The following is a 50,858-nucleotide window of genomic DNA, read 5'->3' as shown; positions in this document are numbered from 1 at the left end:
AAAAGAAAATGACAACTCTGGATGTTAGGTAACAAGAAGCACAGCCTGGGTATATCAAAACATTGTTGATGAGGTCTTTGCCTCTGAAAATTACCGGGTGTGCAGCTCGCGGGAGCAGGGTTTGGTGACCCGATTCCAACAGCACCGCCTGCGAGGCAAGTAAAAGGAGGAGTGGTTTCTGCATTTCCTTGCATCCCTTTCCCAGCATTTTTGCCTCAAGGACCTGCAGCTTTTCTAGCCCTCAGGAGGGAGTTATCTCCATTGCCAACTGTGCCTGAGGCAAGGGGGGCTGTGAGGTGGCCTGCCCTGCCTTTCACCCAAAGGGACTCAAAAAACCTAAGCGGCTTTTATACCACTGAAACAATCAGGCTTTATTACAATATTCATTGAAAATAACTACATTTCTTAAAGAAGGAAGATCAAACCAGCCAGCTGAATGCTTTCCCTGTTCACTGTGTGTTTTAGGCTTGGATAGTGCAGAAAACAGCTGCACCAGAGCCAGGGAAGATGGGTCCTGGTCCCACAGGCCTGGCTGCCAGCTGCCCGCCCTGGGCACGCACAGGCTGCTGACAGCTCCTGCCGGCCTCACCCCAGGGCACATCTGCCTCTCCCACGGGCGCTGCGCCTGCAACTCTGCTCAAGTGGACATGGCGTGTAACTGAAAAAACATAATTACCATGGCCAGAAATAAAAATGAGGTAGCTGGAGAAGCAGAACAACATGGATCAGGTGGAGAAACAGTCTTTCCCTTGTGTTGTTTTCTAACAGCTGCTCCTAGGTGAAACTTACCCTTCACAGCTCTCCCTGCCTGAAGACTTTAGAGATAAGAGTCTGCTTCCAGGAATCAAAAAATCACCTGCAGTCTGCAGTCACCAAACAGCCTGCACTTTGCTGAGGTCCTAGCATCCCACGCAGCGCGCAGCCAGGGAGAAGGAAAGGCTCCCCTTGCCAGGGACCCTGGCAGGGACCTTACCCCCCTTTGCCAGGGACCAGGGGACTCAGTTGGGCTGCAGAAGCCCCTTCTGGCTGTATTAGTTCTGCTGGAAAAGCCCGAGAAGGAGAGGGGCTACAACAAGGGGGGTTAGAGCAGAGCTGTTAACTGCCCTTACTGAACTACACCTGCGGTAGGGTGTAGCAGTTACCATACTGTTTTGGGGAGGAGTGGCTGGAGAGCTGCCAGTCAGAGAGGGACCTGGGGGTGTTGATTGACAGCCGGCTGAACATGAGCCAGCAGTGTGCCCAGGTGGCCAAGAAGGCCAATGGCATCCTGGCCTGTATCAGCAATAGCGTGGCCAGCAGGGACAGGGAAGGGATTTTACCCCTGTACTTTGCACTGGTGAGGCCGCCCCTCGATGAGTGGGTTCAGTTTTGGGCCCCTCACTACAAAAAGGACATTGAATGACTCGAGAGTGTCCAGAGAAGGGCAACGAAGCTGGTGAAGGGTCTGGAGCACATGTCATACGAGGAGCGGCTGAGGGAACTGGGGGTGTTTAGTCTGGAGAAGAGGAGGCTGAGGGGAGACCTCATCGCCCTCTACAACTCCCTGAAAGGAGGTTGCAGAGAGCTGGGGATGAGTCTCTTTAACCACGTAATGAGTGATAGGACAAGAGGGAATGGCCTCAAGTTGCACCAGGGAAGGTTTAGACTAGATATTAGGAAGCATTTCTTTCCAGAACGGGTTGTTAGGTGTTGGAATGGGCTGCCCAGGGAGGTGGTGGAGTCCCTATCCCTGGAGGTGTTTAAGAGTCGGGTTGACATAGCACTGAGGGATATGGTGTAGTTGGGAACTGTCAATGTTAGGTTCATGGTTGGACTAGGTGATCTTCAAGGTCTTTTCCAACCTAGATGATTCTGTGATACACACTGTCACCCGGGGGAAAAATCTGTGACTGACCCTGTCACCACTCGTTCCCTGAAATGCTCCCAGCACCACAGGGACCTGTGGTAAGGTAGGTGCGGGGCAGGGGGTGCCTGCCCTGCCCTGCTGCTCCCTTGTTGCCAGCAGGCTGGGACAGACCTGCCAGCCTGTGCCCGTACCCGCATTGGCCAGCACTGTGACCACTCCGTCTGGAGCCAGCACTTACAGCTTGATTCACCTCTGCTCCTGCTGAGGACCAGAACAGCATGCATGTGCTGCCACAGACGCCCAGCTCTGCATAGTGGGTAGGCATAAGAGGGAATGAAGAATATGTGCATTTTGATAGTTCACCAAAAATGATAGGTCATCACTGATTTTTGTTAAAAATCTGAAATAAAATGGTTGTGTTAGTTTTCTGTCCTTTCCAATGGGGATGCAGGCTTCTTGCCTTTCAGATCCTCTAATCTGCAGGAGTGAACACAGACTAGTTTGAGGTCTAGACTAAGCCCTAAATTAGATCTCACCACTCAATTTCCCAGTGTCTATAGGGCCATTTTACTTGGCATCATGGAATAACTAAGATTTTTCTCTATTTCTTGGAAACAAATGTCGTGGCTTGCTATATTTTCTCATTTCAAGGAGTATTTAAATATAACAAGACTTAAATTCCTGTTAAACTAAGAACATTACCATGTTATCACCAAATTGAAAACTCCCAAGGGATGACACACCTGTGTTTCTTGCCAGAAAAAGTGAAGAGAGATTTTATTATTTGGTTGCATTAAGGCATCTTACAGCGCATTATTCTTACATGTTTGGAAAAATGGATCTTCTGCTGGCAGGCTTTATAGCTTGATAAGCCTACGATGTGGACTGCTGAGCAAGTGACTTGTAGAGTAGTTAGAGTATAAAACAGGTACTCGTGTGAGCCGTGGTGGTGCGGAGCCCCTCCAGTGCTCAGCCGAGGGGAGCAGGATGCCAGTGGGGGTCTGCAGCTGTGCTGGCTGCAGCTCTTGCGGAGCCACGCTGGCCAGAGCCCCCCACGCTCGCATAGAGAAGACATTTCAGCGATCCAAGGAAATGGCGTAAGTATAGACGGAGCAGGCTGCAAAGTCAGTTCAGGTCTCAGTTGGGAATGTTTTCTCATTAACTGGGCATGATTCATTCCTTCAAAAGCTACCTGCCTTTCTAACGCGAACGCTATGCTTATTAAACATGGTAAATAAGGTATTTGCACTTCTGTCTTTTAAAAGTTTATTTCACATTTGTAAAGCTTTTCCTGTGTAATTTGGATTGATCACTGATACGGAAAGAAAGTATTGAAAGATATTCTTGGCTTCTTTTGCAACGGTTGGCTGCTTTTCTATTGTATTTATGGCAACAAGCTCAAAAGCTGAACTAACCTAGAGCAAGTGCCTTTGCCAAAGATCATGGTGTGCTTTTTTAATGTAAACATGCATGGGTTCATGGGAACATTGAGTGACCTCCACAGCCGGTACAGAAAGAAGTCTTAATTCACTTGAAAGTACTTTGGTAATTGGAATACATCTTTCTGCCAGTATAATTGAGGAGCTGATTAGTTAGACTTAGCCTGGGTGTATTTTATTTAAAATTACTCTTAATGGCTCTCGGGTGCCCTTAGAAGGGATTAGAGTCCCATCTGAAAGAAAAACATCAGCGATTTGTTATTGTTGATGGTCATTACTTTTGTCTTCCTACAAAAAGACACATTAAAAGGGAAACATGCAGCTTATCTGGATTTTGAGTATTTTCAAAACGAGATTTGAAATAGCTTCGTGCTATGGCGGCCATGAGCTCCGTCCCCACCAGCAGCTGTCAGGGGCTGAGAGAGGTGGGAGGCTCAGCCCGTGGTGGACTCAGGGGCATGGATGGAGGGTGTGCAGCATGTCCCAGCACAACACAGCTTGGAGCAGGAGCCACAGGCTCCAACCAAGCTCATTTGGGGGCCCTGTAGTCCAGACATGACTGTATGCTCACGGCATTGCTGGGGAAACGTCAGCACGCTCTGTGAGCAGGTGAGATAGCTGCGTGGTCGAAGCCTTTCAGAGACAATTCACGAACCCGGGCGGAAGAAAGATAAGAAACCCGAGCTTGATCAATCTGTAGAGCGTTCCTCCAAATAAATTAACTGGTGTACAGGGTACAACTGGTTCCTAGAATGAAACAAATGGTGTTTGCAAGGACCTCACAAGAAGATAACAAAGATTAGGCTTTCTGTGTGCCTGAGCTGGGAAGCTGAGCACAAAGCACTGGAAATGGAGGCTGTGAAAGCAGTGACAACCCTGAGTCCTGAATTGCCATAAAGCAAGCAGGATGCCTATCAGCAGAGAAAATCCACCAAAAAATGCATCTGGGGGCTCTGGCAGCACCCTCCAGGGACATCTGAAGGAAGCAGATAGATAGAAGACCTCAGAGAGATTTAGGTGCAAACAAATTGCATTGGGCAGTGGTGATGCAAATACATCCTTACATAAAACCACAACTTAAATAGTATTTTGTTATCTCCTGCTGTTTGTTGAGGGATGCTTATGTTTGGTCCTGAAAAGTCCCATTTCTTTGCTGTAATTATGGCAAATAGTGCCTGCCTTGGATGGGAAAAATGGTCATTCTGCACAATGTCCTGCCTCCTCTGTTACAGGCTCAGCATAAGGCATCTCCCCAGGCCCTTCCTTGAGAAATTTCCAGTGAATGCCATACGAGCGTTTCACGCAGCTTCCAGCTGCAATTTGTAACACCATTTTGTTTTGGAATGGGTTCTTTGCCCTCACTATCCCCCTGTAGTTCAGATGATGCAAAACAAACAAGCACAATTTTTACCTTTGGAGCAACACAGAACCAAGTTATACGGAGAGGTTCAGGTTCTGCCACAGCTGAAGCCTTTCCTTAATAATATTTTCTAATCTTTGTTTAAATGATCCTTTGAAACACTTCCTGACTAAATAAAGTGGGAAGCCAAATGTCCAGATATCTCTAAGTGCATCAGCAGAGGAAACTCAGGTGAATATTGTTGTGACTTTTTAGCTAACACAATTAAATTTGCTGGAGAGTTTTTATCCAGAGGGAAAATCAAGATGGGATGCTTTATCACGATGTTATTTGGTAGCATCTAACATAAATGGCTCCTCTCCTGAACGCAGCAGGAACAAACATAGGTCTTTGCTTTTCACAATTTGCAAGGCATTCGCTGGGGTCAGCCTTCCCCTGTAGGATGCGTCACATTTGAGTAAAACAGTGGTAACACAAAACCCATCGCAGCACAGTGGGTGATTTAGGACGGTGGACCTCCTCGTTGTGTCACCTCAGCCTTGGCTCAGTTTGGTGCCTTGTCCAGCGCTGCAGCATTTTCATTATTGACACATACGAAAGCAAATGATGGGTTCATCTGAATTACTACGTGGCAGGAGCTCTGACACCGCTTATTTCTTTCATTTAGATAATCACAAAATAGCAGGGCCGTCTTTCCTGTGAGCAGCAGATTATTGCATGAACTCATTAGTATGTTTAAGTGGAAGTTCACCTGCGCTGTGCAGAGATGAGTCAGTCTCCGTAGCATCTGTATCATTACAGAGTCTGAGATGTTGCAATGAAAAAACATCTCATATAGGTAGGCTGTTATTAGCTAAAGGTTAAAGCAAAAACTTTTAACTCAAAGGGCTTAAACACCTCATTTTTATACCCTTCCATTACCACGTCTGTTAAAAAAAACAACACTCCAAACCATTTTTGAGTAGAAGAGGTATGAATTGAGACTGAATTTGGACACACGGAGTCCTTCCACTCAATCCAGAGGTACACCACTGCATTTAAGTAGGAGCACAGTCTTAAACTTTGACCTCTTGTGGTTCTTCAGTGTCTCAAAAGCTCTTAAATATTATTTTCTTCCGTGTGCTAACTTCTAATAGAACTTCCACTTTAAAGAAATCCATGTATTTTTGTATTGACCAAATGCCTTCCACTATTGTTTAATACTTCATGGAATGTTTTAAAACTAAATTAACTTGGAAAAAATAATCTGTGTGGTAAATCCCAACTCTGTCAAACTGTTCATGATGTGCACATGAAGTACCGAAAATGTCTAAGAGATCAATTCACAAGAACGAGGACGTTCAGAAATGAAACTGAAATTCAAGATGTACTGTATTATGTGGAAATGATGTGGAACCGTATCATCATTGTTGGCACAGTTAATGCTTCTCTGAGAGTACATGAACATTGTAGTGCATCCTTAGCAAGGGGTGACATCCAAACCACTGGTCCAGACCTGAATTACCGGTGCTTCCTTAAAACAAGCTGGGAGAGAGGTCTCTCCTGCTGAAGGAGAACACACCACGCTGCCCAGCCGTTCTGCTCGGCACCCGAGCCCCTCACTGGGGTGCGAGTCCCGCTCCTTGCCCATTGCACACCACATCAGAAGGCAGCAGGCTGGGAAATAGGATGTGTTGAATGAGGAAAGGATGGCCTGAGGGCTGGGGTCAGCTCCTCAAAAGCCAGAGATGATGTGCCTTGTTGGCAAAGCCAAAAAAAGGTTGTGCCAGGCCAAGTTAATCCCTCCTCTGTGCACCAGCAACAGGGAAAGAGCCTTCTCCCCGTGACTGGAGATTGCAGGGTGGATGGCATCCTGCAGTGCACTGCACCTTACATCTCGGGAGGCAGGTCTGGCAGCGTCCACTTTTGGCAGGGGAGGACTCCAGTTCTTGGTATGGACACGGCAGTGAGCTCACAGACAGCCTCTGTGAAGTATAGGGACAATTTACTCTCTAAACCTGGCTATAAAATATATATAAATAAATCATTACCCAGTGTGTAGTTTTGTCTCTACTCAGCTATCTTTCTTCTGATACAGAGAGGCAGCACAGTGCCACAGCCTCTGCTCCCACATCAGCACCTGTAGCTTGTGCTGCTGTGCACACACCTACCGCAGTGCAGGTCATGCTTTGTAATAATTTTCCTTGGTATATATTTAAGCTGGAAGATCAGGAATGCAGTGTAACTTATTTTTCTGTTTTTATGCACTAGCAGTTTGAGTTGTAGGTTTTATTAAAATCACTACTTTCCACATAAGTAAAAAAAGAAAATATTGGCTCCCATTCTTTGAGCCTTGTAGAGGGTTTGAATTGAAAACAAAATGGAAAATAATTCCTCCCTCTCCACCATATAGGTTTAAATTCAATAAATAAGCAGTGTGTGTTGTCTCTAACCTGGAGCTGCTGAAGTAATCAAACTGAAATTAGCCTCCCAGCTGCTGCTCCGTAGCACTGTAAGCACAAGTGACTCCACCAGCCTGGTACTGGCGACTGCAGATCCATGTCCAGTTACAGCACGGTGCTGTTTTGCAGCTTTACCTTCCATCTAGTGGTAACTGAAGACTTAAACACTGAAGACTTAAACACTTCTGATACTATTATAAAGTAAGCACATCAATTTATTGGACATGACACAATGTAGCTAGACAACACCTTTACAAAAATACTTGAAAGCTATTATTTCGATGTACAGATGTACAAATATATAGATGCAAGTTCCTCTTCACAAGAGGAAAATACAGAAATCTTATACAAGTCTCTTTTTTAAAAAAATAAAAACAATAGCAACAAACCATAAATTATGTCCATCATGATCTTGAATGTTAAATACAGAGAAATACTAACATCAGTCCAAATATGTCTGTCTCAAAGATAAAGATTCTTTGGCTTTCTACAGAATTTTCCATCGAGGATTACAAAGCCTCTACAAAGTGCTAATGCATTACACATCCAAATACTCCTTGGGAAAGAAAGTTCCTCCAGGGGAGGGAGGGGAGGATAAGTATTTTACAAATATGGGAACTGGGATGTAGAGGTTGTGTGAAATTCAGAAACTGCAAGAGATCATGTATTCAGGAGACCCCAGCATGGTTTTTAACCCTTAGGTTGTGCTTTTCTCTATCATGTAGTTTTTCTTCGAATTAATGGCTGCCTTCAGAGAAGGCTTTAAGGATACTTTAAATTAAAATCTTGCTAAAGTAGTATTTTCAGAATTTCAGAGGTTTGGAATTTTTTTTTTTTTTTTTTTAACGTCAGATGTTTATAACCTTGCTTTATGAGCCAACAAATAGACACATGACCTGCGTTATGAAGCTTGAGAAAGGGTAGTTGTTTCTGTCTCCCAGTAAAATATACACTGGCTGTAGCCATCGCTATAAACTGCATATAATAGCAAACCCAGTGCCAATGTTTTTGTGTAAAATCATTGTAAGAAGTGAATTGGCCAGTGCACAGTATGACTATACTGTAAGCTGAGCTTTGGGATACAAAACTTCCAATTAAATTTTAAGTGAAAAGCCTTATCATCCTCAGCTGGCCAACCCACGATGTGCGGTGACGACAGTCCCCAAAGATGATATTCTCATCCGCTGTGCGTAATGCCATCATGATAGACCCCAACCTGGCCGTGGGGCCACGGCCGTCACCCCGACTCCTTGGGCATTTCAAGTAATGTGAAACTTTAACAGATTCTGCTGTCACATTTCTTCTATTTAATAGCATATCATTTTTGTCAAGTGTATTGTGCTTTGTCTGTGAAAGAATATGCTTACGCAGACCAGAAAAATCCACATTTTACTGTAACAAATGTTGCTGGGATCTGGGAAAATGTTTGGGAATTGCTTGGACATCTTTGTCACTGTTCTGAAAGGGAAATAGCACATTTCAGATACAACATCTCCAAATATTTCTAACAAAAGGAAGGTTCCTACTTATAACAGACTGCCACCCAGTCGTCTGACATTTCAGTTCCTTCACTGCATGTTTAAGTTGTGACCCTAACTCTCTCTGAGCTACAGGTGAAAACTCATTCCACTTAAACTGCTTTTGATTCATGATGATGCATAAAGTCAATTATGATGATATTTTTATAAACGCAGCTATATACAAGACATATAATAAGCTGTCCACACACACACGTACAAAATCTCTTAGACAATGGCTCAAGTCGGACACAGGGGTGCTTGTGTAACTGCGTGTGCTTCCATGTGTGTGTGTGATCTTAAACGATTTTGGCTATGCCTGCACGGTGTTCCTTAGCTGTCAGAAAAAGGACTGTGTGAAACACTGCTATTCATACTGATGGCTTTAACTTTACATTTAGACACATTTGGTAATAGCTGCAACCAACTGCCTTTTAAACAGAGGTGTCCATTTTGGGGAATTTATAAAGTATATGGATTTATGGTTTTCAAAGATTATATAAGACTCATTGGAGCTTCCTTTTTTTTTTTTTTTTGGAAATGAATGAGAGTTCCTATTAAATTTTAGCATACAACCGGCCTTATTCAGTCACTATATAATATAATCGTATTCTTGGTGCTTTCCTTATTCACGCTCCAGAGAGCCACAACAGACCTGCTGGAAAAAGATCAGGTTTTCTGAACATCACTATGATGAGAACATTGTTGTCAACCGGAGGTACTGCAGATTAGAGTCTCAGACTGGACATAAGTCAACAATACAGGGTATGAAGTGTAAAAGCATTACTCTATTTTTATTTATTATATGAAAAACAGGCATATGTGAAAACTGTACAGCCAAGATAGAACAAGCAACTTACGGTGATGTTCGTATAAGTCTCACCTGTATAACAAAAAGGTCTCTGTAGTGGTCTGACCAGTTACTTCTGACATGATGGCAAAGATATTTATTAAGCCCACTAGATGCTTTTCATCCAATCTAACCCCTTGCTTGCAAGTACACAGTCGTGGCATTCACTAATGCAGAGCTCTGGATTCCCGTCAAATATATATTTCTTTTTCTTCAACATAGCAAAAATAGATTTTAGTACTAAACTGGCTGGGTGGATATTTAAATTGAGCTGTGGGAAAATGCAATAGAGTGAGACTATTTAAATGACACTGTGAGAACTTCCTCACTGATATGCCTGAATGCTAAATTGGTGGAACTATTGTACCTGTAGAGGTGAAAGAGTAATTTGGTTTTCATGGTCAGAAAAACATGATCTATGACTTGTGATGGTATTTCTACAATGAGCACACCTCACACTGGCAAGAAATGTTGCCAGTTTCAAATGATAAATTAGAATTAAGTAAAAGCTCACCACACCTTGATATCCTTTATATTCTTTAAATACCTTGTAGAGAGCACTCTGGGCCCAACCCAGGAAAAAAATGCTTAAATGTGAGCGAAAAAATACATCAAGGTAGCAGCACTGCTCATGTACTTGAAGTTATGCAACTGCTTCATTAGTTCCAACAGTACCGAAGGATTATTTTCTGAAGATTGTTTTCTCTTTAAGGTAAACAGCCAGCTAAATTTTAACTTGGTTATTATTATCCATGCAGTCACCTTTTACTGCATGTTTCTGTCCAAGCATGTGAAAAGCTACAGTACCATTCTGCATGCAAATAACGTCAATCTAATAAATTAATAGCATTCATTGAAAAAAAAAAAAGGCTCATAAATTTTGAACCAAAACCCCCCTAAAATATGACTTTTTTTTCATCTTCCAGGGGGGAAAAGAGAACTAAATTAAAAACAGACTCTCTGTTCAAGTCAGGTCATCATGACACAAAGCAGTACAAACCAATAAATCCAGCAGTGCTGACAGTCCAGCCTGGCAGCATGCACACAGGCTTATGAGCCGTGGAAAGTTGGGAGGGCTTGGGATATTGGCTCTGCAGCTGCAAGCTGACTTATCGGAAGAAAAGAAAGGTCAGCGTGCCACAAACGGCACGTCAGGCAAGAAATGTGCACTGGGAGTTGCGCTGCTGCACGGGCAGAGAGCAGCCCCATCCTCTCCTGCTCTGGGGATAAACTAACCTTAAGTTTGTGCAGGTAGGTGAGTATGGGGAGGAAGGATCCCTACAGATATTACTGTTCATGCTACTGATAAGTCATTGATAACTGAGATAAATATTTGGGTTTAGATAGGAACACGGGAAAGCAGCTGACCTTCCCAATAAAGATAATTGAGAGAGACATATTATGGTACTTTAAAAGAACAAAAAAAGAATTAAGGTACTAATGAAGTATTAACTGGTCAGAAAATATAAACTGAACTCTCAACTTTTCTATTGTACAAATAACACAAGAAAACATAACTGCACTGCAGCTGAAGGAAAAGCTGGAGTTCAAAAATACCTAAGCTTCAGTTTATTATGCACACATATAACTAGACCATTCCAAAGTGCCATGAGATCAGTTGAAAGTTCTCAGACTACGTTTACCTCCATCATGGACTAGGTGTTAACAAACCTATATTCCCCCTTCCCTAAAGGCTGGTCAAAACTGTTGATCCAGCTAAGATCTTTGACAACATGCGCCAAGTGTTTGACCTTTTGTTATTTCTTTGAGAACTACAGGTACTGTGAAGCAACTTGGTGTGAAAGAGCAGGACAGCTTGCTGGGTCTGGAGGTCTCCTCTTCTCAGCACTGCATTGTCATAGCTCATCAAAAACAGCTGGGCTGCCACAGCCAGACACTTCAACCTCCAAACCAGTCTTTTAAAACTAGAAATGTGATACCTCTACAAAGCTGAATAATGACAGTAGAGCTCAAAGGAAATGGTTGACTTCATGAGTTGGTTTCTTTGCTTCACTGAAGTACTAGCAGAAGGCAATGTTAAAGGCCTTGGGTCAAAAATATCTAAACTGTACAGAATAGGAGAGGCTTAGCTTCAGGAATAGCTTGCATTATTTAGTATAAGATGAAGAACTTTTAGTGATAGCTCAGACAAAAAGTTATTTCTGCAATCTGCAGAAGATGGCAAGCTTTCTAATTAGTACAACAGGTTTCATACTTTTAAAATGTAATCAGGCACATCATAAATGTCAGAAAACAAAAAAGTCCATCTGCCAAAACCTCTTATTTCTAATGTGCAAAATGCAACATAAGAAGATTCAGCATTGTTATGCCTTGTTCAGTATATTGAGAAGCACTACAAGATGTTTTATTTAGAACTATTTGTAAAGCTCAGGTCAAAAAATACCTTAATGTTTAAACGAATACTAATGCAGAGAAATACAAACAACTAAAAAGCCTCGCACTCTCTAAAAAACTCAAAGAAAAAACTACTTTGCTGATGGCTCTCTGAACGTTGCTGCAGTGTGGAAAGTCACAGTCCGTGAGATTTCTGTAGGGAAAGAAGCAATCTTGTGTTTTGATCAGTGGTCATGGTGTCTGTGTAATCCAGAGCAAATTATGGTATCAAAATGGAGTCTAAAGGCAATTTTATAAACTGGGCTCAAAGCTGGAAGTTCTCAAACTAAGACAATTTTTTCTGAACTTCAGACAGTGAACACAGGACTTTCAAATTCATGTAGCAGCCACATTTAGCCAAGCTTGTTCTGTCTTGTGTAGTGCATTTATCATGACCATGAAGTTCTGGGAATTTTTTTTCCTGTAAGTTAGAGATCTTTAAGAAAAACAATTTGAAAATGTTTATAACCTTTGTTATCAATTCCCAAAAGACATATTTTCTTCCTTTTTGATTATGCCTTTGAGGCAAATATAGAGCATTTCAGACTAATCTGCCGTATTTATGGGACACGATGACATGGCAGCCACTTGGAACAAATTTCAGGGATTGAGTAAAAGGCAGATGTAGGCTGATCCGAGGCACTCCTAAGGCAAACATACTGCCTGCTCCATTTTCTAATTTCAGAATTGGGGTGCTGAGGAATAATTTTTAGTGTGGGAAGTTTCTGTTAACAGTTTAAATAGTAACATAGACAGTCTGTTTATTCGATGGTAAATCTTGTGGCAATGATTAAATTCCCAAAGAATGCATGAAAATATTGTTGTTAAATGAAAGTGGAATGGTCAAAATTAACTTTTTTACCAAGCTCCAGATTTACTGAATGCAAATACAAAGAAAAATAAAGAAAACAAAACTTCAATATGTAGAAATAAAGAATTCTGTGTTATTTATTAAAACATAATTGCTTTAAGGATCACAGTTAAAAGTCAGACTGTATTGAATATGAAATAAATTGCTTGTCTCTAGGCAGTTAGAAATGACGAACCTAGTCAAATAACATAAAAGTCTGCTTTTACCATTTTATCCAGGGCCCCAACTTTGCATCAATTCTAGTGGGTTTTGTAATACTATGTGAGAATCTCAAAAATGTTTTTATCCCCAGTTGTATTGTAGCTTCTCTTGATTAGCTTTAGGAAATGATAAATAGTAAGGATTCCTTTAGATCTACCTTTAGTTGTCAGTTGTCCACATTTTTTTTCAAGAATCAGGACGTAATTTTTATGAACGAGTAACATCATTTATACTTTTAATGAGGGGCACCCTGATTTAATCAGGGATACTGAATTTATGTCCAATGGGCCTTTGTTCACATGACACATATATGTCTATACAGACCAAGCACACACCATCAGCAGTATGCTATCACAGGATGGATGCATCCAACACATAATGGGGAAGAGCAAAAGCATATGGCCAGCAAGTAAGACTCACCATTTCCTACACTGTTAGAGAATCTAAGTATCATTTTTAGTGACTGGCAAAATTTGTTTTATTTTAATATGTTCTTCTTGGGCTTTATCTGTTTCTTTGTTGTTTTAATATACCAGTAATTTACTCCCTTAAATGCATGAGTTACTTCATATGCATATCAAAGGAACAAACACCACCACATTATAATTTTTCAGTCTTCTTGGATGTATAAAGCTAATTTAGTTCAATTCCTTTTTTACAGTTATCCCAAATATAATGTCATGCCTTTAAAATATAAAATATGTAGCTCCACTAAATAGTACTGAAATGAGCCTGTATCAAAATGTTTGCAGTCATATTTTCCACTTCTTTTTACATTTAATGTTGCTATAATTTGATGTTAATAGCTGTTTGAGTATTCAGCATTGGAATTCAAAACATTAAGATTATTAAGAGTTCTAGTCAGTGAAAACATCTCTATTTAAAGCTTCTGAAATACAGAATTTTAAAGTTGATGACTTTAAGAAAGTTAAGTGATTTAGCTTTAATAAGTGCTGAGCTTCTAAGGAAAATAACAAAAACTAAAGCTGAGTGGATTTGAACACACATTACTTCTGGTGTAATATACACTGAAATTTGGTGTAATATACACTGAAGCTTTCCCATTTTTGAAGGAGAGCTGCACTGAACGGTGCAGAAAACAGTATGCTGAACTCAGTTTCAATGCAGTATGAGCACAGACAAGAATATGAATGTATGCTTTGTGCCTAGCACTTCAGTTACTCATGAAGGTATTGTAGTGATGTCTACTCAATTCTGGACAGCTGACTTCCTTTGAAAGGATAGTTCTGTGAGGCAGGTTAGTTAATAAAACGTGACATATCTGTGAGAAAACGTGGGCAATGTTTATTTTAATTCCTCCAAAATCTTGTATTACGCACATGCCCACATGTACCCATGCACACAATGTACTAAAGTAAAAAGTTTACATCATGTCGTATCAGAAATTTGAGAGCATGTAATACGTAAGAAAAATGTGTAAGATAACTGTTCTTAGAAATCTGAAAACTCTATTCATTGTCATTCTTATGCATATCTAAAAAGCAACCTAGCCAAGTTTACAAAACATTTCTTACGACTGTTGTGATTTTTGCAGTTAAGGAATCAGGAACTCACAATATGTACATCAAGCTTAAATGGCTTGTGTATGTTACAAGTATAAAGCAGTAGGCAGGGTAAGTATGACAAATATAATTAAGTCCTGACATTGCAAAATCGTGACCAAAATAAACAAACAAAAAATGACCCAGAAATCATCTCTATGATAAGAGAAAAGCCATTTCACTTTTTGTGAAAGAGAAGAGGTTTCACCATCCCTGCCAGAATCTTGGGTAGCTGAGCAGCAATGACCTCTGACATCATCTCGGGGAATTCAACACTCAGTGCACGGGACTGTAGAAATGTGTTCAGACAGAAGAGATGGAGCTGTTTCACTAGCTGGATTTAATAAAATACAAACATGATAAATCAAGCTAACAGTAATGCAGCCAGATAAACATGCTGTCAATCACTTATCTCATACATTCATCAGCTGACATCGTTATATACCTTCCTCTGTCACTCCTTGAATCAATAATGTGGGTACTTGTCATTCCCTCAAAATATCCTCCCATGCCAAAGAGTCACAAATATAACTAAATGGTATGTCACATAAAAACAGTGTCTCACGAATATTATGAAGTGATATCCTCACTCATGACATGCACCATGAACAACTATTCAACCTTTCCTTTCATCATTCCATCCCCACTTTCCACACATCTCCATGCCTTGTTCACTGTATGTTATTGAAACACTGCTCTGCGGACAGCATTTACTATTTCCTTGTGAGCTTTTCCATTGGTCTGATGATGATCATGTCTGGGTATGCCACAAACATTAAGCTCCACAGGCACTCATCCCTTGAAAGCAACTGCTCAATATATGTGACTATTTCACCTTTTCTACCTTCTCTGAAACATTTTATAGAGGCTTTCCTTTAAGCCTTGTGACCTTTATGCTGTCAAATATCATACTACTTCTGCTACCCTAGGCTTTAACAATGCGCAGACTCTCCAGTGTGATTGTCTTTTCCTTGTATCTCCCATCACTTTATCAGCCTGAGCTGAAACAGGGACTTGAACTAAGAACTCTATGGACCAAATACTACCCTAACCATCACTCTGCAGGATATTTTGCAGCAAGTCTCACTCACTCTGTTCCACTAAGGCTATTTTATTTTGTTTAAGTATTTGAAATTAAAAGATTGACTGTACAGCCCAGTCAGTACTCAAGAGAGTTTTCTCTGGATCCTGTGACACTCAGATTGCAAATTATTACTACAGGTAAGGCAGGAGGACCTTTTATCCAGATCCAAACAGGTTTCTTGAGCACAGGGCTGCCGTGAGTAGTAAACTGGCCAGGACTTGTTTTTGCAAGTAAAAAGTAACTGACTGAACTCCAGGGAAAGGTTTAGCACTGACGGTCCCAAGTTAAGCTCCATACCCTCTCTTCAGAATTTTCTATTGTCTACCTTTACCTGTAAGGATGCTTTTCATACTTGTCTCATTCTCCTTTTGCTGGTATCTGAAACAATGTAATAGCTAAATGGCTAAATTTCTGTGGATGGCAGAAGTTGATGGGGAGGTTTGTGCACAGGATCAAAAGACTCCAGACCACCTGGTAAACCTCATAATTATCAATATTGTTACCCCTCTTAACTCCCATAAATGAGTTCTTAAAAGTTTTTTTTTTCTCCCATCAGAGGGAGGGGGAGGGACATTCCCATCAGTGGAATCAGTGGCAATGAGAGGTTTTAGATTAATAAGAGTTTATATCCAAGCAATTAAAATAAAATGCACATTTGCTAGGTGCAGAAGAATACAAACATGCAAAGACCCCATCCTTCCCTGAACTCCCTGAGATCTTGTCACAACCATCACTGAACTCAGAAACGCTCTTCCTAAACCACCTTAGTGCCACTCTCTCAACACTTACTAAAACTGTCAGGTATGGCCTCTGCTTTTAGCTTATTGCAGAGATACACAAGACCTTACAAAACAATATTCATGTGGGCAAAAATTTATACAAAATGTCATTCTTCAGTTTTAACAGATATTAAGACAATAGGATACAAGCTGGATTCTCAGACATGTGGAAAGGATTCAGCTGCATCTTTTAAGACACTTACGAATCTCTATGATATCACCACTAGAGTTCTCAATTACTCAATTCCCAAATATAGACAGATACTGAAAAAATGTCATAGAATATACACATAAAAGTACTTGAATTAAGGCTGCAAAACCAATCTTGGTTGTCTTTCTCTAATTCTTAGTGGCCTGACTTTGCAACTTGAATTGTCTATTCTTTGCATTATTTAAATATTTTCATGAGCAAGCACACACACGCACACACACATACACACCGCCCCTACCAAAAACCATAACTGTACTAGTTATGTTATAGAAACAATGAAACAAAATGATAGCATTCAAATGCACGTTTCTCAAATACTTAAATCTTGTATACCATATACATACTATATATTGATGCTGAATATATAGCTATCTATACACACAAATATACATGCTAAAGGAAAAATGTAAGGGTTTTTTCTTTTGTTGTTTAGAAACACTGACTGGCTACTTTCCATAACATTACTTTTAAGAATACTAGGTCCTTCTAGTTCCTTCTTACATAAAAAGCAAAACACATTAACAAGTAAACTTACATCATGCATGGAATCCATCAGTTTTGTAAGTTGATAGAACCGTTGCGAGTTGGCCACAACACCTTTCTGGCGTAAACCAATTGCCTTCACCAGTTCTCTAATGTAACTTGTTCTCATCTCATCAAATTGGCTTTGGCTTCTTAGACCTTCCAAAGGAACTAAAAAGAAAGTAACACTTGTGATGCAATTTATTCTGAAGGCATTGAGAAAATTTTAAAGTACAGGAACAATCTCTAGTATTTCACGCCATGCAGTGCAACTCATTATTATAACCAGTTACTTCTTCCTGTTCCACCGTTACTCCAGAAACAGTGATACAATTAGCCCAAAGGATATACCAGCAACAATCAGTCAATTCTGCTAATCGCTGATGTCTGGAAATAGCCTTAAGCTTCAGCTACACACATCTGCTGAAAAGAAGATGGCCAAAAGAACCACTCCTGTCCTTGAGGAAAGAGGCTCATGTTTACATTGCTGCTCTTCACAGCAGATTTATGTTAGAGATCTAGCTGGAGTGCTTCAAAATGGAGACAAGGAATGAACTAACAAGTTGTAGTGTAGACAGTAAAGCATGCAGGGCCCAGGCCTCCTGTTTGTACCTCTTTCAATTAACAGAATAGATGCAGTATCAGAGTCTGAAATATGAACAGCTTTTTAGAGAAATTAGCAAGGAGGAGCAAATGGTTGAACTCACTCTTCTCCTAACGGCCAGCCATGAGGACTAAAATGAGGACATGGAAAGAACATTGAGAAATGAACCTGTTAGTGACCACTAGTGATAAGACCGTTTTTGATCACTGATGATGAGTGTTGGTAGCATTGTAAGGAAACAGGCATAAGCTCTAGACTCTGCTTTCCGTGACATGGCAGAGTATAATACACTTACGTTGTCAAAGGCAACTAAGAAATGAAAAACTTGAAGAAAGGAAATTCAAAAAAATATTCTCATCTAGGAATCAAATCTAAATCCTTGCTTCATTATAATAATCATACATTGAAACATGGTCTTGTTTTGAACATACTGTTTTTGAAAGAGCAGTTAAATTTCTTCCCCCTTCCTTTCTCTCTTGTCAATGACATTTCACACTGCAACGTCACATTTACCATGTCGTACCCTGACAACAAGAACAAGGGGAAGGATTTACCTCACCAAACTTTACGCATTTTACAGTACAGGCATCAACATCTGGGCTAGTTACTAGCTTCCTGTAGTTTTAGTGCAAAAAATTGGTCAAGTCTTGGGCACAAGGCACGTTCACTGTTTTAGAAGTATCCTTAGAAAGAAATGAGTTATGCTGTAGCGATGCTTCTTCCTCTTCACAGACTCTAAAACTGTATCATGTGGACTAGCTGTTATAGTTAAATAAACTGCCTGCTGGTTATCTACATATCTAGTACATCTTCAATCTGGTATCAGACCATGACTAATATCAGGCCACAATGAATTTCATTTGAATGACTTTTTAAAAAATATTGAAGATTGGTTCATAATGACATTGACTTATTCAATACAGTAACACCTAACTTTCAGGTGATTTGTCACTTTCTGGAATTAAAACATAAATAAATGTGTACAATGCACTGTATTGTTAGATACCTAGGAACAGAATTCTTAAAAGAGAAGCCACCCAAAAAGGAGATGGCTGCACACGGGTCAGACCTAAACCCATTCCCTGAAAGAGAACTAGGTAGTAAACCCTGCACTGAGCGCAACACTGCTCTCCATTCAGAAATCATAAACCCTGTTCTGAAATCAGTTGCCTAAGTCATGTCTGGTTCCTCAGAAAAATGTAAGAGGAAAGGAGACACTTCAGGTAAAGATGTTAAAATTCCCTCACCTCAAGCCCAGAAAGATCTGACAAGGCGTAAGTTCCAATATCTATTCTATCAGAGTTAAGCAGAAGTCTCCTATTTTGTGGGAAACTGCCCAAGAGAGGAAATGATGTTTCCCAAGGTGGTCTCTTGCTCAGTGTCTCCTCAGACAACTGAATGTCTGGGGGAAGGAGGGAGACACACATAAAGAAAATAGCAAGTTTACTTTAAAGACAAGTGTCTAAGCACTGAGCCGGGCTATGGAAGTCAAGGTCTGTCTCCTGACTAAAACAGAATTAAAACTAAAATAGAAATAGATAATAGAAATTGTGACTGCTTCCACAGAAAGTATGTTTATAACACCGTATCTACCCAGATTTTAGGGATGCTATGTTAGCTTTCTTCTGGCAGGTGCTGGAATGAAATGCTGGATGATGTGGGCTTTTAGTTTTCGACTCAGTATGGCCTCTCAAGCCCAGACAGACAAAGGAGGCATCTAAAAGTGTGCCTGTCACATCTACACAAGGGTCTGAACGGAAGGGACAAGTTCTGGTAGGTGGAGAATGCAATGTGCTTAGGACTAATACAGGCAGGAATACTCACAGTGAGGAAAAGTTATGTCATGGAAAAAGAATAGCTTAATTTTCAAAGCCTGGACAGTTCTGGGTATGTCTTAACAGCATATTTATAGACATCTCTGAAATCTTTTTCATATAAAGTGACATTCTGATTTAGGAATTTAGGGTTAGGTGGATGCTATCCTTGACTTACATCTCTAAACCAGAAATTAAGTCCTTACATTTCCTTGTGAATTAAGTTAAAAGATCTCTTACAATGTCTTACATACATAAATGCAACTTATTTAAACACAGGTAGCTCAAATGTTCCTTCCCCCTGAACACATCTAAAGAATGAGGATGCTATTATCCAGTGGCAAGAACTCAGCCAAAATCTTACGCAACAAGATTTTGCAGTTCCTCTAAATGAAAAGTCTGGAAAGTGTTAGAGCTAGAACTGAACTTGCTATATGTTTATTTTTCTCTTTTTTTGGCACAGCTCTACTTTCTTAAATCAACATCTTTCTGAACTATTGATAGTATTGCTTCCTAGATGTATGTGGCCTCTGCAAGATGGAGCCCTATTTTAAAATTTTGGGGCACTACTACAACATAGCATATTATGTATAGTAAGTAAGGATCTGTAAAATTGAAACAATTGCAGAAAATAAAAATGTTGGGCTCCATTTTGCAAAGACTAATTCTACTTTCAAGACAGCTTTAAAACTGTCAGAATTACAGTATAAAGAAAATGGTCTAAGGCACAGCAAACTCAATGGAAAAACTGTAAGATCAAAAATAATGGGGGTTTCCATTCAGAAGTAGAAATGTATCAAGACTGACATTTAGTTGTGTTACAAATTACTGTTTCTTCAAAATTATTTAAAAAATAAAACCCAGTTCATCTAAACAATAAATCAAGCAGAAGACAGAATGAGAGACTAAATTTCAGACTTGATTGACTGTTAGTATATGAAAGTTTGAAATGGTCGTACTTTCACATTTGAAGAGGATTAAGATGAATACCATGACTAAAATAAAAGTAGTCATAAAAAACACTTTATAGCAACAATGAGGTTATATGGTTTTTTTGAAAATAGTTTTGTGGAATTATATTTATACAGTACCAAACATTTACTAAATGTCTCAGCAACAATGGTTAGGTGTGCTCCTTTTCCCAAAGATCTGACAAATTGTTTTTTCCTACAAGACAATAAGTGCAGGACAGAATAAAAAGCAAAAATCATCAACACAGGTAGAAATACTTTTTTTTTAATATATATATATATATAAACATATCATCTTAAATATGAGTTTCTGAGCACAATGCACTTGATAAAGAATAGTAGCTTGATAAATACTGTTAAATCGATGCACTCAATGAGAAGGACTGGACCACTGTGATGTTTTTTGGAATTTGATTTGAACTTTTGGGGACAAAAATGGATAGCTGGAATATCACAAATATGTCTAAATTTCACTGAAATTTAAAACTTCCCTCTAAGGTTCAGATGATAGACAAAGGAGTTCTTTTGTGATGAAAGCAAAGTGGAAAACATTTAAAATAGGAAAACATTCTGATTCCAACAAAGCAACTGGAGTTGTATCAGAGAGGGATTTTTGTCCATGTTATTTTTATTGCTTTAGCAGAGTGCATAGTATTTTGCTATTATTTTAGTAATTTTTATGTTCATAAGAGTTAAATTTAATCTTCACTGCTTATGGTCTGCTGAGACCAAGGTTTTTTTAAGCATGAGTTTACGCAAATACCAGCCAAGTACAGCTTAAGAGGGAATAAATTTTAGTTCCTTATCTCTTACTGAAACTTTGTACAACCAACAAGCAGGCTATGCAGGATTTGCACGTCTCTCCTCTGACTCCGTAAGTGTGTAGGGAACCAAACATCAACATTCTTCCAATTGTATTTCTCAGAGGTGTTTATTCTCATTTCCAATAGCACCTGTACTATTTTAAAGCATTCTATTTGGGGATTCATAACTAACAATTATGGCCTCAGTAGAGGTACATTTTAGTATTTTAGAAAAGATTTTGGAAGATAACTTTATCAACTACCACATTTTCCATTTAAAGTAGAATGCAGCTATATGCTGGATTCTTTAAAAGATGTGTATGATTAAAAGTGACCATGGGTTTTGTTCCAAAGAAGCAAACCAAAGAAAGATATTTCCATTTGTTTATATCTGTGCTAAACTTGACCTATTTATAGCTATAAAAAGTTGAATAAATGTTAGCATTGTTTGCTATTTCCACCTCCCTGATTCTTTTGAGTATGCTTTAAGTACTTGGCCAAGATAAAGCCCTCAGTCCTGACAATTTAATAAATACTTTTTAATGTATTTCTAATGCTTGTAAGGTTTTTTCAATCTGTCATTTAAGCTGAAGAGTTTCCAGACAGAAATACTTCACACTTGATTTGAAAATGTGTAATACAGTATAGCTATATATCAAAAGGGATACAAAATTTCTCCAGTGTCTTTATACAGAATAAAAACAACAATGAATCACAAATTATTTGTTCCTTATAATCACCAGAAAAAATATTTTTAGGCCTTGGAATATTAACATTCCTCCTAAAGAAGTTTCCATTTGTTAAGCCAGATAGTTTAGCAATTGTCAAGTTAAACAACATGGTTCAAAACTCTTTTACTAGTGATATGTTACAAAGAAATAAAAGAACCTACTTGTGTTGAGAAGTAACAGTGCTTTCATACATAGGAACTCTTCTTGGCTAACTTGAAGTCTGACAAATTCCTGTGGGAGTTGCCACATGGATAGACACAGGGAATAAAACGATGATTCTTTCATCCTCTGTCTTACACCCAGAAAAGGTAAAAGAAATTAAAAAAACCATGAAAATAAATAAAAGGAATGGCTCAAACAGTACTAACTGTTTGAAGGAACTGCCTTGTTAGCAGTTTAATTACCACATTACAGAAACTAAAGAAAGAGGTTATACACATAAACAGTTTTCTGACTTTCTTGTATGTACACTAGTTTTTTAATTGTAATGAGTGTGCTTTTGGATATTTAATCTGTTACTGCTGCCTAGAGAAAAAACCTTGGGAGACTATCAAAGCTGAATGCTATCATCAAAAATGAAGATCTCTTTATTAAGTAAAAACACCCTAATGATTAATGTGAAGTACTTCTTTTTCATTTAGAGATTGATAGATTTTTACATTCTCTGAAAAGACTTCAAAGCATAAAATTGAAGATAAACCTGAAAGTTTCTAGAAAACTTGTTCTTAGGTTTAGCAAAAATGTCTGCATCAAAATACTTTGTTGCAAGTCTAACATTGTACTGATAACAGCAATGATATTATTACTTTGTAACATTTTATGCCATGAAAGAAACAGTCACAAATGTTACACATAAATATATACAAAAAGTTTTTAAAGCAATTTAGACATTAATACAACCTTATCTAAACTCCTGCATAAGTAAATAGGACAAATCACTCAAGGAAATACATAAAACTGCTTCCTTTTTTGCAGCACTTCGATCTTACTTTTGAGATTTTGGTATACTGTGTATATTTTATTTCATATATTTATTGGCAAGGCAGTTTTCAACTGAAATGACTCCAACAATAGCCTTACAAGGTTTGTCATCTAGACTGAATTCATTGTATATTAACCTGAAGATCCAGTAACTTTGGCTAATTTTACAAGGTTGCATCCCAATCCACATAAATTAGGTACAACAATGACAACAAGATTAAATCTTGCCCCACTGCTCCCCACAAAGTTCAGATCAGCATTCCAACCTGACTGCAGATAGGGTACCCTCAACAATGAAAACAGAATATATTTTCCACGAATAAAAGGCTTTTCTCAATGCATTGAGGTTTTTCTTGTTATTTAAAGTGTTACTGTTATCTTAAATGAAAATTATTGCAGCTTTGTTCAACATCTGATTATCTCACATCAGCTCTTAAATGACTTATACACAGAAATTTAATCTTAGATCTGAACGGACTCATTACTTCTGTACCTACTTTAAATCTCCCTTCCTATTCCTTTCTGGTAGTCTCTATTCCTAATTATTATCCATGAAGAGTGATAGCAGCTTTCAGAGTATGCTTAAATGCTGTTCTTAGTTATGTTTTCAGAAACTGCAAAGTGTAAGTAACAGTAAATCCTGGTGGGGTTTTAATATTAATTCATGAAATCTCTGTCACACTAACACTCCTGACTTTCTCAGTCTGAAATTGATGCTACCAAACATGTCATTCCCAAGAAACACTACAACACAGCTTGCTAAATGACAGATTAGCTGTGAAACAATCTTTGGATTGTGGTTTCATGGTCATTTTGAAACAACTCAAGTGTGTGTTGCCCCTGTGGAAAGAACTTCCATTATCTCCTTCTACCTCTAGGTGTGCACTTCTGCTGTTCTGGCATTAGTGCCTGCACTCCCACGTGGTGAGTCAGATTAGGGATCACCTCCATCTGGTAATTAATGACTTTTTCTGGGGCATTTCTCAAGCATATAATTTCCTTATCTGTTTGACAGTGCAGCCAAATAGTGTTTGATTCAGTTTAAGTGAAACCATGGGGATGCACGACCCAGGCAGGGAGGCACGTGGAATTAACTTTTCTGGCAGTGTGCAGCAGTTACCATTGCTTAAAGTGATCATGAAAGTACAGTCTTAGACATCATCGCAGACAAGGAAGTTGCTTACATTTTACTGATCTAAAAGCTAACATTTCCCAATAAATAGTTGCAGCTATGATTTAGTGTGCCAGTTACTTTTCATGTCTAACTCTTTGTTATGACCCTGATGAGATGTTTTACAACCAAGAGAAGGGTATGTTCTCAATCCACCTCCTTCTCAATGTAGATGGTCTTGAGCTGCAAATAAGAAGCTGTCTCTGACTCTGATTATAATCAGGGTTCATAAATCTCAACCCTATTCTGGAAGAAAGTACTTAAAATCTTCACAAGGTGGCAGCAGTGGTCCACACGCAGGGTAATACCCCAAGACATGCCATTACTGCCTTAAAGCCATCTCACTCTGTTTCTTCTGAATGTAATCATGAGATATATCACAGACTATGCTGGGACACAATACAGTCAGAAGTTCTCTCAGTCTCATGCCTTCAAAGTATTTCAATTTGTACAGCATAATTAATACACATGGGAGAGGAAAGAATTCATTACTCCATAATCTCAAAGTGATTTACAGTCATCTAGAAGAGAAAAGGTCAGGAGCTACAGGGCCTGCTCCACTGAGTATTTTTTATAAAGAACTTCACTGGTGAGAACTTGCATGTCTGTAGATGTTAAATTCAGGTGCCTAGATCTTCTGCAAATCCACCTCTTAATTCTTAAAAGGGTATGTCTTACAAGAAAACTTGTTTTAACTTTCATCTCACTTCGCAGTAGTTCTTTTAGGATTATAAGAAAAAATAACTAAGAAAAATGTACTAAGGAAAAATAGAGAGAGTAAATTATGTTTTACAGTTCCTGGAAACCTCCCATGTATTATAACCAAAGTATCTAAAATCACAGCTTTGACAATATTAATTTGCTGAGCTGAAAAACTGACAAAGACTGAAATGAAGATTGTCTGAATTAATCAGCACAGTGAAGGAAAATCTAAGCCAACAATCCCCCCCCCCAGGTCAGAAAAGAGCAGTCTCACATATTTTATCTTTGATATTAAAATTCCTTCTGCTAAATTATTACAATTTTCTAACAAGAAATGTACTTTAGACAGCTAAGTTTTATCAGAAAGTGTCAAAACTGAGTATTTAGACTATATACAAACTATTTGCAAAAACCACCCAAACAATGACCGAAGAAAATCCCACATAGTTCCATTTATTAAACATTAACTCACATCTTATTCAGATGAATTCAGGTAAATCTTCTGACAGCATCATTTTTCTTTTTTTTTTTTACTTTTCTCTTAGATAATTAAAATATTATTTGAACTCCTTTTGTTTGGCCATGTCAACAGAATATTTGGGATTCCCACAAAACCCTTCCCAAAGTTACTGAACTTTAGTATGACCAGAGGACTTTCTTCCGCTGTTAATTTTGAAATGGAACAAGTAATGAATGAAAATTTGGCCTCAATGAAGTCACATTCTCACTGACAGAAGTAAATTCAAAATGTCATTCATATTACACAACAGCAGAGTCTACTTACTCATTTAGAATCAGATCTGGTGCAAAATATAACATCTGACCACTGACATGTTTGTATGATCTCCATCCCATTGCAAAAACCATTAGACTCATCCAGGAATACTGGATGAGGGTTATCTGATCATCGATATGTAAATTCCGAAATCCTGGAAATGAAATTAAAAGTTAAAATGCTTTACAATTCTCATTTAGACAACAGCTGAGTACATGTTCTGAGATTACAACTTTGAGCTATAAAGCGTAAAACACCTAGAAAGACAAGTGCTTTTGGGGATGTAGCTCTCAAAAGTTTGTGAAGTTTGTATAATAACTGGCTACCTCACTTTGATATAGTTAACCTCTTGTCTTTTTGTTCTGAGCCAATATTTTGAAATGATCAAAATTAACTTTAGCAGTCAAAAGTGACTATTTCAGGGAATAGGAATGTATCTCATTTTCTTTTGGTAAAAGTATGACAGTTTGTAACATGATCACTGAAATCAATTCTTATTTAATATAGATAGCCTGGACTTCAGTGCTCTTAACAAGAGATACAGTGGTAATACAATATCCACATAAGAATATCTTTCTTGCCTTGAACTAAAAAGAAGCATATTCAGTTGTGTGTTTGTCTTTGATAAATTTCACTCCTTGATAACTTTAAGGATTGCTATGAATTATCTGAGTCAATCTAACAGCTTCCTGCCACTGAAACCAGGGGTCCTGTTCTTCATTACCCAGTCCTGTTGCTTCCTTGAAGCAAGCTCTGGCATTCATGCTACCCCTCAGTGAACTGCTTCAGCTCATGAAGTCATCAGAAAACTACAGTGTGTAAAAAAAGATGGTTCGTTTTCTTCTCAGTTAATGAGATGAATCAGTTCAACCAAGAGGTCTGACAAGCGCAAGCTGCGATAGGGAAGAGCAGTGAGAGGGACTACCCTTTCCTGCAGCAGTGAAGTGTCAAATTGAGCTCACATGAAACCATATTTTCCAGGCTTTCTGCTCAATATATTGATTTTTATATATCCCACGATCAGGCCCCTATGACCATACAGAACACGTACATACATAACAGATTTTTTTGGAATCTAGTTTTGGATCTTCATAATCTCATTACTAGTCTACTTGTAAGATGCTTAGTCCTAACTGGTACTATTTATTCCAATTTTTCTCTGTTCCTTTCAAAAATTCATTTTAAAAAGACAAGAATAAAGAATATGCAGAAATAGAAAGATTTTTTTATACCAATAGAATGAATAATACAGTTGAAGGTGTTAGGGTGGAAAGGCTGCTATAATGATCACATACAGAATTCTCTGGGCTTCTGTTGTTTTTTGGAGTGAGTCTAAATATTTAGATGCATTCTTGCAAAAATGCCACCTATTAAAATGTATTTGATCAGATATATTATCTGATGAAGTGGAAGCTTAGTCATTCTAGAATTTGTTAAGAATTAAGTAACAGGCAGACAATAATACTCTCTTTTGACTGCTCATCCTATGACATTTTTGCTAAACTAGAATTCACTACATATAAGAAGTGCTATTACCTGGTAACAATTTAGACCATTTGACTACACAAAGAAGTTGCCTCTCACAAAGATGATTTAGACTGGTCAGCAAGGAACTTGGTGTTTCAGGTTTTGTATTGTCATAACCAGCATAGACAACTTCTGGCTCAATGCCTCGTAAAACACTTATCATTGGGGGAACAAACTGTATTTCTTGATTCGGAGAAAAGGACAGCCTTTGGGTTAGAGATTGGCCTTCATCTTGAAGGGTTGCTGGCTGCTGGAGTGCGACATCTAATGTTCTCACAACCTTAATTTTGTTACACTTTTTAAATTTTCGACCTGAAAAAGAAAATTATTGAGCTGTTAAAAAGAATTAGAAGGAAATATTAGTATTTTCCAGTAGTGCTGGATTATACTCTTAAGATATACAAGGAAACTAGAACTGTCTTCAGAATAAGTCTTCTATTTTTTGATTATTTATATAATTAAGAAATAATAATGGAAAATTCTTAAGAGTTTCTCCCTCCACATCCTTCTCCCTTCACTAAGAGATGAACGGCACCCACCCATTAAAATTATTGCCATGAATTCTAGGTTACAGTAACCTCATAAAGTGTTTCCTGGTTCAGTTCCCACTGTTCTATCCTATGCCAACAGCTGAGCCAGCTGGCTGTACAATTCAGTTTCTATTCAATGTTAATTACGGATACTGTTTTTTTTTTCTCTCTAATATTCAGAAACAAAAATGCAGTAATTAATTACTACACACAGAAATTCCTTTCCTCCAGTTCCATAAAGGCGTTTCAGTCTCATGGCTAAACTCTGTTTTGTCAATCTGTAATGTAACATTTTTCTCCTGTTTACCAGAACGAAAACAAAATTCAGGGGATGAGTGAAATGCCAACAAATACTGTAAAACCACATGTCAACACTTACAAAACTCTTCACTTTCTAATTTCTCTTTCTCAGTATTTGCAGTTCTTATTTCCATACTGCAGTGGTTTGAATAACACTAACTAAAAAAAAAATAAACAGCTGAACTGCCTTTCCAAAATAAGCACAGATACTACATCTGGTATGGCTATGGAAATATACAGAGCTCTAGGTAGCAACTCTTCAAATTTCTTTCATGGAAACAGTCTGGCAGTGCACCATAGAGACACAGAAAATCAAACCTTCAGGGGTTCAAAGACCCTCAGTAACATACAACCATATTACAAGTTTCAAAAAAAAGACAAATCCATGTAGAAGTGGCTGCATGGGACACATTTGCTTTAATTAGATTCTAAAAGGTGATGAAAACCATGTTAGATCATTAGTTCTATGAAACAAGTCTGGCTTAGTGAAAAAAGGAATTAAAAATGCAATAAAGATACTGATACTTATGGTGTGATTTAGATGATGGTGGGACAGCAAGAGAGATGCAGGGTGATGGTAAAAAAAAGGGTAAATCATTCTGCTAACAAAGAAAAATAAAAAGTTTACAAGTTCCAACCATAAGGAAAGTAATAAGGAAGAAGAAGGTTTTGCTCCAAAAACCACCCAGAAATCACATGGATATTTTTATTTGTTGAGGTGTTGCATGCTTTAACAATAGTAGAAAAAAAGATGCACCAAATATCACTGGATGAAAAGAAAATCCATGCCAATCAAACTGCTGAACCACTGAGAAACTGCATTATAAAATGGCAATATGCAAAAACCACTCTAAAAGTATAGGACGTGAAAGGTAACAGAAGCATAACAGTATGCATCTATTTGGTTGAATTAAAATTGAGTTTATAACATGCGTATCAAACTGCCTTTTGAAAAACAGTACTTTTATTTACAAATGAAAGATTAGACAAGGGAACTTATTACATCCTAAAGGAAGGAGACGAAGACTTCTCCATCTCTTACTGCTTTCTTTTTACTTCAGTTAAAAGTAGCACTGTGCTGTCAGAACGTAAACAGTGACCCATGTAATAAGTGTAGTAATGTATGTAATAAGTGAATGTAATAAGTGACCCTTAGGACACGAGAGTAGGGAAGCACACCTAAACTTCGGCACATGCTCTGAATCCATTCTCAGCTATTTATGGAAGGAATCAAGAGATGCTAGCATAGTCAGACTCATCTAGTACTTTCCTTCTTGCAAAGCCCCAGTCTTCCAAACTACACACTAAAACAGAAAGGTTCAACAAAAATGGCTTTACTTAGGAACATGTCTATTCCATTTTCTTCAGGTGCTCTCATATCATAGAAAATAGCAAATTTTATGAAAATCCACTGTCTCCATTTTGGAAGACCTAGGATGTACACTTCAGAGAATTAAACTGACCTTTTATAAACATGCATTAGTACACGAGTAGTATAACTTTAAGCAAGATTAATACATCAAATATGGAAAGATTTCTTATGTAATTTCTAAATATTCTATACAGAACAAATTATTTAAATTAATTAATCTTGATGTACACTGGCATAATGGGAGGCAGAATGAATCCTCTTGTTTTTTGAACCAGACAGGCATGAGCAGATGAACACTATCTAAAAAGACAAAATCTGCTTTTTAAAAATAATAATTTTGTGTTATCCCATCATAAATATGCATGTTTATGCAGTACACACACAAAAAAGTAAGTTGTACAGAAAAGTGCAAAACTTCAATTTAAATGAAAACAGTATTTAAAATCCAAAGGGACTATACTAAACAAAATTTCAGGAAACACACTTTATTGATAGTGTAAATATAAATGATTGGCTCTTCAGTAACACTCATCATCCATTGAAGTCAGGGGTCATACTCCCACTAACTTCTGAGTTTAATTAGTGGAGTATCAAGTGCCCCAACAATCTTATGCTCATTTTATCACCTGTGGTAAGAATACAAACATTTCTGATTAGTGGCTCGTTAGTAAGGAACCAAACACAAACTTACACCTTATGTTACAGCTGAACCAAAAAAAACCCCAAAAGAATAGACACTATTTTATGACTAGAGACCTAGGGCCAATTTCTATCATAACAAAGCTATACATAGTCCTAAACACGCTGGGAATTTCCCACTAACTATTGTTTAGGCATGAAGGAAAACAGAAGGAACAATGCATCTGAGAGTTCATAAATCACGATTTCAGGTATTTTCTGAAATAATGACTTCAGATACTTTTACAGTCCAGAGAACAAGTAAAGAAAGAAACCAGAGTGCTTATCACATGGAAATGTTAGTAGTTAATAAGTACCCATGTTTCCAAGTGATTAAATGTATCAGGATTAATGTCACACTGGTTTGCAGAATTGCTTATGTGCTTATTTCTAATTATGTTGCTTAATAGCCATCAGTAAAAGCAACTTGTCAGGAGACCATGTCAAATGAATGCAAACTCTTAAGGACATAAGCAAAACAACAGACATGTGACAATAGCTTAGTTTTTCAATTGCTGTTTACAAAAATATCCAGATACATTCCTGCTGTAAGATAAACAGATGTCTCCACTTAGTCCTATAATGTGCAAAGAATGCTAATGCACTCTGGCAACTATTCATCTTAATACTAAAACCTGTCTGTGCATATTTACACAGCACACCTTTTCTTTGTAACGTTTTCATTAGTTTTAAGGTAGCCAACCACTCAAGCAGTTTCTTAGTACTCACAGTTCCCTTACCCTCGATTACTACAAATAGCACGTGTATAGTGTTTGTGTACTACATGTACCTAGAAAACAAAGAAATTAAAAAAAAAAAATAATTAATCTCATCATCAAATATACTATGATTTTCTCCATAATAGATAATTCTGTATTTTAATATTAACTGGGTATAGAGAACAACACTGCCAATCAGACATTACTGATGGTAGACAGTTCATATTAAAATGGCTGAGTTTCTAGTAAAAGTCTAACATTCACCAGCCTTCTCCATACCCTGTAATCGGGTGAAAAATGTCAATAATTTATTCCTGACAGAACACTATGGCTCTGACTTTAAGGTCACTATGCTCTTGCGTTTTGTGTAGGAGAACAAGCTGTTAGGGTTACACACCTTAGGAGGGTGTATACAAAATAAAAGAACAAAGCAGCAAAGCAGAAGTAATACATCTTGATTTTAATAAACCCTTTGATGATACCTCAGAAAATATTACCTGGGAAATTAATTCAAATTTGTCTGCATGTAATCACTGCAATGCAGACTGAAAGCTGACTGAAACAATGAAGAAAGCGATAATTTAGCAACACAGATGAACAAGGAATCTGTGATAGTCAGCCTGGAAATATTACAGATTCACGGACAGGAAATAAAAAAGCTGCGTATTTGTTTATTCCAGGACCTGACACAGCTCCCTGCTATCCTATTAGGTAGAAGATAAGAAAGGGGGTAGATTAACGTGTCCAGATCATAAAACTCAAAGACAACTAAGGCTCCCATAGAGAGTGACAATTAAAGAATTATGAAATATATGCTTTCATTGATAGTTTCCTTCTATATATTAAGAAAGAAGAAACAGTCCATATAGAGAAATAGGTTGCTAAACCTATTTGTTGCTATTCTATAATTTACTTACAAATGATTACAATTTATTTTAGAACAATTCAGGTTCATTTTACAGCTTTGAAATTAGGGTTGAAAAATGGAACTGTTGTCAATGTAATACAATATTATTTTCTATCTATATGGTTGCCTCTCAGTAACATTCAGTAGAACACAAGTGTACTTCTCCCAGCAGTAAGTTTAATTTAATTAATGTCATAAGAATCTTTAGAATCTTATAGTTAATATCCTGTAAAATCTTAAGAGTTTCTCACCTTGATTAAGCAATATTGGAGGTCTGCGTTTAGGAACGGAAGGCTAGCATTAAGAAACTAAGAAGCAGGAGTAAAAGAACAAAAGTGTATCTACATAAGTTTTGAATGGCAGAAATCAGAAAATGCACAAAAAATCTTAAAGTGTATTAGGCTGTAAACACAAGAAAAGATTTAAAGTATTGACAATTCTGATTTGTTTAAAATACTCAAAGATATATCTAAGTATGTAATTTGTTCCATGAATTGGAAATTTGTTTATGGACACTTATGTCCTGGGAAATGTTACCTAAACTGGGTAGTACCCCATATATGAATCATACTGTGTTGATCAGCACGGGAAGTTGCAGGTAGGAAATATTGGTCATGTGATATAATAAAGGAAATGTAAGAAATGGCAGAAGAGCAAAAGTAAGAAAGATGACAGTAATAGTAGAAAGCATTATGGTTAAACAGTCTATCTTGAGATTTTTTTCTGCTTTGAATTTTAAATCCTCATTTACAACTAATAGAATCTCACTCCAGTTTTCCTCATTTTTCTGGCCTACATTTGTTTTTTCTTCTCCTTTCAGTATTAAGCACTCCATTTCAACCTGCATAGAATAATTAGCTTCCTAATCCCCCCAGAACTGTTGATATCACTAAGAGCACCTGATATACTACGCTCAACCTGATGCAGCTGAGAAAAAAACTAGAGATGCCACAGTCCTTTTTTCCTTTTTTCCATTGCCCCACCGTTCTCTTCTACTTCCTATTTGCTGCCAGATCACTTCTTTCCAGAAGATGGGGTAGATGGGGATATGAGATGGCATGCCCCTCTAAGAACTGGAGGAACTAAACCAGAACAGTCCCCTCAAAAAATGACAGCTTCGATTAGGTATGTTTAGAAAAAGGCTAAGCAACACAACAAACTGGCTAGATAGAACAACGTAGCACTAAATACAAAGAAACTACTCACACTTGCTTAGTAAGGGCTGAGAAAAAAGGTGATCCAAAGAGAAAGAGGAAGTTTTTAATCTACTCATACATGATAGTAAAGAACTAAAAGTCAGAGCACTTTTATCCTCAGGCTTTGGTTTCAAGTATGAGTACGTAACATCCTCCTATGAGGACACACTAATGAGGACATACCGTCTCATCAATATTGTTAGTAAAGCATCCAACTTTTTCCATTTTAGGTACCTATACCCAAAGCAAAATGTATATATTAAAAAACACTGGGAAAACTAGCATCCATAAACACATGCAAATATAGAAGTCAAGCCTTCTGGCTATTTTTCCTATGTAGAGTTACTATGCAGAACAATGTTGAAGCAAAAGGACTAGATGATGCTAGTGAGTCATCACACACTCTTCTGCTTGTTGAAACAGTGCTGCCTGTGATGTTAAAACACTTGGGGTTTAGTTATTGCTGTTATCCAGGCTATCATACATGAAAATTCAGGTTAGATCATCGTCAAACTCTTGGCTGTACAAAACTCACAGCCAGGAATGAATTTTTACCTGTATTAATTTACACCAGTTAGAATCATAGAACGGTTTAGGTTGGAAGGGACCTTTAAAGATCATCTAGTCCAACCCCCCTGCCACAGGCAGGGACATCTTTTATATATCAGGTTGCTCAAAACTTAGAAGACAACCTTACAAGTTGTCCCAAACCTTAAAAGACAGGCATTATATCTCCTAACTCCTCTTTTTCCGAGTCTCCATTCTTACCACTCTGGATCCCTGCCTCTCCTCTTCCAAACCTGGGCAAACAATGCTTCAGGTTTTGCCTTTGTAGTAATACTGTTTCTCTACTGCACTGCTATCCCAGCTCTAAAACACCACTTCTCTCTGAGAAGGATCCAAAGGACATGTTCTTTTCCTTTTGACCCTCTTCCCCTAGTTCAGTGCCACCAACATGCTTGTCAGTTCCATTTTTATTACTGAGAGGCAGCACTGACTGAGCAAGGTGCAGGAAGGAAGGAGAGGCAGTAACACCAATTAGACTGATGGCTCTCCTTACTCTATCTCCAGTGCTGTGGGGTGAGAGGGATGCAGTTTGGAGAAGGCAACTCAAAGGAGAGGCAGCACTGAAGGTCTAGGGAGGTTCAGGGATACACCACAGAACACAGTCCACACTGCAGCATCACCTCTTCCTCCTCTCATCCTGCTGGCTGTTCCCTGGAGCTGCCGCACTGTCGCTTACAGAACCACAGAATCACAGAATCCTTCAGGTTGGAAAAGACCCTTGGGATCATCAAGTCCAACCATCAGCCCTACTCTACAAAGTTCTCCCCTACACCATATCCCCCAGAGATGAAGTACCAAGAACTAGCAACAGCTGCTCACTGACTGGGAACTACTGATTCACATCACCGATAAAAGCATAAAATGTAAGAATAACACAATGGCCATGTGTGCAGAATACTCCATACGATATTACAGGAGCTGAAAGCATACAGCTGTGCAATCAAAATATCAGTCTGAAAACTAAATACACGTTTTAATTTATGAATGAACACAGATTAGCAAGATAATTAAATTACGCACAGTATATAATGCCAGTTCTACCTTCAGGGATAAAAAACAATACATAAAATGCAGAGAGATATGTTTGATGCACTAAAATAAATTATATTAGAAAGAAATCAGGTTTTTGTCCTTCATATTTTTTAATTCCCTTTGAGAACATAGTCTTTTTATCATCTTTATATAGCCATTTTCTTATAGTCTTAGCCATGCATTTTCAAGCTTTGTATAGCTAAAGTTCTTGTGAAAAATATGAAAAAAACAGGAAAAATACGCATAATTTCTGAATGTTAGCACAGCAAAACTTGCCATGTGACTACCAGATCCTACACCATTTTCTCCCTGTAGGTTTTCAAAGGCGTAATGCTCAATTTTGATTACTGTTATATAAAAAAGGCAAATCTGTTACAACAAGAACTAATACAAAGATGGGAATTCCCAGCATTCCCAGTATGCAAAGTCTGTAGTGTTGATGCAACCACTGCCTGGCCCTCTTCAGTGGAACAGAAAGATACAATTTTGTTGACATGTACACAAAACAATGATGGAGAGCAGGACAGAAAAGAGAAAGGGATAGTAATGTGTCAATCTTAATTTGCTTCTTTATTTTTCACCTAAATCAATGTTCTGATCCATAATTATTAATAAATATACACCAAAGACACAAGTCCTGCCCTTGCAAGAAAATGAGTATAAGGGTACATAGTAGGAGAGGCCGATTCCTACAGAAAGGTATTTTTATTTCAGGATTTCCAGACTCATTAAAATTATAAGGAATTCTAAAACATCAGGTAATTCTTCCAAAAATAACATTTTAACGTGGCTCTTTTCTTTACAGTATCGAATTAATGTTGTTTAAACTCAACAAACTGAAGGTAGTGTTCTTGACTGCCTATTTTTCTGAATCAGATTTGAAAAGCAGCTCACCTCCCAGGACCATACCAGCTTGGCAGCACTTCCTCAAGCGACATGCTGGACAGTTCTTCCTACGAATTTTATCAACTATGCAGTCATTTCTTCCAGCACATAAATAGTTGTGCTGCCCTGCAGGGAAGAGAAAAAAAAGGATTAATACTATGTTTTCTAACATGACAAAATTAATTCTGTGTATAAATGTACTGAAAATAACAGAGGATTCAAAAAAAAGTACCCTTGAACCCTTAAAGGACTCCTTCATTTTATGCTAAATTTCAAATAATCTTGTGTCCCTATTTAAATATAATAATTTATTTGGCCTGTTTAAGAGTGAAACTCCCCATCTATAAAATTCCAAATAATTAGCAGACAGTATGAACTGCTTAAATTATTGTACTACCAACGTTTCCTAAGTAAATCAAGCATGAGGACAGATTGTTTCATTTCTTTTGAACTTATTTTTCTTTTAAGTTACTGTTCCTGATTTTAAAGAACTTAAGTAAATTTTGCTTGGATTGATGTGGAGTTTCCAACAGAAAACTGAATGAAGAAGTTGGGGCAGTGAAAAAAAGAGCCCTTTAAGCAGAGTAAATTACCTCTGACAGAGAAGCAGTTTTATACTAGATCTGCTGAAATACCAGCTGAACAGATGCAGCCAACACAGCCAAAAAGGACAAATAGAAGGTGGCTGTGACTTTTTGGTTTAGGTTAGCTTTTAGTTTATTGTTTAATTCTGAAGGACTCAGTTAGGAAAAGCCTGTCATTACTGTATTAAAATAGAATTTTTTTAATGAAATTAGCTTCCAGCAGAGGAAAAAATTCAATTCAGCTGATATCCTGACATTCTTTTGAACACAAACTTCAATGATACTTCCAAATTCCACTTAAAGAGAATGAAAAATGTGTATGTTTATGTTTTAGCATAATTGAAAATTTCTGTGACTGATTTTAATTTTGAATAAGTAAACAAAGCTAAGTAAGTACATAAGTAAGAAGAAATCAAAGCTAATTTTCTAATATCCTTTCAAATTAAGTCCAGGTTTACCCTATAAGGTTTGACTTTAAAATCCTGCCTATTTGTATACATCATTCTCTATTCATTTCTGTATTTTCTGTTTCTTACCAGCACCTAGCATAAAAGCATGAAAATGAAAAAAAAGTATTTTGAGAGCAACAAAATGGATCAAAAAAGTATGGACAAACTACGGAAGTACCAATATCATGGATACTTCCTTCAAGGAATATTGTGGATGTGGACCTCCAAATATAACAGACATCAATACAAAACCTTTGAAATTTTCACTAATTTCTAGATCTATTACTCTCAGCCATCTGACGTCACCAGTAGCAAACAAATCTGAGATGATTATTCTACTCAGATGCTGTTAATCAGCTTTTTTTACAACCCTACTCTGCCCCTTCTCTGCACATCGTAAAATGAGCAACTGTTCATTAATAACTTTTCTCCACAGAAGACAACCGAAAACAATGACGAAAATGCAGGATAAAGAACATTCTATTCTAACAACAGAAAGGAGCTAATGCTAAACCATGTGAAACAATGTATTTGTTTCTGTGCTTATATTTTTTCAGAAAATTAATTTATTTCTTACCCATACTTTTAAGAACAAGTTGTTTGGTTTTTGTGAAAGAAACCCGATTGCCCGAAATTCATTTTTATAAGTTTCTTTTTTTTTTTAGAAAACAATGGGTAAATAAAAACAGTTGCCTCACACAATGCCTGGCATTTAAAGAGTATTTAGTAATGCAGTAAATCAGAATAAATTTCTCATTTGCTTTCTTCCATTTCTTTCTTCTTACAGGAAACATTACCAAAAGTAGCCAAATGAATAAAAATCTGTCTTGCTTTTGGCAGGAGACCAGGATGAAAAACACTTATTTTAAACATGTCCTCAGGATTATTTGCAGTTTTTCCTCATCTTGTTTTGCCTTTATTAGCTACAAAAGCATTCAGTCTTTTGATAAGCAACAAGTTTTAAAACTCTGTCAGTTTAACTAAAATCTATGAGGCATCAGATTATCTCTGCACTGTGGCATTCTGATGCTTTAATGTACAGTTAATTTATAAAGGAACACTTAAGCATACGTTAAGTTTTGTTTGTGGGTGTCTTGGTTTTGGGGGTTTTCTTTGGTCCCCTGAAAGGTATCTCTTCTGGATCTCTCTTTTAGGGAATCCTCTGAGTCTACAACATGGTCTGAGTCCACATAACCCGTGTTCGTTGCAAGGCCAAAAAATGACTATGTATTTCCAGTATGGCAGTAAATGCTCATAAGCAGCTCACAATGCTATAGGCATTTAAGTTGTACTTTTCCCCGTTGAATGACACAGAAAAATGCTGATCTACCAAAGCCAACACAATATTGTGAAATATTACTCTTCAAGCACTCAGAGAACACTGTTTATATGTTCTAGCATGATGTCAGTATTTAGAATTAGCTTTTGGTATCAGTATGTGATTTGCCTACTCAGCACCCAAGTGCATGCTCTGACTGCTAAAGGAGGCTAAGGGGTTTGGGAAGAAGCAGTAATGGCAACACTGTTCCTGCTGGGACAGGAAATTATCTGGAAAAACAGAAGTTAATAGCTTAATTTATATTGATACACATTTAAATAGCTTGTTTTATTTATATAATAGTGTTTAAATATTATGCACCTAAGATTAAGTATTACAAATCAAATTGTAAAATTTTATATTTACAGTTACACATTTAAGTTTAGCTACAGCTCTTAAAAACCTCTTCATAATTTAGGGGTTATCAGTAGATCCAACTTTGACTTCAACTGAAAATGCATGAATTACTTCATCATTACATAACAACTCACAAACTCCTTACTATAACAAAAATTACCACAACATTTTTCACATTTGCAAAACAAATTGTAAATTAATCAGAATTATGAAAACTGCTCTTCAATGTTCATATGTTCTAGAGTTTAAGATTAAACAGGATTAAATAATGCCTCTGTCCAGTGCATACCATGGAAGAAATGAAGTCTGTTGGAATTTAGGCACAGTAAAAATATGCTTTGATCTTCAAAAAGTGAATATTATTTCATTTCTAGTTACTTCATAAATTGTATTTTAAAAACTTATAATGATCAATGACCACCTAACCTTTATTATGTCCTCACCTAATTTATTTCTTCCATAAAGCCTCCATGATACTAGCATAAAAAAAAAAGAAGCAAGAAAAAGCCAAAACCCTGCCAAATCAACCCTCCCATGAGATTATGGTGATAAAATCTCAGGCATTTCTTGATTCTTACTATCAACCACTTCCTTGTTTTCAAGACTATAAAGAAGTCACAGTCATATCCTGAGCCTGAATTACACCTTCATGTGAGTTTTCCACTCCACTCACCTCTATTCAATCTCTCCTCAACACCTCCCATCCCAAAGTGTACTCCATACATTCTGATTCAGTTGAAACTTTTTTGGAAAACTCATAAGATTCAATTATATAGTAATTTTCATATTCTTATCTGTCAGGGATTTTTTTTATTATCTCAGTCACCTGACTGGATCTCACATCTATAGAAAATCTGAGTAAATATTCTCATCTGAAACTGTTTCTACCACTGTGCAAAGCTGGGTTCTAAGAAACTACTATTAATATTTAAGTGGCAGCAACCATCTGAAGGACAGATTGTGTAAGAAAAAGAAAACATGCCAAATACTTGGTAAAAGTATGGGACAATATTTAGTTAGATGAAGCTGTTTGGAATGTTTTCATGAGACGCTAAAATATTTATTTGTAAATACATTTGCTGCATCTCAGTCTTTAGGATCATCTATATTTTAAGTGATTGGCTTCATAGGTGAGCATTGCAGTTATATTAAATGCATATACTAATGAAGTATCCAAAGACCCCTGTCACAATAAAATTCCTGTTCAGTTGGTACCTTGTCATTCAGTATCTTTTATATGACTACTGTAATTATAACCTGAAAAAAAAAACCCAACAAAAAAACACCAGAGAAAACAGGATAGCAGTCTAATCACTAGAGCACAGGTTAGAAAGTAAAGACCAGTACTTGTGTTTCTTACAAAAATATGAATCTGGTAACTTTCTGGCAACTGCTACTTTCTCAGAAGTCTTCACCCAATGTTAAGTTTCCTACACGTTTACTTTTCACCTCTATTTGAAAGTGCACATTGCAGGTCTCTCTCAACATATCAGCTTGTGACCTAGACCTGACTGAGAATAGGGAGAAAATACAGAGACAATTTCATCTGTTACTCATATGTTCTAGATTCTTGTAGGATAGCATTTTTCTAAACCTCCATCAAAGTCTATTTGTGTTAGCAAAGGTGGAAGTCCTAATGGAAACAGGCAAATACAAAAGTACTGTAATGGCTATTGCTATACTAGCAGGTTTACATGAGAAAGTGGTCAAAATGCCAATGGTCTGCAGACACAAACACAATCACAGGTTTTGCTGTCAGCAAAGCTGCACAGACCGTACTCCAGCACTGAGAAATTTTAATCCAAATACTGCTGCAAGTAGCACATACAGTGTCTTTAAAAACGGCACTATTAACTTAGCTCACTGACATGCTGTAAGTCACTTAAAATCACTGTAGCAAATTAATGAGTTGCAGACATTTTGCAGATGTGCAAAATATGGAGAACATAAGGCTTTATCTGCAGCGGGGTTATCAGATGCAAGCAACCAGTTATCTGAGTAAGTGCATCTGTGCTGAACTGCTGCCACCCTGCACAGAAGCAAAGCACTTGTTTGCAAACTCTCAGTTCCTCCTGTCTGCAAATAAAAGTACTTTTTCAAATCTTTTTTCTCTCTTCCGTATGTGATTCTGCCTCCCTGTATCACTCTTCACTGGCAATGCTTTTGTATAAAATCATCCTGTCCCCACCACTGGAGGACTGTTCTTTGTAAAACATATCAGAGTGTTTTATTTAGTCTAGTTTTAGATTTCTGTCTAAAAACTACAGATATCTATTGCATCTCTCTGTAAATTATTTTATTGCCAAATTATTTTATTGCCAAGTCTCCCAATGTCGACTTTTTGCTTCCTGAGAGCTAGCCTCCAGGTTTTGCTCAAGAATTTATTACCAGTAATGCTTTACCTCTTATAATATTTTTCAAAAGTACCAATTAAATCAATAGGTTTAAAAAAAACAAAGTAATTATTCTTTTAACATAACTAAATTTGGAACTCCTTGTCAGGGGTTGTTGTGGAAACTGATAATAAACAGTTTCAAAATAAACAAAATGGAAAATAGGTTCACCTGTATACCTATACTAACCATAATGGTGCAGATGTAGCTTTTGCGTAAAACTCTGACTTCTGGAAGCTAAGACAACATACTAGGGCAAGTTACACTGTACTTGCTCTGACAGTCAGGTTTTCTGTAACTAGGCAAACAGTCTAGCCTAGTTCATCATCAGGAATGGGAAACACAGCTAACGACCTTTGCTCTGATCTAAATCTAACACTCTTCTATTTACACTGTCTCACTGTGCAAAACAGTAAATGTGGGTTGAGTTTACCTCTCGTTATGTGAGTTTATGAGCTTCGGTCTTGGAGAACTAGGAGTCTATACTACATAGTTTGTAGCACTGAAAATACACCCTTCGTGTCCCTGTATGCCATTACAGCCCATTACAGTCTCCAAGATTCCACTCATCTCAAATAATGTTTTTTAATCATTTAATACCAATTTCATTTCTGTGCTAACATTTTCTCTAAAAATAAGAAAGTCCCTGAAGTGAGACGTAAGACTCTAACCACTTAACAAAAAAACACATCCCCCACTGACTTCACCATGCATAATCTTTTTATAAAAAGCCCATTAGTTAGTGGGGGACTTGCTTTCAATTCCCCTCTTTGCCCACTGAAATAAAATTCTCATTTCCCAACTCTTAAGCAGGTGTCCTGACTACTACTCTGTAGTCTATACTGGTATAAAGGCCTGCCACTGATGCAACTCTGCTTTACAGCAAAGAATTTAGGATTCAGTGGACCAGAGAGGGCAAAGAGTAGATAGCAGAGTAACTTGTGAATATGTTCCATCCTGGAACATTCTTCTAGCTGAAATAATGTGGAATTCCTTTCTTTATAATAATATAGTTCAAAGTGAAAACAATAAAGAATGATCGCATCCCAAATCATCCAACAGCCTGGTGCTCAGGGCTGCAAGGAGGGAAAGGTGTGTTTGACTCCCTTCGGGAATTAGAGATGATGTCCACAGCTCTCATATCCTGGGTGACTGCCTTACTTTGTCTGCGTGTTGTGATGGGGTTTGTAATTATCACAGGTACTAGTAGTTCCTTCATCTTTGTGAAACTTGTCTTTCATTCCTTTGCCTTAATTGCATGTGAAGGAAAAAAGGGTCGAGTAAAAATGTTTCGTTCAAAAGTAATGTAAACCCATAAAATGTTCATTCCTAAGTCAAACCTAGTATTTTTTTATAGTGTATTTTGCTTTAGTGAACAGATTTACAAGTAATTTTTGACATAATTCTACTTACAACAAACTTTTGGTATTCTTCCACTCCATTGTCTGCTGGTTTTAAGCAGGTTTTTTTGATAAATGAGCCAAACAAAATTGGTTTCTCTAGAAGGGATGCACCATTTTTAAACCACCATATATCTTACACTGCTTTCCTTCTCTTCAACAAACCCCTTCTAATGTTTGCGACATCCTTGACTGACTCTCTGTCTCCTGTACCCTGACCTCAAAATCTTTCTGCCTTTTGCTGTGAATCCTGCAACACCATTGTCTTTTTCCTTCCAAAATCACTTCTCCAGATAGCAACCCGAGCACATTGTTTTTATGATATCTACAAAACAGAACAATTAAAAGCAGGTATCCTGTTTTTATTCATTTCTGGACAGAGCTAAAAGTTACAATCCTGTTTTTAATCTCTTTAATTTCCCTGTCTGTTCCATCATTTCCAACCAGAAAAAAAAAAAAAAAACAGAAAAAACAAATTAAGCAAAATTAAGTCCTATTTCACAGAAACTATCATGAACTGCAAAATCAGGATTACTGTTTCATATTGATTTTCAGTTGGTCTGCCTAGATTGTTTACCCTTGCAACATCTTGAAAGGCATAAGGCGTTTGAGTCTAAATACGGAAAACGACAACAGTAAAAATTTTCCACAGCTAAAACCTTTCAGGAGATGCTGGCTTCTATAAGCCAGTGTTTCCAGTTCTTTTTATGGCACTGTGTCACAATTGCTCCTTGGTCACTGTCTTTAAGTAATTAACTCTATCAGTGGTATAAATATGCAAAATGATGGAACTGACAGCTTTTTTGTCAGAAAGGGGTCTATTTCTTACAAATACAGAATGTGCGATTTGAACACAAAACCTACTTTAAAAACACTCCAACTATTTCAGAGGTATACATCATTAAAGTACCATTTGTTGTTCTTCTGATCCCTGAGTGCTACATTTTTCTACCAACATAAGAAGCATTATATTTGTACTTCAGTCATCCCATCATTCTGATTTTAGTGAAAGTATCACAGCACGTTACCATGGTAAGTTTTTTCATACTTATTTTCCTCTTATTCGTTGACTTGTCCTACAACTGAATCAGTGGGACAGGGTCACTCACTCTAAGAGTAATAAAGGTAGAAAACCCAGAAAGATTAGTAGCAGAAAAAGGCAATGTGCAAAGAACCAGATATTGCTGCCCATTGATCAAAACACTCAATAAACTGCTGAAAAAACATTAAAACAGGATTAATTCGATTAATTAGATTCTAAAGTGTAGGCATCCATCAAAACAAGTAGAGTACACTCCTTTCTTGGGCCGGAGAGAAAAACAGGCACTTGAGGATGCAATTTACCTTGAGTAGATGTCTAAATTTTGGTTCTTTAATAGCCTATTGCTCTCCAAAGGACATCTGAAGTGATTAGCCCAAATATGGATGTCCACATTGTAAATGCCTCCAGCTTGGTGAAACAAATCTCACAGAAAATACTGTCTTTGAGGATAAGGGAAGATGGTATCATAACAATAGGACAAACAGGGCAATATTCTCCTGGATCTCAATGTCTGTATGTAATTGTATGTTTTATCTGCAAAAGATTCCAGGTTGCTGAAATGTGCTCAGGTGTTAACTTGTATTAAGCAACAGCCAGTTGTGAAAATGCAAGAGTTGTGACTAGGTAGAACCAGGAAACCTCTGACGTGCAGTCATATAGCACGGCACATAATGACACCCTGTTAAGCTGTATGTGCTCCTACTAGTTATATTCAAATGTATGATTAAATCATACTTGGTATAGAAACATTTCTAGGTCCGCCTGTACAGTTTTAAATGATTGTTCACTCTGAGTATTTTAAATAAGCTCTGGCTTTATTTAGAGATGGAAAATGGAGTTTTCTGGATAATGTAATGGTCCATTTTATCCCAAATGAAGCATTTAACTAATACAGTATTTTCCACACACTAGGGGAGAGTAAAACAAACGGTGTATGAATAGGACAATTTCTGTAAAAAAAATTACATGGGCTATTAGATCTGAAACAGCCAACATACCTGAGATTACAAAAATAATTAAAATAGAAAATAGACATTTTCTAACAAATTTAATAACACTATATATGTACCTTGTTATCTACGCACTTGAAAACCTCATAGCATACAAAAAAGATCTCAAAATATAGAAAATACATGAAGGAGCAAAACCCATCTATTTCCAATCATGTTTTAACTTCTCACGGTGATCAGTACTTTATTGAAAGCATAAAAAAGTAGTGTTTTGATCGTGAATTTGCACTCGCAAAGTTTAACATCTTATTTGCATGAATTATTATTAAAAAACCCCCACATATCTGTAGTAGTACTAAAAATTTAAAGAGGTAAATAATGCATTCCCACTGAAAAAAATGATGGGCAAAGGGACATTTTATATAAGAAAAATGCCTCAAATTTATACAGTTGACACCATGAATTTTTAAAAACTATTTTCTATTGCTTTTACAAAAAAAAAATTACGTTTCTTCTTACAGAAGAGTAATTTGTCACCTTTATTTCTCATAAGAAATAAATTTAAAAGTACTTTATGTCTAATTGAAATCAAGTATCTGGCCATAAATGGGATTAGTTCAATGCTAGTAATCCTATTCTATGCTTCTATTAAAATAAGAAGTCCACCTCTTTAGTCTCTGTACTCTCTGTAGTCTTGCACTTTCTACACAAAACCAGGTAACTATTTGTTCATCCTGCTCACGCCTGTCATTCTTCCTGTAAGACTCATAACCTGTATTTTTTCTTATTATGGTCAGGTTTCTGAGGTAGTTGTCTATTCTTTGAATGTTCTTAGTAAAAAACACAAACACACTTTCTCACCATACTCTCAGTCTTTAGAATCACTTAAAAATTGAAAGTATGAAGTTGCGATACAAAACATAAGCCTTTTATTTGTGTAACTGTGTTGACCTCTTATTCTCTGTATGTCTACATTCTTAATCTGGTAAGATTCTGCAGATTCAGACTTTGATTAAATAATCAGTGAAAACGACTTTAAGATGTTCCTACTATCAATTTATATGCCTTCTTAACACTTATCATTAAAACATTTATGCTTAACAGTAATAAGATATGTTTTTGAGCAGGTTCACCCACTGCACAAACTAACTGGATACTAGTCTAGGAAAGAGATGAAATTCAGAAGTGATAGAATCAAATTCAAATAAAAAATTAAATATTACTGTATAGGTGAAAAGCAAATAATAAAACTTATTTTAAAATATGGCACTCATAAAATATACTACGCTTGTTCTTAAAACTTCAACTCCCTGACTTTTTTTTAAAAGAATATATCAGAGTTACCAAAACAAACATAGCAAAAAATGTGAAGGCAAACTAAGAGACTGGTTAGCACAGCCAGTGAAACTTAAATGTATTCCTGCGATTTAAGAGCCAAGTGTTTTCCTTACAGCCTAACACGTATGTTTCTAATGGCTTTCTCATGAATCCCATTAAATGTATTAGAGAAAATGCAGCACTAGCTCAAAAGTTCATCTAGCCCACTTAGTCTAGTGCTATCACTTTGCAGGTATCCAGTATGCTGAAGGAAGAAAACAAGCACATGCTTAAAGTAGAAAACACCACACTGAAACAAAAACTCTAACTACATTATTTTGCTAAGCTGTTAATTTTCCAGTATTGCCCTTTTCATTTGAAGAGCAATAAACTCTACACAGTTGAATAAACTATGTATCACAACAAGAAAATACATGATGTAGTTTTTGGGTTTTTTTATTTTAAGGAATCCTATACATTGTAACAATGGTTTTGTTAAGTATGGAGCAGAACTCTGAATATCCTAGTCCTGACAGGATCAGATAAAAACCAGAAAAGGAGAAAAAACATAAAATGTAGAAGGATTTGTTTTACTGCTTCATCAGGTGAACTATGTAAAGCAATCTGGCCTTGTACACATATTGAAAATCTCAGTGATAAGGCATATAATACAATACAAAAAGAAAAATTAAACATTGGTATTGCTACTGATGTATTAAACCTGCAGCTTGACTTTGTAATTTAACAGCTATTTGGAACAAAAGTCAAACCCATTTATTATTATTATTATGACTTGGAATAGTTCAGTGAAACTTGAAATACTTCCGCAATTCTCAGGAAGCCAAATTCTGCATCCTGAAAGCAAGAAAAATTCCACGACTTCAAAAAGAGAATGAAGCCAGAATAAATTCTTATCAACCTATCATTAGTTCATACCCACAAAATCTTCCTTTGAATACCATTTACACTTTTTAAAACAAATTGTGTAATACACATGATTTTTTATGAAATCTGCCTACTCAGAAATACTGATAAACAGTAAATAATAAATACCAAATAACTAAAGTAAAACAAGTAATACTAGCACAATCAATTAAGAAAGAATTTAAGTCAGTATTTACTGTAATATTTAAACAAAGTCACCAAAACAAGACTACAGTGATAAGATTTTTAAAGATCAGCAATAAATAAACGGTATGTTCTTAGCAGTGCCTAGAAAGCAATAATTCAGATAATCAGGAACAACGGCATCATTTAGTACCTTCCATTGCCCTTTTAAAGAAGACTTTACAGCTTCCACAGGTAAGTACTCCATAGTGGCAACCAGAAGCCTCATCACCGCAGATGAGACAAATCTTCTGGGGTAGCGATTCAAAACTGTATTGAGAATTTTGGCTGGTTTCTGTATCCGGCCTTCAAAAGAAAAAGAATTAAGAGAAATTAAATATCTAGTTTTGCAACAGTTAACTACCTACCTGTGTTAATCAGTTCGATATTAAAAATTTCCTTTCCATATTTGTAATCAAGCTACAGAAGGACAAGACAAAAACAAAGTATGAGTGCCTTTGTGCTTAGGGGTTTGTCTCTCCTAGGGTAAAAAGCACATTTGTAACATCTGGCTAGTCATTAAACAGGAGAGTAGTGAGCAAGAAGCACAGCTGTATTTTAATCCATTTTAGCTAAAAAAGTTACAATCTAGAAACTCTTCATTAAAATGTTCGTACTCCTCAGATCAACAACTCTTGTGAGTGAAGTCATACTGACTGATACTCATTTTTCCTGTACATAGAATGGTACAGAGACAGAATGTGATAGAAGTCAATTGAATTGCAAACACCTCTTCCACATGAGAAATAACTAAGTTTCATTTCAGCCAGAAAAATCTTTTAATATCTGCCTCTTCCCATTCAGCTGCAGCATTCTCATCAATAACTACCTATGATGGGCACCTTGAGGAAAGTGGAAAGTACTTCCGAATTTCTCTCCAAGAAAAGAAACAGACTAATCTACTTAATCATTACGCTTACGAAAATCAAAGATTTCCGCTGAAACTGTGGCATTGTATAGATGTATTTTTGCATACATTTCTAGGTAATGCACGACATCCTGGCATCATAGTAAGCCACTTCATTCTAACAAATCAACACACAAATGTTTCAATTTGTGTGTGTGTGTGTGAAATTAGCTGGTGTTTATCAAGTCGGGAATAATATTTAGAGAATATTTCGGTATTTATGAATATTGTCTCGTTGTCAGTGAGGACAGCCTGGAGAACACTCCGCTCCCCCTCTCTGGGGCCGGTCACTTGCTCAGAGACCTGATGGCACCGAACCATCATCGCGATGAAAACGCAACCTCTGCCGGGGCGTCACCGTGCCAAAAAGATCTGAGAGGTGCCAGCTGCCCAGTTCACCTTGTGCAGGTCTCACACAGACCCGCCACTCCCAGGCGTGCACAAACAATACGGACGATGGAAACGCGGCGGCAGTTACCGCCTGAAGCCTCACACGGGGCTTCGACGAGTGAAACTTGGCCCGTCTTCGTCTCACAGAATCACAGAATCATCTAGGTTGGAAAGAACCTTGAAGATCATCTAGTCCAACCGTTAACCTAGCACTGACAGTTCCCAACTACACCGGATCCCTCGGCACCTTCCAGAGCCCCTGCGGGTGCCAACCCCCCGCCCCGCGGCACAGCCGCCCCTCGCCCGCGCGCGGGGAACGCGCGTAGCCCGCCCGCGGAGCAGCGCGGCCCCTCGGCCCGTCCCCTCCGCCAGGGCCCCCGCGCGGCCGGGCCCGCCGCCGCGCCCCCTTACCGAGCGTAGCCGAGGTAGGGCGGGCACAGCTGGGGCAAGCCCTCCTTCAGCACCGCCGCCGGGAAGCCCAGGGGCTGGTGCCCGTTGAGGCCCAGGGGCGGGTAGAGGCCCGGCGGCGCGGCCGAGGTGGAGGGCAGGCTGTCAGCCGCCGCCGCCGGCCCGTAGGCTCCGGCCAGGAGGGTGGGCTCCGTCTTGTAGAGGACGCACTCCAGCGAGGGCTCCGGCCCGGCCCGGGGCGGCTGCGGGTAGTCGGCGCAGCCCGCCGCGGGGTTGGCCCTGCCGCCCGCGAAAGGGGCGGCGAGGCCGAGACCCTCCTCCTTGATCTTCAGGGCGGGCTGGAAGTCGCCGTAGGCGAAGGGCCCCTCCTTGGCCTCCGCCGGCGGGTAGCCGTAGCCCGCCAGGTCCGGGGCGGGGGGCGAGGAGCGCGGCCCCGCGCCGCCGCCGCCGCCGCCCTCGTACTCCGCCACGTCCAGCAGCTGCCGCGTGCGCGAGGCCAGGTAGGCCGAGTTGAGCGGCAGCAGCGGCACGTGCAGGTACTCCTGCCCCGGCTCCCCCGGCCGGGCCCCGCCGCCGGACAAGCCCCGCTCCCCGCCGGGCAGCGCCGCCAGCCCGGGGGCCTCGCCCTTGGGGGCCGCGGCGGGACCCTCCGCGCCGCCGCCACCCGTCGGCCGCGGCTTGGCGGCGGCGGTCAGCGCGTCGCCGGCCGGCCAGAGCGGGGCGGGCCGCGGCGGGGGCTGCGAGAGGCCGGGCGCCCCCGGGGGGGCTTCGCCCGCCTTCTGCGAGGGGCCGCGGCTCATCGGGGCGCCGGGCGCCTCCGCCGCCTCCGCTCCGAAGAAGGACCAGGGCACCGCGGCTACGGCGGAGCTGGCATGAGCCGCGGACGCCAGGAAGGTGTCCAGGACGGTGTCCAGGGCGTCCTTGTCCGAGAGCGAGCCGCTCCCCGGCCGGTACGAGAGGGAGTCCCGGACCTCCTCCTCCGCCGGCTGCTGCTGTCGCTGCCGCGGCTCTTCCTCCTCCTCTTCCTCCTCCTCCTCGCTGCTCTTGGGGTAGAGCAGCCCGTCCAGGGAGATGTCGACGGCCTCCGCTTCCCTGCGGAAGGGGTCTCGGCCGGGCTGGCCCTGCAGCAGGACCGCCCCGGCTCTGGCAGGCGGAGGCGCTCTGGGCTCCTTGGCCTTCACCTCGGTCATGCTGGCCCGGGGCAGGGCTGGACGCCGGCGAGTCTCCGGCCCGGGGGGCGGCCCGGCGGCTCTTCACATCCCGGACGTGCCCGCTGAGGCGGCGGCGCGGGGCTCGCTCACATGGCGCTGCCTTCGGGCGGGGGGGCGGCTCAGCCCCGACCCCCACCGACGGGAGCGGGGTGACACGGAGCCGGGCGCGGTGCAGCCTGGAGGGGGGAAACGATCGGAGCGTGTGCGGGAGGCGGGAGGAGCAGCGGCGAGGGGGGGCAGAGTGGGGTCCCCGTCGGGCTCCGGCGGCGGCGGGGGGCTGCCGCTCGCTGCCCCCCGGCTCCGCGCTCCGCTTTTCCCTCGACTGCTCCCCGCCGTCCCCGCTCGGCCCGGGCGGGGTGGCCGCCGGCTCCACGCCCCTTCGCCCGCCCCTCCCTGCCGCCGCCGTGCCCTTACCGAGGGGCTGCGCTGCCTCCGCAGGGCACGGGCTCGCCCCTCCCGGCCCCCCCCGCTCTCCGCCCGCCGCTCCGTCTCCGCTCTGCCTCCGCGGGGCAGCCGGTCCGGGCACCGCGACTCCCTCGGCAGCTTTTCCACCGGCTCCTCCTCCGCTCCGCCTGTCCCGGCCCGTCCCTCCCATCGCCCGCCGTGCCCGCATCCCTCTCCCATCGCGACCGTCTCCCCGTGCCTCAGGGCTGCGCTCCCTGGCCTCTCCCCGCCGCCTGGCTTTCTCCCTGCCCTTCTCATCCCTTTCCCCCATCTCTTGTGCAGGTGCCCCGTCCTCACGCTTCACCATCCCGAGAAGTGCAACTCTGGACTGGGCACAGGCTACAGGCAGGTTGGGTAGGTCGCTGTTTTGGAGAGCAGAGAGCAAGACAAGATTTACTTATTTGCAGTGACGACAGTATAGTCTTCCTTTTGCCTGTTTTTCACCATCCCCTTCAGATATTCACTGTTATTTTTCAGGATTAAGCTCTGGCTCAATTCCTCTACTGATAGATCATCTATTTTCCAGTAGCAAAGAAACCAAGGCATTGTAAAGAGCTTTAAATCACATTCAGGGACCTCAAAGTATCCTCTACACCAAGAAAGAACAACGTCTTTTCTACAAAATGCTTGGAAAATGGGGCATTCTTTGCTTCTAGTATTTTCCTTTAATTATTTTTTCAGGGTGAATGAGAAGACATTTCAAATGGACCTGGTTTACAGGGCTGGCTGGCCAGCCTGCATATAGCAAGTTACAGTCCAGCCCAAGTTAGTTCTGAACAAGAAGCTGTCACCAGCTAGTTGCCACCTGGCATCTTGTGTAAAATGCTGGCTTTGTGGCAGAACCCATTCAGCTCAATAAGACAATTACTAATTGGGAACCCAACCCCTAATATAATTTGCATTATATAGCAGTCTCAGAAGAGAAACTTGTGGTGAAAGATACAAAGAATAAAACAGCGTAGGAGTAGTCTTCGTGACTTTGAGTAGCATCAGTGTATTTTTGATTCACAGACAAATGCTCACTGGTACATGGCTGTTTATGCTAAGTATAACATGTTTTTCAGAAAAGACATCTTTTTTCAAAAACTCTGATCACCACAAAATAGTTGCTTTTGTTATTTTGCTTTCAAAATATTTTCAGGCTGAAAAGGACAGCTTCTTGGGGAGAAAAACACAACTTAAAAATTATTTCAGTGTTCTGAAAGCGTAACATCAGAAATCGTACAGAGTATAGAAGCA

General features: G+C 39.0%; 1 protein-coding gene across 2 annotated transcripts; it reads right to left on the bottom strand.

Moving 5' to 3' along the window:
* Nucleotides 1-12,771: 12,771 nt before the first annotated feature.
* On the bottom strand, nt 12,772-49,904 carry PGR (progesterone receptor). 2 transcript variants are annotated; one of them, XM_074860207.1, is made up of 8 exons: nt 47,968-49,904; nt 46,414-46,565; nt 35,352-35,468; nt 27,166-27,468; nt 25,639-25,783; nt 22,162-22,292; nt 17,091-17,248; nt 12,772-14,815 (listed from the first exon to the last, which is right to left on the bottom strand). In XM_074860207.1, the coding sequence occupies exons 1-8, from the start codon at nt 49,152-49,154 to the stop codon at nt 14,660-14,662; spliced, it is 2,349 nt and encodes a 782-aa protein (XP_074716308.1). In that variant the 5' UTR covers nt 49,155-49,904; the 3' UTR covers nt 12,772-14,659. The 2 variants fall into 2 exon arrangements, with proteins under 2 accessions (XP_074716308.1, XP_074716309.1); XM_074860208.1 differs by lacking the exon at nt 12,772-14,815 and adding an exon at nt 20,587-20,662 and having other exon boundaries at nt 17,110-17,248.
* Nucleotides 49,905-50,858: the final 954 nt, after the last annotated feature.

Source organism: Strix uralensis, chromosome 2 (genome assembly GCF_047716275.1).
Source record: "Strix uralensis isolate ZFMK-TIS-50842 chromosome 2, bStrUra1, whole genome shotgun sequence".
NCBI classification, from domain to species: Eukaryota; Metazoa; Chordata; class Aves; order Strigiformes; family Strigidae; genus Strix; species Strix uralensis.
This window is presented reverse-complemented; position numbering and strand designations above follow the sequence as displayed.

What these genes read in the sequence shown, in the direction of transcription:
- PGR (XM_074860207.1), bottom strand. Translation starts at nt 49,154, where the DNA reads ATGACCGAGGTGAAGGCCAAGGAGCCCAGAGCGCCTCCGCCTGCCAGA. An exon ending in ATGGTCTAAATTGTTACCAG is followed by an intron (nt 25,784 to 27,165) that starts GTAATAGCACTT and finishes TTTCATTTCCAG; the next exon opens with GATTTCGGAATTTACATATC. An exon ending in ACTGTTACTTCTCAACACAA is followed by an intron (nt 17,249 to 22,161) that starts GTAGGTTCTTTT and finishes CTTTCTTTTTAG; the next exon opens with TTCCTTTGGAAGGTCTAAGA.